A 71,335-nucleotide genomic window follows, 5' to 3' on the forward strand; every position below is an offset into this window, starting at 1 on the left:
GGATTAAAATCCAGGACAGCTGGGTTAACTGGTGTCTCTATTGTTTCCCAACACTCAGTGGAAGGGCTGGTTTTTCATAGGGAAGATGTGGGCCTGTGGGTGTGGGTGGGAGGAGGGTTGAGATGGAGGGTATCGAAGTCAGAGGGTCTCACCTGCAGGTTGCAGTGGGTAAGTGGGTAGATGCCACTCAGGCCAGGGATCCAAGCTACCTCTAGTTCCGTGGGCTGTCTGGAAACCACATGGAGATGGTGAGGCCTCTGGGGCAGCACTGTGGACAGATGATGGAAGGCTGATTCTTAGGGACCTCCCCGAAGCTCTCCACATTCCCTCCGCCTTCTCTGACTTCTAATCCAGCCGCCTTCCCCAGCCCACCGCTACCATCAAGATTCCTGAATCCTCTTGCTGGTACCTGTGATAGTGGCTGTGCGGGATGTGGTGACTCCCTTGGCGTTGTGGGCTTCACAGGAGAAAGAAGATGTCTTGTTCAGGCCTGGGGAAGAATATGAGAAAGCAATCTAGTGTCATATGAGGGAAGGGGAGACTCCCAGGCTATGAGGAGCCCCCACACCTTGCCTGACTTGGACAGGTCAGGCCAGCCCACCTCATATTTGCATGGAGTGGGTGTGTGGGGGCAAGAGAACAACACGTTAGGAACACAGACTCCATTCCCAGACACCAGTCCTGTGCCTCACTACATGAACACACATGGCCCACATAGGCTAACATAATTACATGCTGCCATATCCAGATAGTGGCCCACACGGTCACATACACACACAGAAACACACGTGCTTATGTACACAAACGCAGACACACACACGCTCAACTCACACAGACCCATGAAGTGTTCACATCTGCCTGGCCAGATGGTTTACACCTGTCATTCCAGATCATCAGCAAGCTGAGGCAGGAGGACCTCAAATTCAAGCCTGCCTGGAAGAGTGAGCACAAGACTCTGTTTCAAAATCAGACAGTAAAAAAAATAGATCAGAGGGTTGGGGATTTAGCTCAGTGGTAGAGCGCTTGCCTAGCAAGCACAAGGTCCTGGGTTCAGTCCTCAGCTCTGGAAAACAAAAACAAAAACAAAAACAAACAAACAAAAAAACCAGATCAGAAGGGGCTAAAGAGAGATGGCTCAGTGGTTAAGAGCACTTACTGCTCTTACAGGGGACCTGGGTTCAATTCCCAGCACCCGCATGGCAGCTCACAGCTGCCCATCATTCCCGATGCCCTCTCTGACCTCCACAGCATGCATGTGGTCCACACACACTCAGGCGCGCACACACACACACACATATAAAAGAAGTAAATACTGAAAAAAAGCAAAATTCTAGATGTAGCTCACTGGTACTTTCCTATAGTGCGAAGGCCCTGGGTTCAATCCCCGTTGCTTCAGATAATGGGGGCCAGGCCCTGGTACACACGTACCAACATATCAACACATACTCACACAGGCCTACACAGATTTATAAAGAGACACAAACAATGAACACACACTTAAAAACGGAAATGTCTGGTATGTACAAGTGTTTGTGCATTGATAAATTTGTCCCCTACACCTGCTATATTGGCTCCGTTTGCTACTGACACACCGGCCTTCTGGTCTCGGTGTCTCTCTCTCTCTCTCTCTCTCTCACTCACACACACACACACACACACACACACACACACACACACACACACAGGCAAGTCCTCTGCAAGAACAGCAGGTACTCTTATTGTCTAAACCAGCTCTCCAGACTGAATCTTTTGGATTAAGTCCGGGGCCTCACACATGCTAATCCAATGCTCTACAGGTGAGCCACACCCCATCTCTTCCCTGACAGATTTAGGCAGATACTCACTGTCCAGCTACAACCTCAGCCTTAGTTTTACTTTTTGGAAATAGGAGCTCACTGAGTGGGCCCAGACTGGCTTGAGGAGACCCTGGAACGCAGAAGGGCTTTGAACATGGAATCCTCCTTGCCTCAGCCTCTGGAGTAGCTGGGATTACAGGCAGGCAAAACCAAGCCTGATAGGCAAATGAACTCACACGTGTGCATCTGTCTGGGAGAGATTTGTGGGCCAAAGGCGTTTGTCTGAGTCTCTTGCTTCGTCTCTGTTTGTGTGTCCACCCCTTCTTTGTGTATACCTGTGTCACTACCGTGCACACACACAAAAGTACAACTACAAACATCCCAGACACCAGCGAGTAAACAAGCAGATATGCAATACCCGTTTATACAGGGTTCCCAATACACTCATGTGAGTGTGGCGGATGAGTGAAGGCCCTAGTATTATTGGGCCTCCAATTCTGAGCGTTGGTGGATGTGGATGTGCGTGCGTCCGCCCATCTGTTTCAGGGCTCGTCTAAGTCGGGGGACATAGCGTACTTGTGTGATTCTGGCATCTGCATTTGTGCGAGCGCGAAGTTCCCTCCACCTAGTGTTTTGGAGGGTGGCCTCGCTAGCCAGACACAAAGTTTCCTTTTCTCAGACTGCAGAGGGAGTGGAACCGGGGAAAATCCGTCTCGAAGACCGGAAGGAGGTGGGCAGGGAAGCGCCCTAAGCCGCGGCTCCCCGGGCGGGCTGCGGTTCCCGCCAAGGTCAGGTGCCGGGCGCCGCAGCCCCCGCGGCCGAAAAGATATGCGTGGCCCAGGGAGGGCGACTGGAGGGGGCGAGCGCTGGGTCCGTCCAGCCACCTGGCACGTGGAGGCCACTACACGGGAGTTGGCGCCCCAGGGCAGTCGGAGCAGCCCCGGGGCAAGGGAGGGGGGCGTTGGTGATGGAGCTCGGTTCTGCTCCAACCGCAGCATTCCTGCCCCCGCCTGAGTCACGGGGCGCCCCCCCCACCTTCCACTTCCGGCCTGTCTGGGGGTGCACAGCGTGGGATTCCCCATTCTCAAGTCCGGGAGGCTGCATCTCAAATAAGGACTCTAGGATGAACCAAGGGATCTGGGGACCCCCCCTCTTCTCCTGGATTCCACTGCTCCACAAGAGCCAGTGGACTCCAGATGTGTTTTCCAGATGTACTGCCCCGCCCCCACCCTATCCGCCCACCCCCACCCTTGGCTTTTCTAAGGGAATGAGAGATGGAGAGAGAAGAGGACACGCCCTGACTCAGATAGAGAGGGACAGAGAGGCATACACACTCACAAACTGACAAAATTCCTTCACAAAGCACCCTCCCCTCCCCCGACAGTGAATCACTCTTAAATACACAGGGTCCGTTATTAGCACAAATATAAACACAGAAAAGCAGCACCAGCTAAGCTATACACTGTTCACAGGGCGGATGCTGGCCCAAACACAGTGACAGAAATGCCCTGGGACTTACTGGTAAACACATGGGGGCTGACAATGAGGCATAGCCTCCCACCCCTACCCTACACACATGAGCCAGTGTGGAGAGGAACACACAAACACACAACACACAACACAAAGTCCAACCTGCACACATCCACTGTAAACGCCCGGCCAAACAGTATACACAAACAAACCTCTGCAGACGTAGGCATTGAACCCCAAACAACACATGTCAGCACTGACAAGGACAGACAAACAGAAACAAACCAGGAAGCAATAAAAGTTAATGTGGACTTCCCGCACCACCTCACCATACCCCCACCACCTCACCATACCCCCAAGAGATGGGGTGGAGAGTGCGGAGCCTTAATCTGTGCCAAAACACAGACACGGATGAGAAAACAGTTATTGCGCAGCCACAGTGGCCCTCTGTACAGAGACTGCAAGAAGGGGACATTGCCACATATGCATGGTTGGCACAGACACATGAGTAGTAACAGGTGAGTTCCTGGGGTTTGGGCACTAAGAATCAGGGGGAGTCAGTAACAGAGAGACCCCAGAGAGAGTAGAAGTGTGTTGATACTCTGCTACCAATCTCAGCCTGTCTTTTTGTCTCTTCTTTGGTACATACTAAAACATGCTAGCAGTCATACTTTTCCTTCCTTCAACAGTCAGTGAGAAGCACATCAACTTAGTCATACAATCCATCTTCCCTCTCCCTTTGGAGACAAGGTCTTGTGTAGCTCCGGCTGGCTTGAAATTTGTAACCCTCCTTGAGTGCTGGGGTTACAGGCACAAACTGCCATGCCCCGTGTGACTTGTTGATTCTGCAAGGGAACAGGACACCATGACATACATCCGCAGTGCACTGCTGTGAGCCAATGTTGTCACCTTAATAGACAGAAGTGTTCAAGCTAGCCTCATAGTGTCAACAGCTCTGGTCTCACACAATGTCAACAGCCATGAACACAAGACACAGAGGGAAAACAGATAAACGTCAACGTCGACATTTAGTGACACCTACAGAAACACACTCCGAATTGAAACACACAGAAACTGGCCCCCACTAAGGCACACTCCCCTACAAAGCAGTCAATACTGATGGATATGCTGATTCAGGAGGACAACGTTACAGGTATAGACGCTCCCCTTCCCAACCAGACACCTTCAGAGTTCCTCATCTCTTTGCGGGTGCTGCCGTTCCGGTCATAACACACTTACAGACACATGAGACCCTCTCACAGTTGTGTGCCCCATTTCTCCCCTCCCCCCTTGTCCAGCCAGGCTGACTCAGGCCCTATTCCTACCAGGCCTGACTCACCCCTCTGGGGGCCAGCATGCTCATCACACTTCCTTGCACACTCAGGGCTCCCAGAATGCTGAGAATGTGAGCCCTTCCCTCCACATTGAAGGACCCCTCCTCACCTCCCCCAAAAGGCAGCAGGTGGGGTTTAGGAAACTGTTACTCTTAGGTTTGGCTTCCTCCCCTGATGAGTTATCTCCATGTTTGTGTCTCCATCTCTTTTTCCTTAGTAAGGGACACTCTATGTGCAAGGTCCCCCAGCTATGTCTCTGACAACCATGTGACCCTAAGCAAAATGCCGCCTTTGTATAGCACAGAAAGGGAGGGGCACTCTGAAATAGGGGTCCCATCATTCAGACCACATTATCATGCGTCTCTCCATGCTGGATCACTTCAGTGGCTGTTCACTTTAGTTTTCCTTCCTCCCTGCCCCTGATTTTTTTTTTTCCTTTTCTTGAGACAAAGTCTTCTATAGCCCAAGCTAGCCTCGAACTCAGTATGTAGCCAGGGCTGGCTTTGAACTCAATATACAGTTGAGGATGGTCTGGAACTTCTGGTACTACTGCCTCCACCACCCAAGTGATTACAGGCATATACCACCAAGTATGGGATGCTTTGAATGGATGCAGGGCTTTGTGTGTGCTAGGCAAGCATTCCACCAAATGAGCAACATCTCCTGCCCTTTGTTTTTCTTTATTGTCAGGGTCTCACACTGTAACCCAGGCTGGCCTAGAACTCACTATGTCATCTAGACAGACCTCAAACTGGTAACAATGCTTTTGCCTCAACTTCTCAAATTCTGGGATGACAGGTATGAACCTCCATGTTTTCTTCTCAACTATCTTTCTCTGTTGCTCACTTTCTCTCCCTCATTCTACCCTGGGTTCTGTTTTCCCAGGAACCCTCGCTGAGCAGAGACCCCCTCCCCTTGGTTGAGGCCCAGGGGACCCTTCCAGGCACCAGGTGGGCAGGTCGAAGGAGGAGGTGGATGGAGGAGGGGTTTGGTTAGTTCTGATGCCCTGCTTGGGTCAAGGGCTAACAAAGGAGCAGCAGGCCTACACACTTGGACCACTGAACAGCTTAGAGGAAATTTGGGACAAAGAATGCTATTCAGAGAGAGGCTGGGGTGAACAGAAACACACACAGAGACGCAGTGAGCAAGGGATGGAGAAACAGAGGGATGAAGAACAGGCAGACAGAAATAAGGCAGAGCAAGGACAGGCTGACAGCCACGTGAATGAAGGGCACTCCCCTGCCTCGGTCCACACTCAGACTCACCTGGAGCTTGCAGACTGGTTTGGGAGCTGTGGCCTATGATGGGGACCAGGGGAACAGCATCTTGAAGCCAGAGTAGGTTCACGGGTTCAGGGGGTCCCTGGGCCTGGCAGCTGAGGTTGAAGGGGGTATTGGCCGGCACAGCTTTGTCCTCAGGTTCCTCCAGGAAGTATGGGAGACCTGGAAAGTTGGTGGTGGAAGTTGAGTTCCCTCTGAAGCTCTCAGGGCCCAGATTATCATTGGGCTATCGGAGGTGCTAAACACTGATCCGCCCTGCAGGGTTGTTGGCTTGTCCCTTCTGTCTGGTTCCTAAGGACACCTGAGTCACCTTCAGATGTCTGATCCTTTATGCTTCTATGCCCAGGACCATGCTTCCAACATCTGGTCAGTCTATGCCTGACCACCTTGGACAATCTGCAGAGCATGTGCGAACATTACTCCTCTCTTGCTTTCTCTTCCTCCTCCTCCCCTTCTTTCTGCGCCCTTTCCCTCTTCCTGTTTTTCGTTTTGTTTTTGTTGTTGTTTGTTTTTCTGAGACAGGGTCTCTCTGCATAGCTCTGGCTGTCTTGGAACTCACTCTGTAGACCAGGCTGGCCTCGAACTCACAGAGATCCTCCTGCCTCGGCCTCCTGAATGTGGTGACTTATGTGTATATCACCATGCCTGGCTTGCCTTGTATCATTTTACTAATGAAGAAATGATGTGCTTGAAGTGATGTGTCTCCAAACCCAGGCATATCCTACTCCAAGTATATTTGATCCTCTAGGACATCCAAAATACCCACAAATGTCCTCCCCTCTGGGACATAGAATTTCCCTTCGACCAACATAATGGATGGCCTCCCAAGCCTCCTCAACCCCCAAGATTCCCTGCGTCTCTATCTAGGCTTTATGTCCTGATGGAAAGACTCTTGAGTTCTATCCCATCAGCAGCTCTGACTTCAGGACTCACCTTCCAGCCCTACATAGCCAGGCTGAGACAGGAAGGTCCGTCCTTCCAGGTACACCATACACTGGTACTCTCCTGTATCTGCAAGTTGCAGGGAAGAGATTCTGGAAGAGAAGAGGAGGGACAGACAGGCTTGGGATTAGGACTCAACACTAGCAGGGTCAGCAGAACTGAAAGAGGGGGTCTGAACAGGAAACTCATAGAAGGCTGAAATAGGTACTATTTTTAACTCATTTTTACAGAAGAGGAAAATGAAACCCAGAGGTCATATCGCAAGCTCAGAGCCACATGTAAGTGGTCAAGTGGAGATTCCCAACCCGGTGGAGTGGCTGGCTGCCCAGTGGCTTTGTGTGGAAGGTCCGTGTGGTGGAGATCAGTGGCCAGGCACAGGTGCCACACCTGAGCTGACTGACGACTTTCCATTCATCTCCCCAGTCTTCGCCCAGAGGCACCTGGGTCTGGGTGTTATCAGCCAGTTCTAAGATCTGTCCATCTCGAAGCCACAACACCTCAGGAGGTTCTCCCTGAACCTGGAGCTCACACCGAAGGGTTCCTGTGAGTCCTCTGGCACCAGTGATATTCCCTGGGTTCCCCACAAACGGGCTGTCAGCCTGTGTGTCTGTCAGGAGATGGAGAGGAGTGTGTTTAGGAACCCCGCAGTTCACTGCTTCTCTCTTCTACCTTTTCCGTCTGCCCACCGCTGCCAGGACCCTACATAGTTGTAGAATGATCTCAGAGCGGGGTGGGGGTTAGAGGCATGGGGGAGGATGGGAGTCTTCTCAGGGGACAGAGGTCGGTTTCCATCCCATGTCCAGTCTGTTAGGAGGAAGGCCTGGGATCTGGCAGCCTCCCACGCCCTGGACTGCCTGGCAAGGCCGGTCCCTGCCATTCCGGTCTCCAGGGACTTCACAGTCCGGGCTGGGAGATAGAGGAAAGTAAACGGAGCAGGGAAGGGAAGGGAAGGGGAGGGGAGGGGAGGCAAGGGAAAGGAAGGGAAGGAGAGGCAAGGGAAGGGAAGGGAAGGAGGGAGGGAGGGAGAGAGAGAGAACTCCAGCAGGGTGAGAACAAGTGGTGGAGGGGGCAGCAGTGACAAAGGGGGCCCGGGACTCCCAAGCCCTCCTCCTTCAGTCTGCCTCTGTACTTGTTGGGGGAAGATCCCTTCCTGTCATCTAGCCCACCCCGAGTTCTGTCCCTCTCCTCAGGACCCAGATCCATCAGCCCCCAGCCCTCCCTGCCTCAGCTTCTTCCTTCTGTCTTTCCTCCCGGTCCATCTTCTGTCCCCGGCCCTCCCAGCTTCTGTTTCCTGCATTTCTGGTCCCCTCTCAGTGGGACCCGAACACCCCCCTACCCCCACCCCTGTCTGTGTCTTTCCGTCTCCTCCTTCTCAAGTCAGCTCTCCGTCGTCCTGAGGAAACTCCCTAAACTAGCCCAGCACCCCCAACACCTGCTAGCCAGCCCCCACCCCCTTGCTCCCCTGCCCTGTGTCCCTTCGGCGGGGTGTCTGCCTCAGTGAGTCCCCGTCACTCACCCTGACGAGCCGCACACCCCCAGCACCATAGCGCCAAGCACCAGGCCAGCGGGACCCTGCCCATCCTCAGGACACCACTACTGCAATCGATGCCAAACTTTCTTCCGAAGTTGATGGGCACCGCTCTCGGGAAGGGGGCAGGGCCGGGTTGTCCCCGGCCCTCCCCCCAGCTCTGGGCTCCTGGGATTTGGCACTGCCCGCCTGGCACAGCGGGAGCCCCTCGGCTGGCTCAACTCCTCCGCAGGCCGTTAGCTGTCTTCCCGGCTACCCTGCCTCATTCTCTCCCTCCCAGACTTCTTTCCCCGCCCCTGGCTCCCCCTCTGCCTCCGCCCACTAGGGCCCCAGCCCAGGGGCCACTGGGACTCGGAGGGGTTAACTAAAAGAGAAGAGTACTGGATCGGCCTCGTCTTAAAGGGGCTTTGGAGCCTTGGAGAGAGGCTGGGAGGTGGAAGACCTTTGTAAGATCTCTGTGGCTGATGGTGGCTGAGGGCCGATCCTGGGCTGGGAGTTAGGAGAACGGGCGCTGTCCCCCTGGACTCTCTCAGGGTCTGGTAAACATTCCTGCAGAGTTTCCACTCCCCTCAGTCCAAGACGCTCCCCTTTTGGGCCTCCACCCTCAGCCCAGCCTCCCAGGCCTCCCTTCACTCCCCTCACACTCATGGCAGCTTGAACAAGGACATGCACAATCTCTCTCTCTCTCTCTCTCTCTCTCTCTCTCTCTCTCTCTCTCTCTCTCTTCTCTCTCTCTCTCTCTCTCTCTCTCTCTCTCTCTCTCTTTCCTCCCTTCCTTCCTCCCTCCGATGGCATCGACACAGAAGCTGGGACAGGTGGAGACACGCAGTGGCATGCTGCCTGCCCACATATACCCTCAGATGAGCTGGGTCAGGCGTTTGCACGCTAGAGAAGTCTTACAAATGGAAGGTCACTGCGGGAAGGGCGTACCCAGGGTTGGGGCACTCATCTAAGGGGACTTCGATGCTCACATCCACAAAAGCCCACTTGAACACGGAAACAGGAATCCAGAGGTGGCTGCAGACTGGAGTGGGGATTCCAGCTCTGTCCCAACCGGGCGACTACAGGCAGTGGACAGTCGCCTGTCTGCCTGTGTCTCAGTGTGTCTAGCTGTAAGATGGGAATGAGGACAGCTAATGTAGCAGGCTAGTAGGATGATCTAGGTCAAAGTGCAGTGCAGTTCCTTGCACGTGGGTAGCCCAGCTGACAAGGTGCCCAGGATTTTTGGCATCCCATTGTCTCTTTCTGCACTTGCGCTGTTTGCTCCTCTGGAAACCTTGTATCCGGCCCTTGCAGATATGGGGCCAGTACTCTGGCTCTGATGCATGTCTCCTGTGCCTTTTGTTTGCCATAGAGGATGTGTTCAGAAGGCCTCTAGCACCTAACTCTCTTCTCCATTCACCCGGGCACTGCTTTATTCGAACTGTTTTTATATATTTGTATACACTTTATTTATTCTTGTTTTATATACATTGGTGTTTTGACTGTGTGTATATCGTTGTAAGGGTGTCAGATTTTGGAGTTACAGGCAGTCCCCTGGAAGAGCAGTCAGTGCTCTTAACCTCTGAGCCATCTCTCCAGCCCCATAATTGATTTTGATGGCCTCAGAATTCTGTTGCCTCCTGATGTCTCTCCTTTTCCCTTCTCCACATCCACTATTCTCTTCTACTTCCTCTCTCCCTCCCTCCAATCTATCTCTTGCTTAGGATCTAGGAGGATGTTTCTGAGCCAGGCCCCCCTTGAACCATGTTTAACCCTGTCTGCTCCCTAGCCATGACTCTCCACTGCCCTGAGGATGAACTCCAAGCTCCCCAGCTGCTCACTCAGGGTCCTAACTCTAACCATCATCCTATTTGTGACTCCCTCTAGTGACTGCCCCAGCATCGCATCGGATTCACCCACCGGTATGGGCCGTGGGGTCCCCCTGAACACTCAGCATGGGTTATATGGAGTTGGCATGACAAAGTTCTGTGGAGAGCTCTCTCTTACTCAGCTCCCTCTCCACCACCTCACCCTGGTCTAATCTTGTCCTCTGCCACCTGGATCCCAGCTGCGGTTTCCTCCTGGGGTGGCCTGAGTCTATGGGTTCTTCTGACACGTTTCCCACTTAGCAGTCACAACATCTAATCCGTTCCTTCTCCCATCCCCATCCCCTCTCCCCCTACCACCTAGCTGTAGCCTTTAAGATTAAAGCCGTGGGCCTGGAGAGATGGCTCAGCCAGTTAAGAGCACTGGCTGTTCTTCCAGAGGTCCTGAGTTCAATTCCCAGCAACCACATGGTGGCTCACAACCCTCTGTAATGAGATCTGGCGCCCTCTTCTGGCCTGCAGGCAGAACACTGTATACATAATAAATAAACCTTTTTTTAAAAAAAAAAAGAAGATAAAGCCACAAGTTTGTTGCAGGTACTCCTCATATCCACTCAGTCCTGGCCTCACCTCCCTGAGCAACTTTCCTTTTCTCACCCAAAGAACCTCCCTTCACAGGCCTTGGAGCATTCGGTCCCAAGCTCCTACACATCCCTCAACCCGCCTGTTTTCTCCCCTCTCTACTGCACCATTTCCAGCCCCTTCCAGTCTCACCTAGCTCCACTCCCACAGTATGCTGCTCACTCTCAACACCTTTCTGTTCCCTTTTTTGAGATGGTCTCAACCTCCCAATCCCCCTCGCTTCAGCCTCGGGAGTGCTGGGTTGACAGGCCTGTGCGCCGCCGCGCCCAGCTTGCCCTGTGCTTTTCCTTTGGCAGCATTTCCTGTGGGTTGTCACTATGGGTTTATTGCAGGATTCTCCGTTTCCTCTCTTCTCTCTGACCTGTGGGCTCTGGGAGGACAGACTGGGGCTGTCTCAGATGCTGCTGTAACCCATGGAAAAGGCCTGCCACACTGTGGACTGCTAATAAAGATGGCATCTCTAGGGTACAGAAGCCCATCCTGGGGCTGGGGAGCTGACTCAGCGTGGCTAGTGCTTTCACCCAAGTACAAGCCAGGGGTGGGCTTGAGCACCTATAACCCTAGAGGGGATGGATATGGATGGATCCCTGGGCCTTGCTGGCTAGCCATTCCAGTGGAAACTGAACCACAGGTTTAGTGAGAGACCCTGCCTCAAAGAATAAGATAGAGGGGCTGAGGAGGTGGCTCAGCAGCTGAGACGTGTGGGTTCAGTTCCCAGCACACACATGGCACATTGCTGCCACCTGTTGCAGAGGAATCTGACGCCCCCTACTGGTCTCTTCAGGTACCAGTCATGCACATGGTGTGCAGACATACAAGCAAACAAAACACTTGCACACATTTAAAAACATTTAAAAAACAACAACCCTTAGCAATAAACAAACAAACAAATAAATAAAAATAAGGTAGAGAAAGAGGAAGACATTTGATCTCTACCTCTGGTCTCCTCACACACATGCCTGCACATTCATCTGTATATGTGAAGGCAGGCACACATACACATATATGCATACATATCACACCCACACACCATGATTAAAAAAAAAAAAAAAAAAAGGAGATGACACCCTTGTATAGATTCATTCACATCAGTGGGAATTCCTGTCAAATTTAAACCTGTGAAGCCATTTGCTCAAGAACCTGAGAGGCTGTGGCAGGAAAAGAAGCCAGAAAATTCAAGGCCAGCCTTTGCTCTGTAGTGAGACGATCTCACAAAGGCAAACAAAACCAAAACTATTAGCCAGGTGTGGTAATATACACCTATAATCCCAACACCTGTAGGTCATCCTCAGCTACATCGAAAGTTTGAGGCTAGCCTGGGCTATGTGAGACCCTGTTTCAACAACAAACAACAAAGCACTGGCACCTAATATGTGTTTTTAATTTACCTTGAATTACCTTGAATGGCATTTTAGAAAATGAAGACGCTGCTGGAGAGTTGGCCCAGCAGTTAAGAGCACTTGCTGCTGGCTCACAACTGTCTGTAACCCCAATCCCAGGGGATCTGATACTTTCTTTCTTTCTTTTTTTTTTTTCTCTGTAGCTTTGGAACCTGTCCTGGACTAGCTCTGTAGCCCAGGCTGGCCTCAAACTCACAGAGATCCGCCTGCCTCTGCCTCCCAAGTGCTGGGATTACAGACGTGTGCCACCACTGCCCAGCTGATACTTTCTTTTGACCTCCAAAGGCACCAGGCATGTACTTACATACATGCAAGCAAAACATATGAAATAAAATAAATTTATTTTTAAAACTTGGAAACAGATGGACAGAAATGCCCTTCACTCTAGGAATTGAGAGCATGACATGTTGGTTTTTGCAAGAAGCACCTGTTCTTGCTTTTATTACAAATATGTATTCATTTATTTTTATGTGTGGTACGTGTGTGTGTGTGTGTGTGTGTGTGTGTGTGTGTGTGTGCACGCCTGACTTCAGTATCTTTATGTACTATGTGGGTGCAGGAACCTGCAGAGATCAGAAGGGGGCATTGGAATCCCTGGAACTGGAGTCACAGATGGTTGTGAGCCCCTATGTGGGTGCTGAGAATGGAACCCAGGTCCTCTGCAAGTGCTCTTAACTGCTGAGCCACCTCTCCAGCCCCAAATCTCCAGTTCTTAAAAGACAGAAAAACAATTATAAAAATACTTATGATGAGGAAGTAGTTTGGACCTTGAGGAAACAGCATAGGGGAGGGAACAGCAAGGCATGGTTGTGTTACATTTAGGGCCTGTGGCTAAGGAAGGCATCTCTGAGGTTAACCTGGAGAGCTAAGGAACTCTGCAGTAAGCCACATGGCAAGAGCATTCCAGGAAGGGCAAACAGCCATTGAAAGACTGAGGCAGGCATGAGCAACTTCAGGGAGACACATTTGTGACTAGAGTGAATGCAGACTGGGGCAGGCCCAGGTAGGGTCAGGAAGAGTCTCAGCCCAGAGAAGACCTTGCTTGTTCTTCCGAAGGCCAGAGTGGGTTTTGGGCAGGAAAGATAGGATTTGATCTGGTTTTGTTTATTGATTACTATTTCTTAGGTGCTGGGAACTGAACCTGGAGCCTTAATGCAATCACCCTAATAAGTCCATATTAGGCAAGAATTGAGTGACTGAGCTACATCCCTAGCCCCTTACTGGGGATTCTAGGCAGGTGCTCTAGCACGGAGCCACATCCCAAGCCCTGGGTTTTTTGAGACAGTATTTCACTTTATTGCTCAGATTGGCCTTAAACTATTATTATTGATCTTCCTGTTGAGTCTCCTGTGTTTTGGGATTACAAAGGGTGGGGCACCGTGTCTAGCTGATAAATTTAATCAATCAATCAATAAATGAATGGCCTCACACGTTCCACACAAGTGCTCTATGACTGACCTACACTCACAGACCTCCATTGGGTTTTGGTTTGATTGTTTTTATTTTATTGGTATTTTATTTATTTATTTATTTATTTGTTTGTTTGTTTCTTTGTTTCTTTGTTTATTTTGTGTGTATGGGGCATGTCACTTTGTGGAAGTCAGAGGATAGTTTGCAGGAGCCACTGTCTCCTTCCACCATGTGGATCCCTAGGATTGACCATTTCAGGTTGTTAGGTTTGGTGGCAGACCCTTTCCCCCCCCATGACCTGTCTCCCTGATCCTCTGTTGGTTTCTAAAGGATCTACCTGCTAAAGCCATTAAGTAAAAGTTGATGTCCTGACAGACACCAGGACGCACAGACACCAGTCTTAACTATTATGACACATGGGATGTGTTTTTGTGATATGCTGCAATGAGGAATGGTATGTTGTAGGGTATCCACCAAAGAATACTACTTGAATATGGGCTTAAGTCAATAGAAAGTCTTTATTTGCTGCCTGGCTACTACACTGGGTGTTCAGGATCCCATTGTACCACTGAGCCTTTCTCAGGGTGAACTTTTAAGCACAAAAACATATCCTGGGTTGACACACTTCAGTTAACTAAAACAGTTAGCAAGAAGCAGAACTACTAGACTTTGGACTTTGATGGATTAGGTCTTTGTTTTCATTTTGGCAGGTGGTATTGTCTATGTGCTGAGTTTTGTGGCCTGAATGGGATTTCCATCATGGAGTCAGTTGTGCTAAGGCCTAGTAGCCTGTCACAGGTGTTGTACCTCCAACAAGGAATTCTTTGCTAAAATGAGCCTGCATCTGGTCCAGGTTCCAGCTGATGGGAGATTCTTGGAAGAGAAGAACATTGAATGACAGCACAAAGATGCCATTAGCCAGAACTAGAATATCAGCAATTGCACAGGGCAAATGACCCAGCTTGGCACATGCCTAGAATACCAACACTCAGAAGATGGAGGCGGGAAGATGTTGAGTCTGCTGAGGCCATCTTGGGCTTCATAGCAAGGCTGTCTGACATAAAATGAAACAAAATGGGGTCATTGAGATGGTTCACTGTGCAAAGGCAACTTCTCCAGGTCTGATGGCTTCAGTTCAATCTCTGGGACTCACATGGTGGAAGGAGACAAGCAACACATACAAAAATAAATAAATGTAATAATGATAAAATAAGAATAAATTTGGGCTGGAGAGATGGCTCAGAGGTTAAGAGCACCGATTACTTTTCCAGAGGTCCTGAGTTCAATTCCCAGCAACCACATGGTGGCTCACAACCATCTATAATGAGATCTGGTGCCCTCTTCTGTATGCATAATAAATAAATAAATCTTTAAAAAAATAAGAACAAATTTAGGAGAGAGATGACTCAGAGGTTAAGAGTATTGGCTGCTCTTCCAGATGGACCTGGGTTCAATTCCAAGCACCCACATGACTGCTCACAATCATTTGTAACTCCAATTCCAGGGGATCGGACACCTTCACACAGACACACATGCAGACAAGACACAAACACACATAAAATTTTAAGAAATTAATAATTTGGTTGGGAATTTATCTCAGTGGTAGAGCGCTTGCCTAGCAAGTGCAAGGCCCTGAGTTCAATCCTCAGCTCAAAAAAAAATTTAATAATTTGGGGTCGAAGAGATGGCTCAGTGGTTAAGAGCACGGGCTGCTCTTCCAGAGGACCCAGGTTCAATTCCCAGCAACCACATGACAGCTCACATCTGTCTGTAACTCCAGTTCCAGGGGATCTGACACCCTCACACCAATGCACATAAAATAAAATTAAATAAATTGTTTAAAAAAGAATAAATTTAATAAGCAAAAGGGCGGGGAGTGGCTGCAGATTTCAAAAAACTTAAGAAACATATCAAATGAAATTGGGATTCTATTTTTTGAAAAATTTACTTCTGTTGCCAGGTGTGGTGGCCCAAGCACTCAGGAGGCAGGGGCAGGCGGATTTCTCTGAGTTCCAGGCCAGCCTGGTCTACAGAGTGAGTTCCAGGACAGCCAGGACTGTTACAAAGAGAAACCCCTGTCTTGGAAAACCAATCAAAAACAAATCAAACAAATTTGCTTCTATTTTTGTGCGTATGTCTGTGCACCGTGTGTGCAGTGCCACAGACACCAGAGAGGGTGTCTAGAATTATAGGTGGTTGTGAGCTGAGTTCTGGGAATTGAACCTGGGTCTTTTGGAAGAACAGTTAGTGCACTTACCTGCTGAGCTGTTTCTCCAGCCCTTGAGTTTTAATTTCAGCAAGTCTAAGTGAGGCGTGGTGACCCACAGTCTCAGCACTTGGAATGTGGAAGCAGGAAGATCAAGAATTCAAGGCCAGCCCCAGTTACATGGTAGGTTTGAGACTGGCCAGCCTGAGCTACATGAGGCTTTGTCTCAAAACAGAGTGGGGCTAGATCAATGGTTCTCAACCTTCCTAATGCTGCAACTCTTTAATATAGTTCCTTATGCTGTGGTGACCACCAACCATAAAATTATTTTCATTGCTGTTTCATAGCTGTAGTTTTGCTACTGTGGTGAATGGTAATGTCAGTATCTGATATGTGACCCACAGGTTGAGAACCTCCGGGCTAGTGCAACCTCTTCCTTCATGGTTAAGAACACCCACTGCACTTAACAGAGGTTTGGAGTTGAGTTCCCAGTCTTACTGTCTCGTTCCAGGGGATCCAACACCCTCTTTTGGACTCCAAAAGCACCAGGCACTCATATGGCATACATACATACATACGCATAGGTAAACACATACACACAATTCACAATTTTTTTTTCCAGACAAGGTTTCTCTGTGTAGTTTTTGGTGCCTTTCCTGGATCTCGCTCTGTAGACCAAGCTGGCCTTGAACTCACAGAGATTTGCCTGGCTCTACCTTCTGAGTGCTGGGATTAAAGGTGTGTGCCGTCACTGCCCAGCCACACAAAAATTTTAAATCTGCACCCCCACACAGGGACACCAAGTAAACAAATATGAAAATAAATGTATAAAATGCACTTATGTTGGGGAGTATTATTTTGTCTTTTTTTTTCCCCCAGAGCTGAGGACCGAACCCAGGGCCTTGCTTCCACTGAGCTAAATCCCCAACCCCGGGGAGTATTATTTTAAAGTGTGTTACTTTTGTTTATGTTGCATTTGCTTAATTCTGTGAAGCTGTGTTACTATGCCTGTTTAAAACACCTGATGGCCTAATACAGCTCTGAACAGCCAATAGCAAGGCAGGAGAAAGGACAGGTGGGACGGCAGAGAGAATTTATAGAAAGAGAAATCTGGGAGGGAAGAAGAAGTAGCCAGAGAAGGAGGAGGACTCCAAGGGGCAGCCACCCAGCTCCACAGCCAGACACGGAGGAAGAAACAAAGAAAGGAATATGGGAATAGAGAAGGAAAAGCCCAGAGGCAAAAGGTAGTCAGGATAATATAAGTTAAGGAAAGCTGTCAAGAAACAAGTCAAACTAATACCAGGAATTCATAATTAAGAATGAGCCTCTGTGTGTGATTTTTTTGGGGAGTTGGGTGACGGGCCCCCCCAAAAGAGTAATAAAACAACTAATAACACACTTATAAAGCCAGTGAAATGGGTAATTGGGTCACTGGTGAAGATGCTTGCCTATAAGCCTGGCAGCTTGATTCTGATACATGAAATCTACACAATGAAAGGAGAGAACTGACTTCTGCAAGTTGTCCCCTGGCCTCCACTTTTGTGCCATGGCATGCATATGCCTACACTTCCTTCCAACACAAAATAAATAATAGTAAAAAAGTGAAAACAAAATTCATTTATGAGGCCACCAGGGAAATGTAAACACTGATCTGTTTGTCACATGAGTGTCAAAGTGAGTCATATAGTTTTGATTTTTCAAAGTAAACTTTAGCTGGGTGTGGTGGCTCATGCTTGCAATTCCAACATTCAGGAGGTTGAGGTAGGACAGTCACTGTAGTCAAAGGCAGCCTGGACTACACAGTGAGTTCTGGGTTAGCCTGGGCTGTAGAGTGAGACCCTGCCTCAGTACAAACAAAATTAGGGGCCAAAGAGATGGCTCTGTGGTTGAGCACTTGCTACTCTTGCAGAGGGTCAGAGTTCAATTCCAAGCATCCAAGTTGGGGCATTCACAAAACCCCAGTAGTTTCAGCTTCAAGGGATCTGATGCCCTCTTCTGGCCTCTTCAGGTACTGCACATACATGAACACACACACACACACACACACACACACACACACGCACACGCACACGCACACGCACGCACGTACGCACGCATGCACACAACAATAAACATCAATCTATTTAATGTCATTAAATTATATACTTTTGGCTAAAAGTGTTGATGGGTTTTGAGCCATGGAGCTCACAGTTAGTGAAAAGAGAGAAATGTGTAGTGTGTGTGTGTGTGTGTGTGTGTGTGTGTGTGTGTGTGTGTGTGTGTGTTGCTGGGTTTTGACCTCAGGAACTCATGTTTGCAAAGCAAGCACTCTACCAGTTAAGCTGCATTGGTGTTTTTATGATGCTTACTAGGCAAACATTGTATCAACTATGTATGAACTATGTCTCCAACTCCATGCTCAAAGACCACATTGACTAATCCAGTAGGCTTTGCCTTGGTGTCCAGTAATTCTTTTTTTTTTTTTTTGTGGTGGTGGCACATGCTTTTATTTATTTATTTTATTTTTCTGTCATCAGCTTGATACAGTACAAATTCTTATCCTAATGGTGAAATGTTTCATATTGAGGCTTGGCTAGTGACTGATTAAACCCAAAACTTATTATAAGCCACAGTCATCAGACCCCTCCTATGTAGTGTCCCTGGTTCTGTGGGATGCAGTCTGATTGTTCTTTGCTTGTGAGTGAGTACATATCATGTTTGTCATTCGGTGTCCAGTAATTCCTGTCTGTGGATAAAGCCATGGATGAGTTTGTCTTTTTTTTTTTTTCCTACTGGAATCATCATAATGTCAACCTTTATGTTAATATAGTACAAGGTCCAGGGTTATTTACCTACTTAAGTTTGAGACAGTTTTGAGATTTAGCTGAGGCTATCTCAGACTCACATGCTGGCCTCAAATTCTTGGTGATACCCCTGCCTGAACCTCTTGGGTGCTGGTATTAGAGATATGCACCACCATATTTAGCTCCACAACTCTTTAAATACATTACTTCGAGGATTCCAGAGTTCCTTGAATGTAAATTTTGAATGCAAAGCAAAGATAAGTCTTTTTTTTTTTTTGAGACAGGGTTTCTCTGTGTAGCCCTGGGTGTCTTGGAACGCACTCTGTAGCCCAGGCTGGCCTCAAGCTCACAGAGATCCGCCTGCCTCTGCCTCCCGGGTGCTGGGATTAAAGGCGTGCGCCACCACTGCAAGGCCTTTTGGTTGTTGTTTTTAATTTCTTTGTTGACTCTTGGGAATTTCACATCATGCACCCCAATTCTGCTCACCTTTCAGTCTCTTCATACCCTCCCTTCCCCCCTGCACCATCCCCCATGAAAATTTAAAAAATTCAAACCAAACTAAACAAACAAAAACAAAAAGAACAACATCAAAAAAGACAGACAGACAGAAAGGAAAAGAAAAGAAACCTCTTGCTCCTTCACTTTAACGCCTCCTCATTCATCCTGATGGCATTGGGAGCTGCAGTGGGTCACATAGTACACCTTTCTGTCCAATCAGCTTTACTTGCAAGTGTTCGTTGTAATGGGTCACTGGTCTGGTTCAGGGCCTCTGGTTTCTGGCACACCATCAACACTGGCTCCTCACCAAAACCCCTCTGGGATATCCCCTGGCTGGCCGGAGTCATGGAGATCTTGTGGTATCATTCCACAGGACTGGTCCCTTCAGGAACTCTAGCAGGTCCTAGATAGGGTGGATGTTAGGGTAGGCCAACCCTAGGCCCGGGTGTGGGCCTGAGTGGTAGTTGAGCTGGTCAGATCAGGCCACCATACGCCCCCATGAGGCAAGGGGCAGATCCAATTCCCCTATGCCCATGCCATCAGGGTCAGCTCTCCCCACCCTCAGTGGGATGTGGAGCCATCTCTGTGGAGGGGTAGGGGAGCTCTCTTGCTACAGCATCTAGCAAGGGGCGGGACCAGCATTCCCAGAGCCAGTGAAGGGCAGGGCTGGCTCAGCATGGACCTCTGATTCTATCACACATGGTTCCCATGGCCTCCTGAGGCAACACGGGCCACAGACATCAACACAGACCATAGTTGTAGCAGGAACATGAACTCAAACATGGCCCAGATGACAACCTGACTCTGGGCAGAAGCACAGGCAACTTAGATCAGGATGGCTCTGGTGGTGGCATGGCCTTGGACACTAAAGAGGCCACAAATTGTGGCCCTGACCCTGGGCTTCCTTGTAATATTTTGGTAGCAACATAGACCTGATCTGTGGTGGGACTACAGACCCAGACATGGTCCTTAGCAACAGCTGCATCTGGATGTCATCACTGCCCCAGGTGACAGTACAGGCTACTCAAATTGACCCTAGTGGCAACATAACCTTTGGACACTAACATGGCCCTAGATTTTGGGCATTCACGTGACCTTCCATAACAGAAGCCTCAGACATCAATACAGACCCTGGCTGCTGTAGGGTCACAGACCTAGCCATGGCCCTCAGCTGCAGCTCTGGCCAGACACCATGGGGTCAGGTAGCAGCATAGGCTACACAGATATTCACGGCCCCAGCTGCAGCAGGTCCCTCGGCCACCAACATGGACTCTGGTAGCTGACTTGTCCCAGGGCATCCACATGGTCCTCAGCGGCAGCATGGGCCATGGACTTCAACACAGAGCTCGGCTACAGTAGGACCAGGAACCCAAACAAGGTCCTTGGTAGCAGCCTGGGTCCATTGTTTTTGTTTTTTAAGGACCATAAAGATGGCCCAAAGCATAAAGGCATTGGTGCCAACCCTGATGGCCTGAGATGACCCCTGAGACCCACATGTTGGAAGGAGAGAAATGGCTTCTTCAAGTTTTTCTCTGCCTTCCACAGGGGAGCTGTGTGTGTCCATTGAAATGTATCCAGAATAAACAACAACAACAACAACAACAACAAAAACCAACTGTAATTAAAAGAGAAAAGCCTTAAACCTTATCCCTTTTCAAATCACTTGAAGTGCAATAACAATATGAAACCCAGACCAGGCATGGTAATGCACACCTTTATAATGGATTTTTTTTTTTAGATTTACTTATTTATTATGTATACAGAAGAGGGCACCAGATCTCATTACAGTTGGTTGTGAGCCACCATGTGGGTGCTGGGAATTGAACTCAGGACCTCTGGAAGAGCAGCCGGTGCTCTTAACCTCTGAGCCATCTCTCCAGCCCTAATGCATACCTTTAATCCCAGCACTCAGGAGGCAGAGGCAGGCAGATCTCTGAATTCAAGGCCAGCCTGGTCTATAAAGTGAGTTCTGGGACAACAGAGAACTTGTCTCAAAGGACAAAACAAAACAAAAACCAGGTATGATGGAGTACATCTGTGATCCTAGCACTTGAGAGGTGGAGGAAGGGGAAAATCCAGGGTCAGTCTGGGACACCTAAGAGTCCAGTTCCCCAAATGGAGTCTTCTTTTTTTTCCCCGAGACAAGGTTTCTCTGCGTAGCCCTGGCTGTCCTGGAATTCGCTCTGTAGACCAGGTTGGCCTTGAACTCACAGAGATCCACCTGCCTCTGCCTCCTGAGTGCTGGGATTAAAGGTGTGAGCCACCACCGCCTGCATAGACCCTCTCTTAAAAAAAAAAAAAGAAAGAAAGAAAGAAAGAAATTAAAAGACAGGCATGTGGTTGGTGAGGTTGGGGATTTAGCTCAGTGCTAGAGCACTTGCCTAGCAAGCACAAGGCCCTGGGTTCGATCCTCAGCTTAAAAAAACAAACAAACAAAAGAAAAAAAAACCAAAAACAAAAACCAAAAAACCCCCCACAAAGACAGGCACGTTCAATTCTTTCCTAATGTTTGCCTTAACATAACCCTAAGAAAGGGTGGTAAGTGGAATAGACGCAGCAGACAGTTAGTGGTTATTGTATTTTCAATTCTGTCAGTGACGAGGATGGGACTCTGGGTTCTATACATGTCAAGCAGGTGTCTACCAGCAAGCTACACTTCCAGGCAGAGTTGATGGTTATTTAAAAAAAAAAACAAAATGGAGTAATGGGGAAAACAGGAGAGAAGAAGGGCTGGAGAGGCAAGAGGCAAGGCAATGGGCCTTAGAGCCTGTGTGTCTGCATCTGCTTTCAGATTTGGAGAACTTCCAGAGGCTAGATCTGCCATTGGCTGAAGACTTTCCAGCGATCCCCGAAGCAGGACAGCAGACAGCCTCAGCCGGGTCCCTCCCTCCCCCACAGCTTCACATCTGGTACTGATGTCAACAGCGAGGTGGGCGGTGACCCATGTTTTTCAGCTTCCTCCCAGCCTCAGGGGAGGGGCGGACTCCCCCAACCCCACCCCTTACTCACTGGGACTCAGTCACACAAGCAGAGGGGGTCCAGTCCGTGGCCAGAAACAAACTTTTATTGCAAAATGGGGACTTTCAAATCACAAAGAGGTCAGGTATGGCCCTTGTCCTCTTATGGAGGGGTAGAACCTGGTTCCTCTTGGTCAACTAGTCCTTCCAGGGAATGGCTCTTTGGAGATTTAAAATTTTTGTTTTTTGAGCAGTTCTGGGGATTGAACCCTAGGCTTCACAAATGCTAGGCGAGTACTCTACTTCTGAGCTACATTTCCAGCACCCTGACGGGGACTTGTGCCAAGTGAAGTCAGGATGTGTTTGAGAGCAGAGCCCTGATTAAACATGAGCACATAAACATGATTGGGGAAGTTTCTCCTTTGGGTTGCTGGCCCTCATTTGTACAAGGTCTGTCTATGTGCACAACTACAAACGGGGAAACATTTAGACTCGGGAAAATCGGTTGGAAGGAGTATGATTGACGAACAAGGGTGTGGAGGTGGCTGGGACAGTTTTGTCGTCACGCTGTGTGTCTCAGTAGGAAGAAATTCGGAAGAGCCAAGACACTGTCACATCTGGTCTGGCTGTGTGGATGTCTGGATGGCGGCCATAGATGGAGGTACTCATGTGCCTGGATGGTGGTGAGGTCATCCATGGGAGTAGACAGGGACATGGTTCGGGCTGTGATGTGACCCCAGCTGGGGTATGCTGTTTTCCATGGCGGGGACCCAGCAGCAGTAGTGACAGACATGGAACACGGTTGGGCTGTTTGTGTGGCTGTGTGGGTGGTAGCTGGATTGGGATTGTGAGGACAAGGAGAGGTTTGGCTGGCTTGGTGGGGGAATCTGGTTATATGCTTGTGAGTTCAGATGGTGTATACTACATTTAAGTAGTCTGAAAGCCTGTGCAGCCCCTTGGTGGTGCACACTTCTAATTCCAGCACTCAGGAACCTGAGGCAGGAGGATCACAAGTTTGAGACCTGCCTGTGCTATATAGCCAGACCCTGATTCAGAGAGCCCTCTTTAAAAAAAAAAAAACAAAAAACAAAAGCATACACATCAGTTGCCTTGTAGTTGTGTAGGGGAGTGCGGTCCTGGGTCACAGTAGCTGCCTGGATACATGATGTGTGGTATGGTGTAGCTTCTGCGACACCTGGTTCACACACCCCCTTGAGGCTGTCCACCCCAGGGGGCTCCCACCCTTCCTTCATCTGGACTGGTCGCCAGTGGGCCAGACCTGTAGCTGGAAGTCTGGAGGGATGTTGAAAAGTCCACTGACGGCTGGCTGCAGGCTCAAGTCATCTGGTGGGCATGGCGTATCCAGGGAGAAGGCTTGCAGGATTGCAGTGAAGAAAAGCCATAGCTCTGCCCTAGCCAGGCCTTCTCCCAGGCAGACCCGCTTACCTGGCAGGGGTGGGGGAGGCTGAGTCAGCTGTGCTCACATCTGGGCCCATGGAGGAGGCGGAGCCAACAGAGACCTTGGGTGCAGGGAAGTGCCTCCCCAACCGGCCCTGACACCCACTGACTATATCCAGTCAGCACCCTCAGGTTATCCCTAGCCCTAGTAGATACCTAAGGAGAAGGGCAGGAAGGCTTCATGTTTCCTCAACTGGCCATCAGTGTCCAGGAAGCGGTCTGGGTGGAACTCTTCAGGGTTCTGGAAAACCTCAGGGTCATGCAGTACAGAGCCGAGCAGGGGGAAGACCTCAGTGCCCTGAGGGGAAAAGATGAAAGCTCACATACACAGGTTTCCTATTGATAATTTTAAATCAAATAAAAAAGATGTATTAGTATATATCTATATCTATCTATCTCTATCTCTATATTGTATATATATATATATATTTTGAGACAGGGTTTCTCTGTTTAACAGCACTGGCTGTCCTGAAACTTGCTCTGTAGACCAAAGTGTCCTGGAACTCGCAGAGATCTGCCCGCCTCTGCCTCCCAAGTGCTGGGATTAAAGGCGTGGGCTACCACAACAGGCTATATTTTATTTTTGTTTCATGTGTATGAGTATTTGCTTGAATGTACAGCTGTGTCCGAAATGAGTGCAGTGCTCAGGGAGGCCAGAAGAGGGCATCAGCTCTCCTGGAACTGGAGTTAGAGTTGTGAATCACCATGTGGGTGCAGGGAACTGAACCCACTGAACTCTTTAACTGCTGGGCCATCTTTCCAGCCCAGCCATTTTTATTTGTTTGTTTGTTTCTGTGTGTGTGTGTGTGTGTGTGTGTGTGTGTGTGCGTGTGCGTGTGTTGAGCCACTCAACATGGTGCTGGAGACTAAAAATGGGTCCTCTGGAAGAGCAGTAAGCGCTCTTAACAGCTGACATTTTTTATTTTTATTTATTTTTTTTTGGTTTTTCGAGACAGGGTTTCTCTGTAGGTTTAGAGCCTGTCCTGGACTAGCTCTGTAGCCCAGCCTCGAACTCACAGAGATCCACCTGCCTCTGCCTCCCAAATGTTGGGATTACAGGCATGTGCCGCCGCCATCGCCATCACCACCACCCGGCCCGACATTTTTATTACTGTGTAATATAAATAGCAAAACCACAAAACATTTTTTAAAACATTTCTAGTGATTTGTTAATTTCTTATTTTATCATTAACTGTTTTTGCTTTTGTCTAATATTGACTGTCAACTTGAAATTCAAGCAAGTTAAGGTTTGGTAAATACTGCCTCCTGAGTGCTGGGATTAAAGGCATGTGTCACCACTGCTGGGTCATAGTTTTTAGAAATTAAAAAAAAATTATAAAATAAAAAATGCAAATAAATATATACTTAGGGCCAGGTGTGGTGGTGTACACCTTTAATCCTGGTACTCAGGAGGCAGAGCCAGGTGAACCTCTGAGTTCAAGGCCAGCTTGCTCTACATAGTGAGACCCTATTTCAAACAACAAAAAATTCCACAAACAACCAAACCAAAAAAGTTAGCATTAAGTAAATGCATCTGCATCTCTCATTCTCCTTTCTCCCATTTGCCCCTACTTTCCTTCAAGACAGGGTCTCACTATGTAGCCCAGGCTAGCCTTCAACTTGCAGGATTTACAAGCATCTGCCATCGCATTGGGATAAGCAAATGCTTTCTCTAGGTACACACACACACACACACACACACACACACACACGGCCTCACATGTAACAGTTGTACACGGTATCCTACTTCCTTACCACTTTCCTTGAATCTCTGGAATAAGCCCAGGAAGGAGATAATAATATGCCCAATTTAAAGACAAGAGAATCTGGATGTGGCGGCACACTCAACACTCGGGAGGCTGAGACAGGAAGATGGCAAGATTGCAAGTTCAAGGCCAGCCTGGCCTACTTCACAAGCTCTTGTTTCAAAAGAGAAGAAAACAGGACGTGTGTCTAGGGATGTCAGTCAGTCAGACTGTACACAGCTGTACAGTCAAGCTGAATGTGTGAGAGGTGCTGGGTTCAACCCCTACTACCCTATGGGGGATGGGAAGGGAGGTAAAAAAGATGAGGAAGCTAAGGCCTGGAGAGCTTAAACCATGGTCAAAGGAAACCCCGGGGCAGCCTGGCAGAGTGTGTTATTTTTACACTGTTTTGAAATTCTGGGAGTATGTTGTGATACCGAGATTAAGCTGTGGCTGTCCGAAGTCACCTCTCTGGGGAATGCCTCCAAAGGCAAAGGCAAGGATGTGTGTGTGTGGAGGGGGGGGGGGGGCTGTCCTTGAAGGCCACAGCCAGGCAGGGCTGCAGCCTCTCAGGCCAGACCAGAGCTTGTGTATCTTTGGGGCTGTTATGTTAGAGCATGGGTTCTCAACCTTCCTAATGCTGGGACTCTTTAATACAGTTTCTTGTGTTGTGGTGACCCACCCCCCCCAACCATAGAATTATTTTGTTGCTACTTCATAACTGTCATTTGGCTACTGTTATGAATCATAATGTAAATATCTGATATGTGGCCCCTGTAAAAGGATCATCGTTCCATTCCCAGGTTGAGAACTACTGTGTTAGAGGGTGAAGGCAGGCGGGGGAGCTGGAGGAGAGAGAGGCAAGATGTTCTTTGCTAAGCAGTCTGGCCCGTGGGTTGTGAGCTGGGACGGTGAAGGAGCTTCACCAAAGGTGCCACAGGACTGTTGTTAAATAACAGAAAGGCAGGTAGAAGTGGTTAAAGTTTAGGTTCTGGGTTCAAATCCTGCTTCCTACTTGAGGGCTGGGTGAATTCCTACAGATTTTAGTTTTTCCATCTCTAAAGTGATTGTTTCGGAGATGAAAGAAAATAGTACTAAATGAAAGCATTCGGAACAACAGCTGGCACAATGTAAAGGATATGTTAGATTCATGTTATTGTGACAGTGTGGTTGTCCTTTGTATGCACACAGGGCACCCACCCACCACTAAGAGCTGGGTAGGTGTTTTATAAGCATTATCTTTCAAGTCCAAATTGGATATTATTATTATTCTCCTCAATTTATAAGAGAGGTATATTGAAACTCAGTGGATGAAACAATTTGTTCAAGTTCTAGCTAAGAAAACAGCAGGGCTAAAAACATAAGGCTGCCAATCTTCTCTCAGGATTGAGGCTATATCGCCACCTGGTGGTTGTATCCTGAAGTGTTTTTCAGTTGAGGCCAAAGAGAAAGGGGTGGTGGTTGTGGGGAGGATCCAGACAGACACAGAAATCAAAACTCGAGTCCCCAGGGCAGAGAGATAACTGCTGTGGCCATGCCACACACCCACCTGGGGCAGAGTGTATCCTCGGAAGCAGGTGGTCCTTGTGAGGGTGTGGGGCATTCCCATGGGCACCAGGGCCAGCAGCCTCTGTGCCTCATGTAGAACTGCATCCGTGTACGGAAGGCGTACACGATCGCTCAGACTCGGAGCCCTGCCGGGACCCAGCTCCTGGAGCAACTCCTCCCGAACTCGCTCTGCATGCAAGAGGAGGGTTGCAGGTCAGGGGTGGGGTGGACCCTGGGGTCCTCCTTCTGGGAGCCTCATCTTCTGGTGCAGCAGTGGTTTGGGGGTGTGGCTGGCAGCAGGCGAAGAGCAACTGGGCTTGGTTGGGGTCTCGCTCATCCCGTTTGCCGGGTATGTATCTAATCTGTCTTAACTCCGTAGAGTAACAAAAAATGGAGGACACGGTTTTTTTTTTTTTGTTTTGTTTTGTGACAGGGTCTCACACTATAGTCTAGGCTAGAGTGTAATTCAGTGTGTAACCAAGGCTGAGACTCAGTCAGCATGCTCTCGTCTCATAGCTTACTAAGTGCTGGGATAACAGCTGTCTGTGCACTGTCTCATCTGGATGATGGGTGTGCACACAAGTGTGCGTGGGTGGAGGCCTAAGGAGGGTGTCAGGGGCCTGTCTGCTCTACCACTCTCCACCTCGATCCCCCGAGACAGGGTCTCTCACTGAACCTGGAGCTCGGCTGGCAGCCAGCAAGTCCCGGAGATTCTCCTATCTCGGGCCCTCACCCCTTTTCATCCCTTAGTCCTGGAGTTACAGGTAAGTGCAGACATGCCATGCTTTTTACGGAGTGGTGGAGGTTTGAACTCAGGTCCTATGCTGTGCAGCAAGCGCTCTTACCCTCTGAGCCATCTCCCCAGCCCTGATTATAATTTTTAATCTCCAGTCCTGACCCAGTGTCTTGTGGAGTTTGGATTCATCTCTTTTGTAGGCTTAGGCCCTTCCGAGGTGACTTTAATATCCCTCCCCCCTCATACACCCCCTCCCCCTTTTTCCTTTCTCTTGAGACAGGGCCTTGCTACATAGCCAAGGCTGGCATTAACTATGTAGAAAAGGCTAGCCTTGAATTTACGGCATCATCCTGCTTCAGGCCTTCTGAGTGCTGGGATTACAGGCATGAGCCACCGTCCCTGCTCAGCATCCCCTTTGAAACCAACTCCATCTTCATCCTTTCTGTACCTAGCTCAGATTGAGTCTTCCCAGGTAGAAACTCAAGCCTGCCCCTGGATAGGTCCTTCCTTCCTCATTCTCCATGACCTGCCTGTTCTGCCCTCCACAACCTGGCCTACCCCCAGCTTCTTATTTATTCAGGTTTTTGTCCACTTTCCTAGGTGCTTGGCATCCTCTCATATGTATAACCCACTGCATGCGTGTGTGTGTGTGTGTGTGTGTGTGTGTGTGTGTGTGTGTGTGTGCGCGCACCTGAGTTTGTGCATGCGTTTGTGTGTGTGTGTGTGTGTGTGTGTGTGTGTGTGTGTGTGTGTGTGTTGTGGGGCGTAGCTGGGAATGATACCCAGAGCTTCATGGATGCTAGGTAATCACTCTACTGTTGAGCACGCCCCCACCTCACCAGTGGATTCTAATCAAGGGCTCCTGATCCTCCCTCTCCACCCTCCCCTTAAGTTCTAGGCAAGAGCTCTGCCTCTGAGCTACAGTATCCTACAGTTTATCCTGTCATGGCAGCTGGATGATTTTCTAAAATGCAGATATCAGCTGAGTGCTAATTCACACCTATAAACTCAGTTGAGCCAGGACATTGAGTTAGAGGCCAGCCTAGGCTATACAGTGAGTAGCAGGCCAGCCTGGGCTACAGAGTAAGACCCTATCTCAAATAAAAGTAAGTAAATAAATAAATGTAAATTTAATTATGTCTTCCCTGCTCAAGGTCCTTCCATGGCTCCCTGTGACTGGGGACAAGGCACATGATAAAGGTCACAAGGTGCCATAGACAGGTCATGTCTTGCCTTTCACTGTTCCTTGGACTATGATCGGAAGCTCCCTCACCACTTGGGAAACCCTAAACTCCATGCTCAGTTTCATCTCCCTGCATGTCCTTTCTGTCCTCTGGAACATCCCTTGGGTTCCTGGGGCCTGGCTGGTGGGGACAGTTTCTTACGTTGCACTTGAGGATATCTCATCAAGAGCAGGAGAGCATAGCCGACTGTGGCCCCGATGGTCATCGTCCCAGCGAACAGCAGATAGGTGACTGTCATCAGCAAGTTCTTCTCAGTGAACTCTGTGCCTGGGTCTTGTTTCTCCTGAACATGAAGAGAAATGTTTGGGACAAGTTGAGGAATGAGAGGCTGTGATTTGAGTGGGGTAAAGATTAAAAAAACAACAAAAAACAAAGTTTTAAATTTCATTTCTGGGCTTGTGTATGCCATGGCATGCACATGGACAACTTGTAAGAGCTGATTCTGCCTTCCACTGTGTGGGTCCCGGGGCTCAAACACAGGTAGTCAGACTTGGTGTCAAACACTTTTACCCACTGAGACATGCCATTGTCCATTCCCCTCTGTTTTGAAACAGGGTCACATGTAGCCTAGGCTAGCCTTACATTTGCTATATAGTGGGTTGGGGATTTAGCTCAGTGTTACAGTGCTTGCCTAGCAAGCGCAAGGCCCTGGGTTCGGTCCTCAGCTTAAAAAAAATAAATTGCTATATAGCTGAAGATGAACTTCTCTCTCTGCCTCCCAGGTGTTGGGATGACAGGTGTGAGTTCAGTCCCAGGTCATGTGGTACTAGGGGCGGAACCCAGAACTTCCTGTATGGTAGGCTGAACGGTCGGCCGAATTACATCTTCCACCAAGAGACATATTGGTAGAGAAAGAGACCTGAAGCCAAGCCTGGTGGTTTAGCCCTTGGGAAGCAGAAGCAGCGTGTGTGTGTGTGTGTGTGTGTGTGTGTGTGTGTGTGTGTGTGTGTCCCCTCTGCAAGTTCCAGCCCAGCCTGGGCTACAGAGTGAGTTTTGGGTCAGCCTGTGATACAGAGTAAAACCATATCTCACCAAGAATAGAAAGGGAAGAGACCAATGGAAATCCTCAGGATTTCTTCTGTAAAGTAGGTTAAGACTCAAGAAGGGATGGTCTCTTCTCCCAGCAAAGCAAACCATTCCCAGTCCCACCCAGAGTTCAGCCCAGGGACGAGGACTCAGCAGATGCTAAGGAAATGGACTATCAGTCAGGCCAGTAGGCCATATACCAGAGGGACCCTTTCCTTTCCTGAGTTGCCACACCTGTGCCATCTTCAGCAGGAAAGCATCGACGACGTCTCGTGCAGGGCCTGAAGTGTGGACGCTTTCCTGGTGTCGCTGTACCTGCTGGACAACGAAGGCAGCCAGGATACCCAAGTGGCGCTGGAGCTGCGTGTGTGGGCCTGGCAAGGGTTGAAGCAGCCAGGAGAACATCTCATAGGCCTGTGGGTGCAGGAAGACACTTGTTCTCAGTGAGCTCACTCGGAAGCTCTGAGGCTGGGGAAGGTTCCCACCATTTACCTGGCCCCACGGGGAGCTGATCCCCAACAAGGTACCACTTGCTGCCTGAATCACAGCCTGGAACTCTTTCATCTTCGTAGGGCAAACGGATGCCAAAGAGGAGGGAACAGACGACATTAGAGGTGGCCTGGGCCAGCAGCATGGAAGGGTTGAATGGACGTCCTGGAGGCATGGACAGCAGCGGGAGAGAGAGAGGGGGAGAAGGCTGGATTAGATGAGGAGACAGGACAGAAAGAGAGTCGGAGCTGGGTGTGGTGGCTCACACCTGTAATCCCAGCCCTGAAAAGTCGAGGATAGACAGCTGGGAGTTCCAGGACAGCCAGCCAGGGCTACAGAGAATGAGTCCCTGTCTCAAAAACAAAAACAATGAAAGTCGAGAGAACAGGATGTCCATCTCTGGGTCGTAGCATGTGCGGTGTTGACCAGCCGGGAACAAATGAAGAATGGGTGATGTGGAGAAAGACAAGGAGATTTTTGTTCAGAAGTGTGCCTGGTGCCACACTCTGGAAAAGGGAGGCAAGCATAAGACTGGACTGAAGCTCCGTGTTCTGTTTGGGTGAAAGACAGGTCAGGTCGCTGGATTCTCTTACACAGATGCCAACAAGATCAAAGGCATCACCTGGGAAGGGGATACCTGAGGGAGCATTTGGAGAATCCCCAAAAATACATCCCTGGAACAAAAACAGTCCTTGCTGGAATTAAGAAGGGAGAAAAAGGGAGAAAGGGCAGACCTAATAGTTTATCTTAAAAAGGTCTCTAAGAGTTACACCATGTTACATAACAAATGTCTCATGGCTTTTTGTTTTGTTTTGTTTTGTTTGAGACAGGGTCCCTCTGTGTAGCTTTGGAGCCTGTCCTGGAACTCACTTTGTAGACCAGGCTAGCCTCGAACTCACAGAGATCCACCTGCCTCTGCCTCCTGAGTGCTGGGATTAAAGGCGTGCGCCACCGCCGCCCAGCTGTCTCATGGCTTTTAATATGTGTCGTGATTTAACTCATACACCAACATTCATATCATGAATGGCTAACTGTTTTTGTTGGGCAGTCCTGATTTAAGTAAAACTGACTTGTATGTAGTAAAGTGTAGATCCTTCTTAAAACAACAATTCCAGTTGATAAATACTTTTTCTCCCTTTCTCAAGATGAGATTGGACTTAATCAGTAATGTTCTACTCTCCAGAGATGGGGGTGTTACTGAGAACCTACCAAATGGTTTTGTATTTTGATTTATATAACTGGGCATACGAATATGTTTAAACACCAGGAGAATTCTATCACTGTCTCAGAAGTGAGAAGACTCACCTGTGTTTCAGTTTGTGTTCACTGGCCTGTGACAGGCAATGGCTGCATGTCAGGAAGTAACTGTCTGTTCTTGACAATGCCGATTTCATTAGAATGCCCTATGTCGAGGGTGCTGCCTTCACCACTGAAAGGCACTTACTGTGGCTTATGTATGTTATCAAATAAAAAGTATTTCACACACACACACACACGCACACGCACACGCACACACACACACACACACACACACACACCTCAAACCCCCAAAACAAAACAACAAAAGGAGTCAGACACGGTAGCTCACACCTGTAATCCCAGCACTTGGAGACTGAGGTAGAAGGATTAGTCCCCAGTTCCAGGCTAGTGAAATTCCGTCTTAAACAAAACAAGACAAAGTAGGCACCGGGTAAAGATGGAAGAAGGAAGTGAAGAGGAGACAGCTCAAGGGTGCCAATGTCCCAGGGTCAGAGAGAGCTGTGGTGACACCCCCAGGTAAGGAAGAACTCAGTCAGTGTGGAGGTGAGCAAAGTGCGCTTCCCAACCCCCCACCCTGCCCCCAGCAGATTCATCACCACCCGGGGAACAATGGAGATGATGGTTCCTCTTCCTTTTGGCCGGAAGCATTTGTCGGCCCCTCCCTGCTGACCTTCTGTCTTCTGGAATGCCTCCACCAGATTCTGCACCTCTGCTTGGATCAGCTCCTCGCCTTCTCGCTTGCCCATGCCCAGGTCCCGTAGAGCGAGCAGGGTGAATTTCCTCAGCTGTTTCCACCGCTCCCCATTGGCAAAGAAAACCCCTGCATAGAAAGCTAGATTCAAGAAGGGACTGGTTCCATCCCCCCAGGGAGATGCCCCTAGGGCCCTGGTCCTGAATCTGTACCAGTCTGGCACGCATGTGTGCCTGTGTGTGTGTGTATGTGTGTGTGTGTGTGTGTGTGTGACGAGGTCCTCCATAAGTGCATAACTGAATTAGCATTTTATCCTTTGAGCTTAAGCCAGAGGAGATTGTCTCCTGAAAGTGTGACTAATCCTCCTCCCCATCACCTTTTTATCTCTTTGTCCCATCTGCGCATCCCAGCATGCATGGCCAGATGAGGCCATGGCAGGACTATGAACAGAAAGCAAGAGGTTGGAATTCCATCTTCTCCTGTACCCCGTGCCTGCTCTGCACAGACCTCCCCTTCAGAGCTCAGTGCTTGTCGGAGGCGGCTGCCTTGTAGTGGCAGCTGGAAGCTGCCGTCGGCCCTCTCACGTCTGACACACTAGCTTGGAGACCTTTCTTCTCCCCACCATAGCCCCACCATCCATCCTCTGGCTGTTGTACAGAGTGTAGACCTCTCATGCTCTTTTCTCTCCCAATGCCTTCTCTCCCCACCCTTAGCCCTGCTCTAGCTCGTCTCTTCCCTGGGCTTCCATCCTTCAGTTCTACTCACTTTGCCTGTTGAAAAGGTACAGATTTCAGAAAACCAGAAGCCCAGCTGCTCTGGTGTGACTCATAGGACTGCAAGGTGACCAGAGTCACGATGACTTTTAGCTTTATTAATCATCTATTACAGCTTCTCTCATTTCCTCAAAGGCATCATGACTCCCCACCCTGAACTGGGTCTTTGCTGTTTCCTCTGTCTGTAACAAGTTCCTGACCCTCCATCATATTAGGGGTTGCTGGCCATGAACCTAGGGCATTCATCGTACATGTTAAGCTCTCGACCACTGAGCTCACTGGGGGATTCTAGGCAGGGGCTCTACCACTGAGCCACACCCCAGCCCCTCACTGGGGGATTCTAGACAAGCATTCTCCACTGAACAAGACCTTCAATCATCACTTGTGGGTCTGTGCATGTCCTACCACTGAACTATATGTCCTTAGTGAAAAGTTTTTGCATCCCAATAAGCCTCTCTACCAACACAGCAATCCAAATCAGACCAAATCAGACTGAATGACAAAAAGTCCTGTTTTAATGGGTAAAGTGTTCCTGGGTGATTCTCTGCACCCCACCCCCCACCCCCAGGAGACAGGGATGAGAGACTGAAAAATCACATGTCTGTTTTCTGGGGTGCAGTTTAAATACCCTGTGGGAGTGGTCTTGAGCATCTCTGGGGGTGGGACTGTGTTTGGTAGGGCTTTCTGAGGGACAGGGTCTGGGCAGAGAGTGGGGCTTCCACCAGAACATTCCAGACTCTTCGGGTATATGAATGCCAAGGTGCCATATACCCAGAGTCTGGAATGTTCTGGTGGAAGCTCCACCTCAGTCCCTGTGGTGTCTTTTACAAAATCTATTTAAATTGGGACTATCTGATACATTTTGTCCTGAATGCTTGATTTCTCTGGGCACTAAGGTCTGGCCACAGTACCCTCTTGATAACCACCAGTCAAGGTGGCCTCCGGAGGGAACCTTAGAATTTTCTGTCCTCTGTGATCTTGAAAATTTTTGTTGGCGTGGAGATAAGTAGACAGAACTGCCCTAGGTCCAAGGTGTTTGGGTTCTGTGTCCCACCCTCCCTACAGCAGCCAGTGCCCCACAGCAATGGCCTTGTTGGGTAGGGTCATGGTGCCTCCAAATCCTGCCTATCTGGAAACTGGGAACCTGAAAATTCTGCCCTGACCATGCTGCTGGGGACACTGACCCCTCCCCCACCTCCCCAAACTTTACCTACCCACCTCCCTCCTATGGGGGGCCACACATTCTTCAGTGGACAACATTCCTCACATTTCCCCCCACCAATGGTCTAAGACCAAATTCCTCCTCCTTACCCACCTTCCTGTCCTCTCCTCTCCCTATCCCCCAACGACTCAACCTACCTCCTGGCCCCCTTTATATACTGGCCTGATGCCCTGAATTTCCCCCTGTTTCTTCTCATACTTGATCTCACCAGACTTCTGCCATACTCTGCCCTCTCCAAGAGGTAGAGATGATGGAATTGTTTGGGTCGGCGTGCCCTTCTCTCTTCAGGACCTCTCACAAATAGAAAAGCGATTGGGTTCCTTCTCTACTAATCCTTCTGTTTATATCAAGTAGTTCCATTATCTGTCTCAGGCCTGCGATCCCCCCTGACATGACCTTTATGTGACCCAGGCCTCCACCCTCACTCCCCAGGAGTGAACTCAAGTTCAGGTAGCAGCTAGGCAGTATGCAGACCAAACCCACCTAGTGGACAGTATGGTCCCTGTGGGTGATATGGTGGTGCCAGCTACATAGCCCTACTGGAATTACCAACCAGAGAAGAGACTTTATGATTCATTGCCTTCTCCAAGTTGCCCAGGAGGCCATGTCCTGTCTGCCGACAGTCTGGACACTGGGGATCTGAATGCCCTGATGCGGGCTTGTCCTCTATGCCATGCCATGGAGGTCCAGCCTCACTAACACCAGCAACTGAGACTCTTCTGGTCTTTGAACTCGGAAGCCTGGCGGAAGACTAATGTGTCCTAGACCTGCTGACTCCCATTGCCTTCTTGGAGCCTAGGGTGATGCTACCAGTGTTGGGTAAGTCCATTGACTTTCTCTTGGGCATGGGAGCTACCTATTCTGTTTTGACATCTCACTTGGGTCCTATAGTTCCTTCACCAATCTCTGTCAAAGGGGTGGACGGGATCCCTTCCTTCCCACTTAAGACCCTGACACTTGCCTGCATTCTTACAGGGCGATTCTTCTCACACTCTTTTTCTAGTCAGACCTGCTTGCACCTCTGCTTGGTTGTGATATTCTCAGCTGCTTTGGGGCCACACTCACCTTGGCTACCACACTCTCCCCTGAGTATTTCACAGGTCCATTCCTCCTGCCAGACATGTGCCAAGGTCAATCTACAGGGGGCCCTCCTCAGCCTCTGCTCCAGCTCCGAGGACACCAACTGGGTGAGGATTGGCAGGGAACCAGCAGATGTGGTAACCCAAGTACTCCTGGAACATGTCATCCTTAGATTTGGCCTGCCACAGACCATACAAATAGACGACAGGCCAGGCTTCGCTTCCAGAGTCATGGAGCTTGTGTTAGATGCACTCAAAATTTCCTGGAAGCTCCACATTGCCCACAATCTTCGGGAAAGGTTGAGAAGGCCAGTGGACTCATCAAACAACAGCTCACCAGGCTCTCCATTGAACTCAGATTATCTTGGCTCTCCCTTCCCCCCATTGCCCTCTCCTGCCAGGACACTCCACGCTCTCCTACAGGCCTGAGCCCTTTTGAACTCCTTTAGGGAAGGCCCTTCCTCCTCAATCATCACCTCCCTGCCCCAATTCCCCCACTGTCCGGGTACCTCCCCTGCGTGTCCTTTCTGAGGTTTCTTCTCTGTTCACAAGCTGACAGCCATCTCCCTGCCCCCACACCAATGGATGCAAATGCCCCTGAGCCTGGCCCACTCTCCCCAGGGGACAGAGTATTCCTCAAACAGCTAGCTCCTAAGTCTCTTGAGCCCCGATGGACAGGACCTTATACTGTGATCCTCACCATCTCTTCGGCTGCCAAGCTCCTGGGACATCCATGCTGGTACCATCTCTCCAGGCTCAAGTGGGCACTTGTTCAGGATACGTGGTATGTCCAGCAGCTGGGACCCTCTACCCTAGTTTTCCAAGATGTCCCAAAGAAGGGCCCATCTGCTCTTCTGCCCTGTGCATCCATCTTTGCAGTACAGCTAGGGCAGATGTTAATAATCTGTTTTTTTCCTAGCAACTTGCCTTCTCTGCTTCATCAAGAAACAGATGCCTGCCAGGTGATGGTGGCTTATGTCTTTAATCCCAGCACTCGGGAGGCAGAGGCAGGTGGACTCTGTGATTTCGAGTCCAGCTTGATCTACAGAGCAAGATCCAGGACAGGCACCAAAACAACACAGAGGGACCCTGTCTCGAAACAAAACAAAACAACTGCACTCCAGAAAACAGACATGTGGTTTTTTGGTCTCTCATCCCTGTCTCCTCTCTGGGGGTGCCAGAGAATCACCCGGGAATGCTTTACCCATTAAACCTGGACTACTTCTCCTTCTTCTTCTTCTTCTTCTTCTTCTTCTTCTTCTTCTTCTTCTTCTTCTTCTTCTTCTTCTTCTTCCTCCTCCTCCTCCTCCTCCTCCTCCTCCTCCTCCTCCTCCTTCTTCTTCTTTTTGGGTTTTTTTGAGACAGGGTTTCTCTGTTCTGGAACTCACTCTGTAGCCCAGGCTGGCCTCGAACTCACAGAGATCTACCTGCCTCTGCCTCCCGAGTGCTGGGATTACAGGCATGCGCCACCACCGCCTGGCTTAAACCCGGACTTTTTCTAATTTGGTCTGATTTGGTCTGGTTTGGATTGCTGTGTTGGTGAAGAGGCTCATTGGGGTGCAAAACCTTTTCACTTAGTCCTGTTTTTTTCAGGACAGGTTCACACTGTCTTGTGCTATGTAGCCCAAGATGGCCTTGAAACTCACTATGTAGCCCAGGTTGGCCTGAAACTTGAGTGCCTATAGTCTCAGGCTATAAATGCTGGGGTTGCAGACGTGGATCACCACACCTGGTCAAGCTCCTGTACGGTGAGGGCTTGTCTATCAATTCACAGACCCTTGAGTAGTAATTATTGTCACTGTAGGTTGGCCATTAGTAAGTAAACACTCTCTTGGCACAGCCCGGTTCCACTTGGTCCTTAGTACAACACTAAGTGACAGTCACCATTTGTCCTCCCATTTCAAAGAGGAGGAGACCACTAAGTCACCTGCAAAAATAACCTCCATACCTGTAAGTAGGGGCAGGACCCAGCAGCCTCCATTTGCCCTCATGACTCACCATGACCACCAAAAGTCTTGTCCAGCGTTGCCAACGTTCCCCGACCGCTGAATTCCTCAGCCTGACCTCCCAAGGCCTCTCGTACAGCATCATGCCCAACCAGGACCACCACACGGCGCCAGGGGCCCAAGGTGTATGGTAAACACAGGCCCATACTTCTTACTTAGCTGGGGGCAGAAAGGGAGAAGAGGGTGATAACTGGTCCCAGGAACTGCCTCCAACAGCCAGGCTGTATTAGTACCTTGGATAAGTCATGTGGTCTGGCTTTTGCCCCTATACCAGGAACTGGTCCCCTCCCCACCCCAAGCAAAAATACCCGTTTGGGAGGTTGTTCTCTTTTTGCATGGGGGTGTAGAGTGGGTGCTTCTTAAACACATCCTTGTGCCTTCTTTCTTGCTTCCAGGCTCTAACCTCTGATCTTGGGACCATCCACAACCAGTTTTGGTTTCCCATAATCTCCCTTTCCCCAATATCCAGCTACCCATTTCAACCTCTGCTAAACCCTTAAATCCCACGGCAGTTTCAGTGGAACATGTCCCATCTCTCTCCCTTAGACGCCCACCCCCTTTTTCTGTCCTTAAAAGTCCCTCAGAATATTTTTGAATGGAATGCTTCACCCCCCACTACCCCAGGCAGGTTGGGACTGCCTCCCCATCCTCCCACCCGGTGGCAGGAATTCCTAGCTCCCCCTAGCTGAGCTACACCCATCCTCCCACTCTGGGAGTCTCTGAGGCAGATTCAGTTAGCCCAGGATGCTCTCTGCTCAACCCCTCCAGCTTCCACAAGCTTCCAGATGCTTCCCTCCCAACACGGGTACTGGGGACAAGTTTGCCCACTACCATTCTCACCTTAGAGAGTGCCTGCTTTGCAGTTTTGGTCCCAGCTCACTACCTTCCGGGCATTCTGTGGGTCCTTGCGACCTGGGACCCCTGCCTCTCTGGGTCCTGCTCTCATTTCTTTCTAAATCTCCGTGAGCTGTGTCCCTCACAGCTCTAGCCCCTTTCTTAGCCCGGGACTACCTGCCCCTCCTGGGTCCCGCTTCCAGGACTAAGGGCACCCTCCCTTGCTCAGCGCAGGTCAGCACGTTCTCACCCTCAGCTCAAGGCATCCTTAGTCCCTTTGCCCTGAGGACCCTTGCCTCTGCCTTCTTCCTAAAACAGCCTAAGACTCTTGCAGAGTCCAGGCACTCAGGAGATTCCTCCCCCACACCCCCCACACCCCTGGTTAGGATGTCCTTGCGTCCCCTCACCCGCAAGAACCCGGAGTACAGCGCCCCGGGACGCAGCTGCAGGAGGTTTCCCAGCAGCGGCAGCGGGGTGGGCCCCGGGGGCAGGTGGCCTCGAGCCGGGGTCCTGGGCAGTCCCAGCGCCAGCAGCAACAGCAGCAGCAGAGCTAGCAGCAGTGCCCAGGTGCTGGCTGCCTCCATCTCTGTAGGTCGGCTCCGATCTCCACCTCCGAGAAGCTCCGGGCCGCCCGGCCAGTTAGGGGCGGGAACGGGGCGGCTCCCTCTTCAACGAAATCAGGCGGAGGGGGGCGGGGCAGCCTCCTGCAAGTCGTCGCTCCCCGCATCCGAATTTCTCCGCCTCCGGCCCGGAGACGCAAGAAGTCCCACACTAATGCACAAATGGATCTCCCAGGTGATCTAGGTTTTTCTGGGGTTCAGAGGGCGGAGACAGTGACTTGGGCCCCAGGTAGGGTGTAGTAAGCAAACGAGAGGAACCTGGGAGCAGGAGACTTTGGCTAGCTACAGCGGCCACACCTCGCAGGGCGGTGACCCTGGGTGGCTCTGCCCGGCTCCCTCTCCCTCTGCTTATCTTGGTGTGCGTGCTTGCGTGCATATGTCACCATGTCTTGGAGGCAGTTTCCTCCCGCATCCTACCTTCACCAACTAGGAGGGACTTGACATTCTGTTGTCCCTAGATTAAAAGGCTCCGTGACATAGCTATCCGACCTAGGTCAGTCTGGATTGTTGGAATCATTTTATTTTGAAACAGGGTCGCAGGTAGCCCGGGCTACCCTGGAACTCAGGGTGTAACTAAGGATGACCTTGAACTTCTTAATCCTCCTGCCTCCACTGCTCACTGGTGGGATTAAAGGCTTGCTACATCAAGCCTGGTTGGTTGACTCATTCGTGTGTGTGTGTGTGTGTGTGTGTGTGTGTGTGTGTGTGTGTGTGTGTTTAATTAGTTTTTTGAGTGTGTATCTGTGTGTTCGTGTTTCTCTGTGTATGTGTTAACATGTGTATGGGGGTGCTCCTACATGGGCATTGGCGGGTAGGTGGAGTTGACATCCCACAATTCCTCTCCACTGTACTTCTTTAGGCAGGTTTTCTCTGGAATTCCTCCTCTAGCTGACCAGTTTGCCCCGGGGGTCACCTGTCTTCCTTACAAGTGTTCTGGACCTATAAACTCCAGTCCTCAGGTGGAAGTGCTTATCCACTCTGCCATCTTCCAGCCCTACTTTATTTTTTATTAGCACATGTTAATGATAAATATACTAATGAGTTTCATTCTGGCATTTTCAAGCACATACAACGTCTTTTTACCCTATTTAACCTGTTACCTGATGAGTTTTATTAGGGTTGCTTACAGGGTCTTAGGTGAGAGATTGTTTACAATCTTATTCTGAGGCCACGCCACTGAAAAGAATCTCTCCCTCTTCCGGGGACTATCACTGCTTCAGAGTGGCTTGGGGCCCCAGGAGCCCCTCTCCCCTAGCTCCATTCTTTCACTGATTCACTGAGAGCAGTGGTTCTTGTTCTGGTGGACGCTCTGCCTCAGCCCCTGGCACCCTGGCACCCTGGCACCCTGGCATTCTATCCCCAGAGTCTGGAATGTTCTGGTGGAAGCCCCACTTGAACGCCCCTCCTCTATCTCTCTCTCCGAACCTGCCCCCGTAAATCAGCAGCCCCTCCTCTGGAGCTGCCCTCCCATTCCAGACCTCCACCCCCTGGGGCTGCTCAAGACCATGTCTACAGGTTGCTTAAGGCCTGGTAGCCATATTTGCCATGTGACTCTTCCCCAGCCTTCCCAAGGGTTACCCAGGATTGCTTTGCTCTGTTCATTAAACCTGGACTTAGTAATTCCGCTTGATTGGTTTATTACATCAGTGGCAGCAGATACCATACCCAGCAACCGGGATTCAAAACTTATCAGTTCTTAACCTTCCTAATACAGTTCCTTCAATATTCCTTTAATACAGTTCCTCATATTGTGGTGACCCCCCCCGAATTATTTCATTGCTACTTCATAACTCTAAGTTTGCTACTGTTATGAATCGTAATGTAAATATCTGACATGTGACCCAGAGGGGGTCTCAACTCACAGGTTGAGAACCACTGAATTAGAGCCATCTTGAGAATGGGGTTGTAAGCAACCTAGAGGAGGGTTGGGCTGTTCATCTCCACATGCAAATGAGGATGAGATCAGATAATCGGGAAGTGCAAAGGCCTGAGAGGGTTAAGGCAGTATCTGAGATAGACAGCTGCTGGTTTGGTTGGCTACAGTATCCCTAGCATTCGGCACAGACAGCCACTCCGTAAATATTTGCTGTACCAAAAATTGAGTAGGAGATAGGACCTGTGAGGACTCTAGAGACGTGGGGGTGCCTCTTGCAGGGCGAGACTTTACATTTTAGGAAAAAGATGTTGTGTTTTATTTTTGTGCTAGGGAAGCAGTATGAACGGATGTTCCCCCAAGAAGCCATATCTGGGTTGAAGATCCTGCATGTGGAGGGCTTAACTACAACTTCAGATTGCAAAGAAGAGACCCAGTGTTGCTTGCTCATTGTGAGTCAGAAGGACAGTGGGCTATCTTTAGTTCCCTTTAACAGAGATTTACTAACTCTGTATCTGAGTTCATATCATCGTGCCTATTAGGTGCAACTTTTGGAATGCATTGTTAAACTTAGCAGACCTCAGGCTCCCACCAACCCCAAGGCTCAGACTATTAGAAGATACCACCTGAGACTTATAAAGTCCCGCCCTCCTCAGTCCCCACTGATGTATTTGCTAAATACAGTGATTTATGACTTTCTTTTGTTTTGTGACTGTAAAAAGTTCATATCACCTCCTCCACAGTAGAACATGCCACGAGGGACAGTCTGAATCCCTGTTTCCAGACATGGGTACTCATAGTTGGCTCTGAAGAAATCTCTCTTACTCCCTTTGGACCAAGAACTGTGATGTGGGACCTCAGAGATAAATCATTTTCACCCGAGGAGTCATCTGGATTGGCACCAGGTCCCAGCACGGGGCTGTCACCATCCACGCTGCCTCTCTGAGTGGATAATGGCAAATTGTCAGGGAACCTGCATCCTCCACTGTGGGCCTTTTTTTTTTTTTTTGTTGATGGCCTGTTGGTTTATACTAAGCTGGTTGTTATGTTGGACATCCTATTACTGTTTCAAAACATTCTCTCAGGACGCTTGTGGCTAGCATTGGGCCTTCTGCTGCTACCCCTCCAACATCTACCATTGTTTTCCCATCGCCTGCTCATCTTCTTTGCAGCCTCACCCCATTTAGTTTAGAAATTCTGATGGCTGGTTGTAAAGATGCTGATGATAAGAAGCCCTGAGTTCCTTCTAGCCCAGCAGGTGGTGGTGTCTGGAGAAACTAACTCCCTGAGACATATGGTGGCCTCCTTCTGAGACTCCCCCAAAACATGCCTTCGGTCTGGTAAAGTGGCTCAGCCGGTAAAGGTGCTTGCTACAGAGTCTGATGACCTGGGTTCAATCCTGGGGATGCACAAGGTGGAAGAGAGAACTGATGCCTCCAAATTGTCCTCTGACCTCCACACATATAGTGTGACATGGGTATGCTCCATCCCCAAATATAAATAAACATAAAGGGAAAAAAATAAACTAAACAAAATACCTTGTTCCTGGGCCAAAAGTTCCTTTCTTGGCTCACCTGGAAAGGCACACATAAGGGGTGACCACCCAGTGCCTGGAGTCCCCTCACATTTCCATAAATACACAGCGTGAACATTAGACCTTGTGGGAGGAACTGACCCTGCTGGGGTGCAACCTTAATCACCTACTCTCATGAGGTGATTAAGTCAGTCTGAAGCATAAGCCTCCAGCTAGCACAGAAGGTTGTCAGTTTCAGGAGAAAAGGCCATGAAGGGACACAGAAATACAAGGACAACATGCCTACCAGCAATACAGCACTTGGGAGGCAAGAAGACCAGAGTTCTAGGAGATTCTTGAACAGTGCATGCAGGGCCAGTCTGGGGGCTACGTGAGACCCTGTCTTAAAAGCCAAAATGGAACAAAACAAGAAATGTAAAGAAGGAGGAATGCATTCAGGAAAAACTGTCATCTGGTATACCAGATGGTTTTGTTCTGATAGTTAGGATAACTTGCAAATATTTGGGAAAATGTGGAGACTAAACTAAAGATAACCAGGCTGTATGTTTTCCTCTATGGGGAAGTTTGACATCCCTGTGGCTAAGTCAGAGTCTGGTAGTAAAAGGAAAGATGGTGAGTTGGGGGCCCTACTTTGGTTGGAATTCAGAGGTTTTTTTGTTTTGTTTTATTTATTTTGTTTGTTTGTTTGTATGAGACAGTGTTGCTCTGTGTAGTTTTGGTGCCTGTCCTGGATCTTGCTCTGTAGACCAGGCTGGCCTGAAACTCACAGAGATCTGCCTGGCTCTGCCTCCCAAGTGCTGGGATCAAAGACATGCACCAATACCGCCCAGCTTGGTTAGAATTCGGAAACAGCTAAGAAAAGAAATGATAACATTGTCAATGTGCAAGAAATTGATGAAGGAGTTTAGGAGAAGCTGGTTACACAGGGCAGGGGTCCCCTCCACTGATGTCCTCATCCATAAGCCAAAATTGTCCTTGGTCCTGTCCTGGCTAGAGGCTGGAAGTGTTTGGTGCTCTGCTTCCTGGTCTGGTTCCTAAATATTTTAGAGTTACTTCTTCAGAAGGGGAAAATGATGGGACTAAGTGGCAGAAAGGTGCCAGGTAGGGCTGGGACCCCAAGGTAGCCATTTCTCCTTGCTGGATGTCAGGAATGCCAACTCATACCCTCCCCATACCACATCCCTGTTTCTGGCATAAGTACTTTATTGTATTTATTTATTTACTTTGAGACAGACTCTATGTAGCCCTAGCTGTCTTAGAACTCACTAGATAGACCAGGCTAGCCTCCAACTCTGAGATCCTCCTGCCTCTGCTGCATGAATACTAGAATTAAATGTCTGGTGTGCATGTGTCCTTTCAAAAAGCCCCAGAGAAGCAACTAGATGATACTTTACTTCCTGGGACCTTTCCTGCTCTACAGGAGCTCTGTTCTAGCTCTGTGTTTACTCCCTTCCTCTCTCCTCCCTTTTAATTCTCTCTAAAACGCACTCTCTTTGGTCCATGAATATCATTCTCTGAATTTGAGAGATGAGAACCCCAAAACCATTGGCTCAGGGCAGCCTTGGTGGCTGTTGAGTTTCCCAGATCCTAGCTCCCCAAGAAGAGAAAGGCTCCATCATTCTTAGACACCTCAATATTCCAGTATCATGAGACTCGAAAGATGTTGAAGGACAGGAAATTGATAAGAAAAAGATTGGTTCAGTGGTTTAGCACACTTGTGGCTCTGCCAGAGGACCTGGGTTCAATTCCCAGCACCCACATCAGGTGGCTCACACCATTTATAATTCTGGCTCCCAGAGATTTGACACCTCTATACTCCAAGGGCACCTGCCCTCACATGCACATATCCATACACACACACACACACACACACACACACACCTACACATAAAAATAATAAAAATCTTTTAAAAGGAGAAATTTTCAGAGCTTATATCAGAACTAAAGATGAACTCTGAGGAAGCTAACCCCCACTCTCCCACTTCATCCATGTTTCCCTGTTAGGCTTCTCCTCCATCATGCTCTGTCGCCTCTTCCTCCTTCTCCCTCTTCCTCTTCTTCTTCTCCTTATCTTCTTCCTCCTTTTCCTTCTCCTCCTTCTTCTTGTTTTGTTTGTTTGTGTAGGGTCTCTCTATGTAGTCCTGTCTGTCCTGGTGCTCAATATGTAGACCAGGCCAGCCTCAAACTCAGGAGAGATCTTGTCTCCATCTCTCAAGTGCTGGGATTAAAAGTGCATACCACCCTGCTCAGGAACAATATTCTCTATCAAAAGAAGACATTGTTGTGGCCTCTCTGGGCCAAAGATTGAGTTAGTGACTGGCAGGATGATTCAGCAGGTGAAAGCCCTTGACACACAAGCCTGGGCACTTGGGTTTGATGCCTGCAATTCAAGGTGAATGTAGATAACCTGCTCCCAAAGGCACACCCTCTTCTCTCATGCTTGCCCGCGTGCGCGCGCGCACACACACACACACACACACACACACACACACGAACACACAAAATATATTTTAAAAATTGAGGTGGAAACTTTGGTTGTGGGATTTCCTGATCAAAGCAAGGGCCCTTTGGGATTTGCTAAAGAATTTCAGGTCACAGCTGGGCTGTGGTGGCGCATGCCTTTAATCCCAGCACTCGAAAGGCAGAGCCAGGCGGATCTCTGTGAGTTTGAGGCCAGCCTGGTCTACAGAGGGAGAGCCAGTACAGGCACCTACACAGAGAAACCCTGTCTTGAGAAAAACAAAAACAGCCGGGGGGTGGTGGCACACGCCTGTAATCCCAGCACTCGGGAGGCAGAGCCGGGCGGATCTCTGTGAGTTCGAGGCCAGCCTGGTCTCCAAAGCGAGATCCAGGAAAGGTGCAAAGCTACACAGAGAAACCCTGTCTCAAGAAACCAAAAACCAAAACCAAAACCAAAACAAAACAAAAAACCAAACTAACTAACCAAACAAACAAATAAAAAAGAATTTCAGATCACATATTGACCTATGAACCAGGATTTTCTGATATATCAAATTATTTAATTATTGGCTTCAGGAAGTGAGGCAGTGGGGTGGTTTTGTTTGCTAGATAGAAAAAGCACCTTGAGGACTTCATAGATGTGCTGGGCTTGATAGTACACATCTGTAATCCTAGCACTTGGGAAGCAGAGGCTGGGAGCATCAGGAGTTCAGAGTCACAGTCACAGCTATATGATGGATCACATGAAACCCTGTCTCAAAGAACCAAGTAATTACTTTTTTATTGCTATGATAAAATACCAAGACCAAGGTAACTTAGAGGAGGGAGGGTCTATTTTGGGCTTAGGTTCCAGAAGGATAAGCGTCCCTTACCATCATGATGAGGCAGAGCGACAGCAAGCAAGCAGACATGGAGGCTGGAGCAGCAGCTGAGAGCTCACATCCAAAATGGAAAACAGGAGCAGAGAGAACAAAGTGGAAACATGCATGGCTTTTGACGCCTCGAGGACCATCCCAGTGGCACACTTTCTCCAGTAAGGCCACACTCCCTGAGCCTGCCCGAACAGTGCTGCCGTGAGGACCAAGAATTCAAACACCAGAGACTTGTGGGGTGGGGTGGGGTGGACATCTCATTTGAGCCACTACAGAGAGTAAAGGCACTTGCTGCCAAGCCTGAGGGCTTCAGGTTGCACCCTGACGTGCACACGGTGGACGGAGAGAACTGACTCCTACAGACTGTCCTTGGACCTCCACGTGGATGCCACAGCTTGTGCCCCCCAAGGCAGATTATAAAATTAAAATTTAAAAATGAGACAGAGTTGTGGGGGAGCAACACACTGAGGATTGTGGGGTTCAAGGCCAGCCTGAGTTACACAGAATGTTCAAGACCAGTTTGAGCTATGTAGTGTTTCAAAAAAAGAAAGAAAAAGAAAAAAATAAAAGAATAATTCAAAAGCAAGATAAATCTATTCTTATCATATACACGTGCATTTGAGTCACACAAAATGAAAGTCCCTAAGAGGGGCCAGATGGGGCTGGAGAGACGGCCCAGTGTTTAAGAACATGCCCTTCCAGAGGCCCTAAGTTCAATACCCAGTACCTGCACGGAGACTCACAACGGTCTATAATCATAGTCTTAAGGATCTAGTACCCTCTTCTGCTGTGCACACAGGCAGACAGAGCCCCACATGCATGAAGTAAAGATGGGCCAGGCGAGCTTTTTGTATTGTTGTGAAGCAAAGACAGAAGCAGGTGTCTGGGCTCTTTGAAGGCGGGGTAGCATGGGGAGCTAAAACACAGGTTAAGAGAGAGTGAGGGGAGGAAAGGAATGCTGAGCAAAGGTTGCAGGGTAAGAAGAGTAGTGGGTAGATGGGAACAAGGTCCAAGTTCCGGGTCAAGTCTAATCCAGAGCCATTATTTTTTTCTCCCTTCCTTCCCTCTCTCACTTCCTCTGTTCCTCCTCGCCTGTCTTCCTCTCCCCCTCTCCAAAACTTCTGTTCTTCTGTGACCCCCTGGATGGTCAAATAACTTCATCCAGCCTTTCTTGGGTGGTCTCTTGCTTTTGTGTGTCTTCCACACACATACATGTAGTCAAAAGGGGTTTCTCCTGTTGTTTGTCTCTGTATGTGTGGCTGTCATAGGGATTGAACCTAAGGCTTTGCACATACTAGGCAAGTAGACCTCCACGGACTGTATCTGTACCCTCTTTTTACTTTGAGACAGAGACTCACTGAATTGGTTAAACTGGTCTCGAGCTCTATAGCCCAGGCTGTGATCCTCCTGCCTCAGCTTCCAGAGTAGCTTGAATTCTGGGCCTGTTCCAACAAATCTGGCTGGCCCTCCCTCCCTCCCTCCCTCCCTCTCCCTCCCTCCTCCCTCTCTTCCTCCCTTCCTCTCCCTCTCTCTCCCCTCCCTCCCTCCTTCCCTCCCTCCTTCCCTCCCTCCTACCCTCCCTTCACCTCCCTCCCTCCTTCCCTCTTCCTCTCTCTCCCCTCCCTCCTTCCCTCCCTCCTTTCCTCCCTTCACCTCCCTCCCTCCTTCCCTCTCCCTCTCTCTCCCCTCCCTCCTTCCTTCCCTCCTTTCCTCCCTTCACCTCCCTCCCTCCCTCTCCCTCTCCCTCTCTCTCCCCTCCCTCCCTCCCTCCCTCCTTCCCTCCCTTCACCTCCCTCCCTCCCTCCCTTCCTTGCTTCTAGAGAAAGGGTCTCCTTATGTAGACCAGGCTACCTTGGAACTTACAGTGACCCACACTGACAATGAACTCTTCTGCCTTGGCCTCTGAAATGCTCAGATTATAGGTGTAGGCAACCAAGCTGTGCTAAAGCTAGATCCATCTCTAGAAAGATAAGTGGGCCTTAGGGAAAACCTCTCTTTGCACCTGATAGTCGCTGACAGTCCCGTCAGGACACCAGAACCTCAGGCTGTAGGGTGTGGTGCTCAGGGTCCAACACACACCATTATTTTTAACTAATTTTCTGTGCTGGGTCCTCGTGGACCAGACTAAAAATCAAAACGGAGTCACTTCACTCTTGCTAAGTTCCATGTTGCCCTACTGAATCTTATGCTGTCATGTGACCTTCCAGGAAATAGGGAGCGATGAGCAGATAAGCAAGTGTCTGTCGCTACAGTTACATTTTTCCCTGTCCCCCCCCCTTTTTTTTACTGCCCCAAATGCCCATCAGAGAGACACAGGCAGACAATGGAGTATCATTTGGCTCTTTGTTTGTTTTTAATGATTTTCATTTTCATTTATTTTATGTGTTTGGGTGTTTTGTTTGCATGTGTATCTGTGTATCATGTGCATGCCTGGTGCCCGAGGAGCCAAGTAGAGGATGTCGGATCCTCTGGGACTGTATTAACAGAGAGTTGTGAGTCTCTGCATGGGGAACTGAAGCCCAGGTCCTCTGGAAGACCAGTCAAGGCTCCTAACCTCTGAGCTGCCTCTCCAGCCCCTTTGCCTCAATTCTCACACAGATACGGAATTCTGTTGTTAACAAGTTACTTTCCTATGGTACCTCTTTGTTTCCATCTTACAAAGGAAGGGGTTTTGAGCAGGACTTGGTGCTGCAAGCTACTTGTGGGGTGAGTTTGAGGTGGGAAGATCTCATGTTAAGACTTGCCTGGGTTACACAGTGAGTTCAAGGTCAGGCTGAGTAAGTTATGAGGATCTGTCTCAGTGTAAAAAGGAAAAGGAAGGCTGGGGATGTAGCTCTGCAGTATCTCTGCTTGTTTATCGTGTGCAAAAAACCTGGGCTCAATACAAAGCACAGTAGAGACTCATAATTGGCTCACTTAAACTGTTTGGTTGAATGAAATGTTGCATGGTTTTAGAATTACCTATAAAAATAATTAATTAAAAAATTTTTTTTTGACTGGGTCTCCCTGTAGAGCCCTGGCTGGCCTCGGATTCGCTTTGTAGACCAGGCTGACCTCAAACTCACAGAGATCCTCCTGCTTCTGTCTCCCAAGTGCTGAGATGAAAGGTGTGCTACTATGTCTGACTTTTAATTAAGATCTTTATAAGTGAGGCAGGGAGTGTAGGTCAGTGATAGAGTGCTTGCCTAGCAAACAAAATCCTTATAAATACTGCAATGGGAAGAGGAGAAGAAAGGCAGGGGGGCTGGAGAGGTGGCTCAGTGGTTAGGCACACTTGCTACTCTTGCAGAAGAACTATGTTCAATTCTCAGGAGCTACACGGCTGCTCACAATGGCCTTTAATTCCAACTCCAGGGGAGTCAATGTACTTTTCTAGCCTCCACATGTGCCTCCATAAGCACATGGTGCACACAAACTCACACAGGCAAACACACACACATTAAAAAAAAAAGTTGTTAAAAAAAGAAAAGAAGCTGGGGTGATGTACAGGTACTTGGGAAGCTGGCCAAGGAGGACAGCCTGGGCTGCAGAAATCTTCCTTTGCAGGCACAGCAGCTTGGCACACAATTGGCACGTGTGTGTGTGTGTGTGTGTGTGTGTGTGTGTGTGTGTGTGTGTGTGATGTGTGCCATTGTGAATGTGTGGAGGTCAAAGGACAACCTTAGGTACTGGTCCTTGCCTTCCACAGTGTTTGAGATTGACTCTCTGTTGCTCTTGCCTTGTACACTTTGAGATATCCTTCTGACTCCTCCTTCTGTCTTGCCATAGTGTGGGGATTACAGATGTACTTACACAGCTCTATGTGGGTTCTGGGGATTTGAACTCTGACCTTACACTTGCAAGACAAGGGCTTTACCCAGTGAGGCATCTCCCCACCTCCCACGCCTAATTCTTTTGCAATTGGAGGCTCACTTTGGTTTTCACAGTCGTCTTTATCCAGGCCTGTGGCTCTGTTTCATTTGTTTTTACCTCCAATACGGCTCCATCTGCTGCCCCCAGGGACGCAGCTGATCTCTGATTGTTTCCAGGCCTTTCCTTTTAAAATCAGTTCCGCATCTTTTTCTGGGTTGAGAATCAAATTTCAGAAGCCAGAGTCAGAGGAAGTCTGTTTCCTTCTGCATCTCCCTCTCTTTGACCTGCCCTCTACGCCATTCTCCACCGGTTTAGTTCCCTCCAGAGCTGGCTTTAAGGTCTCCCCTGCAAGCTCCTCTACTCCCACCTGCATGCAGGGTGTCCAGCTCTGATTTCTCCACCTAGACTGGAGAAGAAAGACAGCTACCATCTGTCTCACCGCTAGGTACCCTACAATTCTCAGCAACTGGATTCCGAGGCTTGGGGGCTCACATCTGTAATCCTTGGGAGGCTGGCAAAGGAGAATCGCACGTTCCAGGCCAGTGTGGGCTACATAGTGAGACCCTGTCTCAAAACCACAAAATAACAACAACAAATGCTGAACCACAAAAACACAAACAACTGTTGCAGGGATTCTCAGAGCTATCTTGGTGGTCAGGGGTCTGGATGGGGTAGTGGGAGGAGCCAAGAGGAGAAAGAGTTTTCTTGGGAAAAGATCAGACAATGTTTGGAGGTTGGAGGGGTGTAGATTTAGTCTTTTTTTTTTCTTTTTTTCTTTTTTTTTTTTTTTTTGTGACATTTTAGGCAAGGGAGGGGAGTTATCTGCATTGTTAACCCTGCCACAGCCATTGCCTTTTGTGTGGCTTCGGCAAACTCTTTCAGCTCCAAGTTTTCCTTCTCTCAACAAATGCCACTCATATCTATCTGCATCTGTTCCCTGTTACTTCTTCTTCTTCTTTTTTTTTTTTGGAGTTGAGGATCGAACCCAGGGCCTTGCACTTGCGAGGCAAGCGCTCTACCACTGAGCTAAATCCCCAACCCCTCCTTTTTTTTTTTTTAAGATTAATTTTTGTTATGTGTATAAGTCTTTTGCCTGCATGTATGTCTGTGCACCACATGTGAAATACACACAGAGGACAGAACAGGGTGTTGGGTCCTCTGGAACTGGAGTTACAGATGGTGTGAGTCACCACGTGGGTGCTGGGAATTGAACCTGGATCCTCTGGAAGAGCAACTAGTGCTCTTAACCTCTGAGCCATCTCTCCAGCCCATCCCATTCCTTCTTTAAATTAGGTACTGTTCTACCATTTCTATCTTGTATTGAGGAACTTGGGTCTGAAGGACAATAGGCTGTTTTCCCAGCATCTGGTTCTCCAGGATACCCCTCCTGCCATGCCCCTTCTTTTCTCTGCTTCACCTTGTCCAGTACAGAATGGTCAGAAAGGTCCCCCTGGGCAGTGATGAAGAAATGGGTGACTGGGTTCCCATCGTTTTGTATCCTCTGGGACCCTCTGCCCAGCTGTACTGTACCCTCTTGTGAGCTGATTGGCTGCCTGCTAGCTCACTCTATTGCACGCACACAGTGTCCACCAGAGCGTGCTCCAGGCCTGGAGCCGCTACTTTAAAAGGGAATTGGGGTTGGAGGGCTAGAAGGGACCAGGAGGAAGATGGTCCCTATAGGGACTGAAGTACTCTGGAATCAGAGAGGGGCACCATCACCCTTTCCTTTCCTCTCTTCTCATTTCCCTGCTGTGTCCAAACCCTGTGCTGGCCTTGTGTGTGTGGCCCTGGGCAGGAGCCCTTCCCCAGTGATCTCACCCAGCAGGTCCAGGCAATGCATGAATCCCTCGTCCAGAGGATCATGGGAATCCTAGGATTAATGTCTGTATCACATGTTGGCAAATGTGTCAGTCACTCAATGTGTGGCAACTAAAGTTGTGGGTGTTTGTTTTGTGCCCGGGGTGGACCCAAGTCTTACAACCACCCAAGAGTGGACATCATCATTTTCTCCAGTATAACTTCTCACAGAAAGCCAGTTCCTCCAATTGTAGTAACTTGGAAAACAGGTTTGTTACAAATTTCAAAAGACTGCAGGAAAAGAATTTCTTTTCTCTGTACACTCCCTCCCAGGCTACTGGCTATCTCAGCCACACCCCATTTTTAATCCAGGCAACTCTTGCAGTTACTAATGTTTAACTTTCTTTGCCTGAACCAGCCTGGGCTCGCCTGTTTTGCCCTTCCAGAAGGAAAAAACCCACCTTCACAGAGTAGGGAGAAGGTTAGAGGCTCCTGAGCATTCCTTTCTAGGAGTCATGGTCCCCCTGACATACCCACATCTCAGAAGAAAAAGTAAATCCCATATTTAAAAAAAAAATGTCAACGTGCCCTGGCTTCTAGAATCAGGAGTGCCTGGAGAAGACGGTGCAAAAGGTGCTTCCAGCCTTCCCTGGTATCAAAGGACCAAAGAACTCCCACCTCAGTCTTGGGAATCAGCTCCGTGTCCAAGCCACACTCTGGGGATCTTGGGGACTTGGAAACTCATGGATCTCACAGTCCAGCAGAGGCCAGGGTGACAGGTCAGTCTACAGTCTCTCTCGGTACCCAGCTTGAAGTCTACCAAAGAAAGAAACTTGGAGTTTTTTGATCTCTGCATCCTGTGAGAGTTTGTATAATGATTCCATTATATTTCTCCCTTAGAGAAACATTAGGGAGGGCATTTAGTAATTACAGACTTCAGTTTTGTGTGTGTGTGTGTGTGTGTGTGTGTGTGTGTGTGTGTGTGTGAGAGAGAGAGAGAGAGAGAGAGAGAGAGAGAGAGAGAGAGAGAGAGAGAGAGAGAGAGAGAGAGAGAGAATGTGCAGGCAGGTAGGTGCAATATAGAAGCCAGAGGACAAATTTTATGTGTTGTTCCTCAGTTGATATCCACTTAAAAACATATATGTATATGTATACACACACATATATCCATATATCCATATCCACACACACATATGAAAAGTATATATTATAGTTTTAGACACAGTCTCTCACTGGCCCAGAGCTCATCAATGAAATTATGCTGTCTGGCTAGTGAGCCCCAGAGATCCCTGGCTCCCTCTTCCTAGTACTCTCTCTCATTTTGATACAGTATCATGTAGCCCAGATTGGTTTCAAACTCACACGGTAACTGAGGGAGACCTTGAACTTCTGAATCTCTTGCCTCCCTGTCCTGAGTGCTGGAGTTACAGGCATGAGGCCCTGTACCCACTGTTTAGTGCTGTGAGTTGAACCCTGCTAGGCAAGCAGCCTACCAACGGAGCTACATCACCATCCCTTCAGTTAAAATTTAAAACAGTGATTTACTTTTTAATTTAATTTAATTTTTATTTCATGTGCATTGGTGTTTTGCCTGCATGTATGTCTGTGTGAGGTGGTAAGATTTTGGAGTTACAGACAGTTGGGAGCTGCCATGTGGTGCTGGGAATTGAACCCAGAGCAGCCAGTGCTCTCAACCACTGACCCATCTCTCTAGCCCAATACTTATTTATTTCATGTGTATGAGTGTTTTACTTGCCTGTATGTCTGTGGACCACATGTGTGCCTGGTACCTTCCAAAATCAGAAGAGGTCCTTAGATCCCCTGGAACGGTAGTTGTGAATGGCTGTGAGTCACCTTGGGGATGCTAGGAATCAAACGCTGGTCCTTTTCAAGAATAAGTGCCCTTAACCAGCGAGCCATCTCTCCAGCTCCTAAATTTAAAAAAAAAAAAATAATTTATTTCACTAATTTTTGATTATATGTTTGTGTGCATCTGCATGTGGGTATGCACACATGACTGTAGGTGCCCAAGGAGGCCAAAGCCATTGAATCCCCTGGTGCTGGAGTTTCAGCAGCTGTGAGCCACCAGACTTGGTGCTGGAAATTTAACTTGGGTCCTGTGGGAGAGCAGTATGTTCTCTTAACCATGGAGCTGTCTCTCTAGCCCCAGATTTTAATAATTGTCATCCCTGGGGCTCGTTGGTTAAGAGCACTTATTCTTTTTAGAGGAGCTGAGTTTAGTTCTCATACCCATGCTGGGTGGCTCACAACCACCTGGAACTCCAGTTCCAGGGAATCTCATGTCCTCTTCTGATCTTGGAGGACACCAGCACACACGGTGCACATAAACTCATGTAAGCACACATATAAACACACAAACTAAAAACCAAAACTTCAAAAATTTCATCTCTTTACTTTTGCTGCTGCAAGTATGGAGAAATGGCATTTATATAACTTAATAGGAATCCAAGGTGTATTAATACGGTAATATCTCCTCTCATATTTTGGGGGGGGTGTTTTTGAGATAAGGAAAGTCTCTTTGTGTAGCTCAGGCTTGCTTTGAACCAGCTATGTCCCATAAACAATACCCCCTCCAAAAATTGTTTTATGTATTTATTTCTAGGCAAGGTCTTACTATACAGCTCTGGCTAGCCTGGAACTTGCTATGTTAGACCAGGCTGGCCTCAAATTCACAGAGACCTGCTTGCCTCTACCTTCCTCTACTGGTTAAAGGCTTGCAATTAAAAACCATTTCTCTCTGTGTGTTTGTTTGTTTGTTTTTTCGAGACAGGGTTTCTCTCTGTAGCTTTGGAGGCTGTCCTGGAACTCGCTTTGTAGACCAGGCTGGCCTCGAACTCACAGAGATCCACCTGCCTCTGCCTCCCGAGTGCTGGGATTACAGGCGTGTGCCACCACTGCCTGGCGTGTTTTTTTTTTTTTTTTTTTTTTTTTTTTTTTTTTTTAACTAAAATACAAAGACTTTCAAGAAAATCATGTGAGACACAGGAAAACTCAAAATGTTTTTCCTGTCTTGTTAATTAACTAGTTAATTATTTTTGAGATAAGGACTCATCCAGCTGCTTATCTTGTGTTCTTTTTCAAAAAGTTACATTTTTATGTACTGGGTGAGTGAGAGTGTATACTGGTCAGAGGGCAACTTTCAAGATCCAGCTCTTTTATACCACCGTGTGGGGTCCAGAGCATTGAACTTAGGTTGTCATGCTTGGCAGCAAGTGCCTTTCCTGGCTGAGCCATCTTGTGGGCCCCTCTATTTTATGTTATCACAAGGCCTGTCTGAGGATTGTTTTCTCCACACTCCCAGGAATTCTGCAGCAGGCAGCAGCTTGGTACCCTCCAATTCCCTGAAATTCCAACATCTGCTTGGAGACAGTACCAAATCCCACAAGTTGAGACTCTCTCCTGAAAGGCTTCCCCCCACCCAGCTGCAAAGCCTCTGATTGTCTGTCTGCTCTGTGCTTCTGAGCTATTGGCTAAGAGTAGGGTTCTCATGACTCCCCACCCCCACCCAGGGTGCAATTAATTTGCCAGAGCAGAACTCAGGGAAACAGTATTTATGTTTCCTGTTTATTAAAAAGGACAGATGAAAGAGATGGGGTCGTGTGGGAGGAGGGGCTCTTTGCTCCCAACCTTAGTGTCCCAAGTGCTGGGAACACACAGTCATGGCCAATCATGTCTTAGCAGATGTGGTAGCACATATTCAGTTATCTGAAAGTTCTTCAACCTCATTCTTTTGTTTTCTTTTTCCTTTTTCTGGAAATAAATTATGTAGCTAGCAGGCTGGCCCGGAAACCACCGCACAGCCAAGTATAATCTGATCCTCCTGCCTTCAGCTCCTGAGTGCTGGGATCACAGGCATGTGCCATGTTTAGGTTATGTGGCTGCTGAGGATGGATGGAGGTAGGATCTTGTTTGTGCTAGGCAAGCCCTCTACCAACAGAACTGCACCCTCAACCCTTGTCTTTTTTCATTTTGATGGAGCCTTGTTTATTTAAGTCTGCTTGAATGGGTCATAATGATGAACTTGACCTTCAACCTCTCTTTCCAAACTCTTGGCCAGGGAATTAATTAGCTGTAAGCCTCAACCTTCTAACCCTCCCTTGGTCTTGGCAGTGGCCAACCCTCATCTCAAAACTACCTAGGGGGATCAGCCACCAGCCATCAGTTTAGTACACCGAAGATACTGGCCATTTCAGAAACTCCATTATTTATTTTGTGTACTCATGTATGGGCGTGTGTGAAGGCCACAGGACAACATGTGGGTCCTAGGGATCAAACTAAGGTTGTTAGGTTTCACAATAAGCACTTTGACCCTTGAGCCATCTTTCTGGCCCAGCTATGTGCACTATTAATATTCTAACCATTTCTTTATTTGTTATATGTCAGTGTGAATTGAGGATAGCAGGGAGGTAATACTGATTTTACATTCTTTTTGTGGTACTAGGGGATTGAACTCAAGGTCTCATACATGTTGGGCTAGGATTCTACCACTGTGATGTATCCCAAGCTATTTTTTTTTTTTCTTTCAAAAAGTAAATCACGAAAACATGCTGGTATAGCTCAATGGTCGAATGAAACACTTTTAGCATTTTCAGAGTCCTGGAGTTAATCAGAAACACACACACACACACACACACACACACACACACACACACACACCCCTGCAGCTAATGAGCAAACCATTCTCACTTAGTTATTTTCAGAGAATTCTCAGTTTATGTTGCTGTATATTATTACTGTTATTATTATTATTATTATTATTATTATGATGATGATGAAGGAGATATAGCTATTTAGCTCGGTTCTGAACATGTGGTCCCCTGCCTCGGCCTCCTGAATAGCTGGGAATATAAGCGTGCACCAGAACACCTCACCTGGGACTGTCTATTTAAAAATGAGGATCTGGGTGCTCATTCCTTCTTGGTGGTTCCCGCATCTGTCTGTCCCAGGAAAATCTTCACAGATCTCTGGTAAATGTATGCCAGGCTAATGTCTAGTCATGACCTTGAAAGGTCATGGTGTCTGCTTTTCACTCTCTGCTCTGTTATGGCCTATAATAATCCATTTACATCTTCATAGTAGTTGCCGCACATCCTCGTGTGTATGTGTAGGTCTGTGTCCTATGGGATGTTTAATTCTAGGGTGCACTGCCAGCACAGACCTACTTAACCTAACCATTGCAATCCAACAGCGATGGCTTGTGTCACCAGGAACCGTGCTGAGCACATGAGGAGCATTGCCTTATTTAATTCCCATTTTACAGTCGAGGAAATGGGGGCTTGGAAGCCTCTCCCCAAGGCTTTCCAATGAGTAACTCTCAAGCAAGGGCTTGAATTCAGGTCCATTTGAATACAAACACATGCCACATTGCCTAGAGACTGTATAGACTCTCAGAACTGCAGAAGTGGTTTTATTTTATTTTGAGGATTTCTCTGTGTTGCCCTGGCTGTCCGGAAACTCACTCTGTAGACCAAGCTGATTGAACTCACAGAGATCCACCAGCCTCTGCCTCCCGAGTGCTGGGATTAAAGGCGTGTGCCACCACGGCCCAGCAAAACTGCAGAATCTTGATAATCCAGAGACTCTTCCCATCCACTGCTCATGTTTTTGCACAGACTCATGCTTGGCCAGAGTTAGGAAGTGACTTGTCCAAGATCATCTACTTCAGTTGTAATGGTGTAAAATGTCCAGGAGAAGTGGGAATTGTAGGTGAGAACTCTGATGCTCAGGAGTTGGGCACAAGTTCATTTGAAGTTAGTAAAAACCCAGGAAAAGAAGCTGACTTTCCGAGCTCCCCCACTGCTCCCTTTCTTCCCCTTTCTTTGGCTTCACATATGCTTGACAAAGCTCTCTACCGCTGAGCTCTAGTCCCAGCCTTCTTTGTATGTGTGGGTGGATGGGTGCACACATACCATTATTGCATGTGTTTAACTCAGGAGGCTACCTGGGGATTGGGTGTGTGTGTGTCAGCCCTATCCCTACACCAAGTGAGTTCTGGAGATCTAACTCTGGTCATCATGCTTAGCATCAATCACCTTTACTTGCTGAACCCTCTTTTGGGTCTTATGTTCTCATCTTGAGGGAGCACCCCACTAAATTACCCAGGGTGGCCTTGAACTCATAGCCTACGCTGGCCATGAACTTTATCTCTTCCAATCTCAGCCTCCCAGGTGACTGGGATGACAGTCATGCTCCACCCTCACCTGCCACGCTGAAGATTTTTCTAGAAGACAGATGAGATTACCTCGGGGTAACCCAAACTAGGTGCCCTGACAACCTGGATTTTCTGTCATGGCTTTATTGAGCCAGGCTGGGAAATCTCACGACACTGGTAGATAATCCAAGAAAGAAAAAAAAAAAAATCAGCATTCTGGCCAGGTGTGGTGGCTCTGGTTTGTAATCCCAGGAATTGGGCAGCTGAAGCTAGACATAATGAATTGGAGGCAAGCATGGGCTAGAAAGCCAGATCTTGTCTCAGAACAAACAAGGGTGGTGGTGGTGGGGAGCAAACTTGTGGTCAGAGTACAACTTGCAGGAATGGTCAACTTTCCATCCACAAGAATCCTGGGGATCGAACCCAGCTCATCAGGCTTGGTAGCAGGCACCCTTACCTGCTCCTTTGTCTCGACAGCCCCATCCTAACGCTTGACCTTCCTGGACCCTGAATCCAGCCACAGAAGACACAGGGCAAGTTCATGCAGAGACCAAGGGGAAGATAATGTGTGTTGGGATGAGAAGGCTGGGAGTTTCAGCTGAAGGGACTCCCCAAATCTTTGTCACCAGAAAAAAAAAAAAAAGCACCAAAGGAGTAAAGACGTGAGGAGGAGGACATTCAGGCCTTGGGCCTTGTAGGGAAATGGGTCCTTTGGGTTTGACATGCCCATCATTATTTGAGGGGCAGATTGATGGAGACCTCATGTCCATAACCCAGGCAAGAACATAAAGGAAACAATACCATACTATTGGGTTAACGACTACAGCAGGAGATAATGAATACTGAGGCACTTCCTCCTGGCGACAGAGGCATGCTTACTATGAACTGCCCTTCCCAAGAGAAGTGAAGTTGTTAGCACCATTCCTTGCTGACTTCTCACCACCTCTCCCTTGCTCATTGCACCTACCCAGAAAGTCAGAGCCAGGTCCTAGCCATTGAGTCACAGAGGCAGAAGGATTTCTGTTTTGAGGGGCTAGGATTGCATGTGGTCCAGCAGGCCTCGAATCTGCTCTATAGTTGAGGATTGCCTTGAACTTCTGATCCTCTTACCTCCACTACCTGAGTGCTGTGGTTAATAGACATGCCCCGCCATGCTTGGTTTTTGCAGTGCTGGGGACAGATCCAGGGCTTTGTGCATGGTAGCCAGGACTCTACCAGCTAGGCTACAAAAACGGCTTAGTTCCTGTCAACTGGACACAAACTAGAGTCACTTGGGAAGAGCGAACCTCAATTGAGAAAATGCCTCCCCCCCAGCATCAGATTGACCTGTAGGTGGGGGTAGGTGGTCCTGGGTTGTAGAAGAGAGCCAGATGAGCTAGCCATGGAAGGCAAGCCAGTAAGCAGCATTCTGTTATGCCCAGATTGTGTGGGGACCCCCCCAAAGACCACCATGGAGACCAAATCCCATATGTAAAAGCAAAGAGCCTTTATTTCAAGCTTGGTCTGTCTGTTCGACACAGTGGTGAGAGCAGAGAGCCCTGATTCCAGGCAGGGTAGGGTTTTTATCATATCAGAGGTTGGAGTGAGGGGGCTTTCTAGGGTTCAGGACCTTGATTGGCTGGCATTTGTCTAGGGGGTATCTTGGTAAATAGGGGAAATAGGTCTGTGCTAGGCTCAGGGACATCTGATGATCTTATCTAATCTTAACAGTTGGAATGTTTGGGATGTGGGATGTCAGGTATTTCTCCTTAGATTCAGGCCCCCCTGGGTGGGGCCGGTTTATGGCTTTTCCTGGATCCAGGTGTTGCCTTCCAGTAAGCCTGTCCCAGAAGTTTTGTCTGGGCCTCTAAGCCTGTCATGGCAGTAGTTAAGCTGTTTTGGGCCCCCCACCACATTCCTCTATGGTTTCCGCTTCAGTTCCTGGGTTGAGTTCCTGCCCTGACTTCCTTTGATAATAGACTGTAACCTGTAAGCCACATAAGCCCTTTTCTCCCCCAACTTGGTTGCGTTAGTGTTTCATTACAGCAACATAAGGCAAACTGGGATTCTGAGGATTTTGGCCTTGAAACCAACCTGGGTTATATGCCAAGATCCCGTCTCAAACAAAAAACAAAACAACAGCAAACAAAGAGTGGACAGTTGTCTCAGTGAGGGCTTCTATTGCCATGAAGAGGCACCACGACCACTGCAACTGTTGTAAAGGAAAACATTTAATTGGGGCTGGCTTACAGTTTTAGAGGTTTAGTCCATTATCATCATGTGGAAAGTATGCCGGCATCCAGGCAGACATAGTGCTGAAGAAGGAGCTGAGAGTTTTACATCCGGGTCAACGGGCAGCAGGAAGAGGGACATTGGGGTCTGGCTCGAGCATTTGAAATCCCAAAGCCTATCCACAGTGACACATTTTTTTTTTTCTTTTTCTTTTTGTTTTGTTTTGTTTTTTGTTGTTTTTTCAAGACAGGGTTTCTCTGTGTAGCTTTGCGCCCTTCTTGGAACTCGCTTTGTAGACCAGGTTGGCCTCGAACTCACAGAGATCCGCCTGGCTCTGCCTCCTGAATGCTGGGATTAAAGGCATGTGCCACCACCGCCTGGCCTGTGTATTTTCTTTTCTTTTTTTTCTTTTCTTTCTTTCTTTCTTTCTTTTTAAGGAGCTGAGGATCGAACACAGGGCCTTGCGCTTGCTAGATAAATCCCCACCCCACCCCCTCACCCCCGAATTTGTTTTCTGTGGCCAAGCTTGGAGGCATAAGTGGCCAAGCTTGGAGGCATATGCCGACAAGTTTGTTTTCTTGTGGCTCTGGAGGTTAGGATGATCTGAATCACAGAAGCCTGCATAGGCTGGTTCCTCCCGGAGGCTCCATGAGCAGGTCTGCTTCTTGCCTCCCTCTGCAGACATCTGGAGGATGCTGATTTCCTGCTGTTAGCTCTTGGATATAATCACATTAATTTTTGGTTTCTGCCTGTCTCGTATTAGAACCTTGTGATCACATTTGGCAATCAGAAAAAGGTCTAGAACCATGTTTCTCAACCTGTGGGTCATGACTCCCTTGGGGATGTTGAAGGACCCTTTCACAGGGGTCGGTTAAGATCATCAGAAAACACTGATATTTCACATTACAATTCATAACTGTAGCAAAACTACAGTGATGAAGCAGCAACAAAAATAATTTTAGGGTTGGTAGTCACCACAGCATGAGGAACTAATAAAGGGTCGCAGCATTAGGAAGGTTGAGAGGAAAGGGTCCCAGCATTAGGAAGGTTGAGAGGCACTGGTGTAGGTGAACCTCCCCATCTCAAGATGACTGATATATATAATCACCTCTACAAAGATGCCTTTGCCATGCCCCAGAGTCCAGCCAGATTCCAGACCACAGGGAGTGAGGTTCTTCAGGCCTAAGACAGTTAATCTTACCAACTTCACTGAACTTCAAATCCCCCAGGAGACAAAGCCCTACTTGTACGTGAAGGCATTTCCAGAGAGGCTCACCTGAGGTGGGAGGGACTGTACCCTGAACTGCGAGCCAGAAGCCTTTCTTTCCTTAAATTGTTTTTGCTGGCCGCTTTTGTCCCAGAGATGAGAGAGGTAAAGGATTCAGGGGCTAAATTTACAACCTGACTTAGCAGGACCGAGGAGGTAGAGCTTCTTAGTCTCCCACAGAATTCCTCCAGAAACCAAATCCTGGCAAGCCTGGGGGAGAATCCTTCAGTGCTCACTCTCTACCCCTCCCTACAGGTCCTGAGTTTGGTTTATCTCGGTTTCTAACTAAATCAATATTGAATGTTTACATTACTATATTTATTTAAATGAGTCCTCACCCAGGCCATGAAGTGACCTGTGATACATTTTTTCCAAAGCATATTTTTCTTTAAGTTAATACTGCCGTGGTTTTAATTTTTTTTTTTTTAGATTTTGAAGCACTTGTTAACATTTCATTCCTAGATTCTGACAGCTGTAAAACCCTGTGACCAAGCCTATCAATGACACTTCAAAGAACTCCATGAGTCCTTTTTATTAGATGTTAAAGGAGTCCACTCTTTTTTTCTTTTCTTTTCGTTTTGAGATAGGGGTCTCACTATGTTGTTCTGGCTGTCCTGGATCTATTTAAACCACGATGACTTCTAACTCACAGAGACCCACCTGCATCTGCCTCCTGAGTGCTAGGGTTAAAGGCGAGTGTCACCATTTTAAACTGGGGATGACCTTTAACTCTTGTTCCTCCAACCTCCACCTCCTATGTCCTGGCATAGCCTGTGCCAGTGGGGAGACCTGTACTGGTTAGTTTTTTAAAATTATTTATTTTTGTTTTACATGCATTGATGTTTTGCCTGCATGTATGTGTGAGGATTCTGGATCCCCTGGAACTTGAGTTACAGACAGTTATGAGCTGCCATGTGGGTGCTGGGAATTGAACCAGGGTCTTCTGAAAGAGCAGTCAGTGCTCTTAACCAATAAGCCATCTCTCCAGCCCCCATACTGGTTAACTTTTATCAGCTTGACACAAACTAGAGATATTTGGGAAGAGGGAACCTTAACTAGCTTGTGGACAAGTCTGTGGGGGCATTTTCTTGATTAATGTTGACCTGGGAGGGACCAGCCCACTGTGAATGTGGCCACCCCTGGACAAGCATATTTTTCTTTAAGTTAATACTGCTGTGGTTTTAATTTTTTTAACTTTTGAAGCACTTGTTAATATTTCATTCCTAGATTCTGACAGCTTAGAAGCATTGGGAAGCAGGCCAGTAAGCAGTGTTCCAGGGTTCTGCTTCTGTATCCGCCTCTGTTGTGCCTGTGTCCAAAGACGCCTGAGCAAGACCACCACCGAGCCGAAATCCAATGTGGGCACACAGGGATTTATTGATAAAAAGCAAGCCCAGCTTACACAGGGACACTTTGCTCAGCCTGGAAGGAGGGGACTGGACCTGCCTGTACTGAATCTACCAGGTTTAAATGAATCCCCAGGGGTGTCTTGGCCCTGGAGGAGATGGGAATGGAGGGGAGGGGCTGGGGGGAAGGTGGGGGTGGGGGCAGGAGTGGGGAGGACATGGGAACCCATGGCTGATGTGTAAAATTAAAACACAAATATAATAATAATAAAAAAAAACAAGCCCAGGCCTGGTCCAACACAGTGGGTGGAGGAGGACAGCCCTGAGCTCTCAGGGTGAGGTTTTTTTTTTTTTTTTTTTTTTTTTTTTTTCTGTTGTTGTTTTTTATTTTTTGTTTTTTGAGACAGAGTTTCTCTGTATAGCTTTGCGCCTTTCCTGGATCTTGCTCTGTTAGACCAGGCTGGCCTTGAACTCACAGACATCTGCCTGCCTCTGCCTCCCGAGTGCTGGGATTAAAGGCCTGAGCCACCATGGCCTGGCTGGGGTGAGGGGTTTTTAAAGGGGAAAACCACAAGCAGGTATCATATGATTGGGTGAGGGTATGTAACCTTTGAATTTTACTGGTTGGGGGTTACAGTTATCATTTTGGGGGCAGGCCTGGACAAGTCCCAAGCTTTGTCCTCGAGCTGCCATAGAGGCTGGCTGGCCTCCCATGTTCACATTGACCCATGTACGTAGCTCTAAGTTGGTGAGGGGTCCCAGACAGTAAACAATTGGCTGAGCCTTGAGCGGTCAGATTACATGCAGAAAGGGAGCTACTACAAGGACTATGTCTTTTGTTCATGGCCCTCCCAGAAACTGCTTGCTCAAGTCTCAGGAAGCTGAAATTGAGGCCTGATCTCTGAGAGAAGACTGAGCAACCTGTTATGGCATCTGCTTGGTCCTTTTACTTCCAGGTTCCTGTCTTGAGTTCCTGCTCTGCTTCCCTCAGTGATGGACTGTAAAGTGTAAGCTGAAATAAACCCTTTCCTTCCATGTTGCTTTTGGTTATGATGTTTAACACAGTAACAGAAACCTAGCCAGGGCAGGGCATAAAATACTATTTTGAAGATTCATAAAAGAAGACAAGGCTGATGGCAGAGTCCTGTAATCCTAGCTACTTGAGAGGCTGAGGCAGGAGCATCTTAAAATAAAAGTAAAAGGCTGGGGCTAGCACTCACTGTTAGGGTTTGTGGCTAGCAAGTTCGAGGCCCTGTGTTTATCACTACCAGAAACAAATACAAGTTAAATTACATTTACTATGTATGCACACATTTATGTGTGTGAATGTGTACCACACACACATGAAAGTCAGAGGACAACTTGAGAAAATTGTTTCTCTTCCTCTACCATGTGGGCCCAGGGATCTAGTCAGGGTTGGCGTTAAGTGACTTTACTCTCTGTGCCATCTCTGCCAGCCCTCTTTAGCTTTTTCTATATAAACTGTACACCAGGATTCCCTTTCTCCTAAGCTGAAGGTTTAGTCTTTTTTTTTTTTTTTTTTCTGCTGTTGTACTATGTGGTCCTGGAACTCACCATCCTACTGCTTTAGACCCCCAAGCACTGGTGTAAGGAACCACCATACCCAGGAAGATTTTGATTCTCAAAGGTAGTAACATAATATTTAGTGATATTTGTCTTCTCTATGTGATCTGTATCCCTCCCTCTTTTCCTCCCTTCTTCCTTCCTTCCTCCCCCACTCTTCCAAAATCTCCTTGTGTATCCTGGCTGGCTTTTAACTTACTTTGTGGATCAGACTGGTCTCCAACTTGTGGCAATCCTCCTGTCTCTGCTTACTGAGTGCTGAGATTAAAAGCTGTGTGGTAACATGCTTGGCCTAAATTTTTTTTTTCTTGAGAGGAAATCTTGCCTATAGCTCCTCTTGAAACTACAAAAAATCACAATGTTGAGATTGTATGCATGCCTCACCATGCCAATCTATATCTATGTAATATCCATATCACATGCCTGCATTGCATGTGTGCGCGCGCACACACAAACAACCCCCCCCCCCCCCCAGTATGATCTTGAACTCCTGGTTCTCTTGCTTCTACTTCCCAAGTGCTGGGATTACAGGTGTGTGTCTGTGCTAGGATCTGAACCCAATCAGTGCATGCTATGTGAGCACTTGACCCCCTCTACCCGCCTGCTATCTGAGTACCTGAATGATCTATATGCCATCTCTTACTATCTCTCATATAGACCTAGACCATTCTTACACTACATACATTGTCTGTATCATTTGCTTATATCTGTAACTATCTGTCTATGCTAATACATGCTCATCTTGTATTTATGTATAATATTCAGAATGACATTAATATTATTACTATATATTACTGAAAGACTTTTTTTTAAAAAATCTAGATTCATTTTGGCTCTTGACTATAAAGCAGTTAAGGTCTAATATTTTCACCCACTCACATTCATGGACATCATCCCAACTACACAGGTACCCAAATAGTGTCCAGACCAATTCTTGATACTGCTAGGGGAGACACGCGCTCACTTAAGTCTTTCTGACTTCAGGCTAGAGCCCAGTAACTCCAGACTTTCCCCGGGGCTTTGCCTGCAGTGGTCCACAGATATATCCGAGCTTTGAGAGATCCAGACCCCGCCAGGCTCAGACAGAACGGACAAGTCACATTTTTTCCTAGCTATGACAGCCACAGACAAGACAAAATTCCTCAGCTCTCCTCCAGGGATAATGGCTCTACAATCCTTCTCTGTCCAGCTCCTCTCCTCTAGTCCACCATCCAGTTTTGTGTTTTCCCGCCAAAGATGAGACCCTCCATACCACCAGGTGGCGCTGTTAGTACGCAAATCACTGGGAGAGACTAAACAACAGTTCAGTGGGAGGGAGATTACGGAAAGAGAGAAGGATAGGGCTCTTCCAGTTCCCAAAAATGCGGAGAAGGGGTTGGGGAGATGGCCCTGGGGTGAAGAATGTGTACTGCTTTTGCAGAAGATTGAGTTTGCTTCCAAGCACGCACACCAGGAGACTCACAAGCGTCCGTAACTGCTCCCACCCCCCACTTCCACAGGGGATCTTCAGCCTTCTTGGCTCCGTGGGCACCTATACTCCCTTGCACAGTCCCCCACACATATAAATAGTTAAAAATAAAACGGATCTTAAAAAAAAAGTTCTGAGGAGAGTGCGCTTAAGATTTTTCCCTTCCAGATAAACTGAGGGTCAGGAAGAAGATGCAGCCGCTTATGTTCCCAAAGCGAATGCAGAGGAATTGGCAGATTGATGGAAAGAATTAACTCTCAACGTTAGAGTAGGAAAGGCCACTTACCAAGGACACTACAAGGACAGGACACTCACGGAGTAACAGAATTGCCTGTTATTTCATTTTAAATGCAGGGGGAAAGCCTATCATGAGGGGGGAAAAGACAGCTGTTTATCAAACAGCTGTAACAGGGTGAAGTTACCATCATCAAACAGACAGCCGAGGTCCGTTTGTTCTACAAGTGTAAATCATGGACGTGAGGACCCAGTGCTGACCCAGGGCCCAGTTGTAGCCCTCTTGGATAGACAGCAGCAAGAAGCAGCAGGTGGTGCCCTCTAGTACTAGGCTCTCACTTGGGCGCAGGAAGAGGAGCCTAGGGTGCCTGAGATCCTTGGTCCTTAGGTCTCTGGAAGTCTGCAAGCAGGACCTTCAGTTTCTCTTGTCTACTTCTTTACAGTATTCTATCCTTTAGCCTCGGCTCTATGTTCTTTCTCACTTTATTTAGTGCGTCTGTGTGTAGGGGCACAGGTTGGGGAGGTTGCATACACCACAAGCCACGACACGGAAGTGGGAAGGTGGGGGTCAGAGGACAGCTTAGAGTAATCAATCTCACTTCCTAACATGTGGGTTCCAGGGACAGACTTAGGTCAACAGGCTTGGTGGCAAGTGTCTTAAACCACTGAGCCACCTTCTCTTTCCATGCTTGTTCCTGCCCTGGTTCCTCTCCTCAGCTGCTGAGCTGCTGGGTTGAGCAACTGGGCCTTTACTGCTGTTTCTTCTGCCGCTGTATCTGCTGTTAGTATCAGGATCCCAGGATCCTAGGATCCTGGCTTCTGCTATTCTGCAGCTGTCAACGCTGCTGCTATCTGCTCTCTGGCTCTGCTGCTTCACCTCTCTGGCTCTGCTCCATCAGGCTGCTGACCTCTCACCTCTTATTTGTGGTACCAGCTAAGCCCCACTCCATTCATGATGTAAACCCAAAACTGGGCAAGAGGAGCTGGGAGATGCGGCTCAGTGGGTAGAGGGCTCGGTTGGCATGCCCAAAGCCCTGTGTTTGATCCCCAGCATCACATACAACGGTACATGTTGGCACTATCTATAATTCTTACACTTGGGAGGCTGGGGCAGGGTTTCAGTGAGTATGAGCCCAGCCTGGCCTACATTGCAAGATCTTGTCTAAAAGTCAAACCAGACCAATCTAGAAGAACAAAAACAAGAGTGAGGGGGACCAGAGGGAAGGGGAAGAGCCCATTGCAGCTTCCTAGTGTCAGGACAACTCAGAGCCCTTGATAGAGTCTGTTTGTGAAAAAGCCCTTTGTGAAAACCTGTTTCCAGGGGTAGATCTGGTCTGTGTTCACTGTCTTTCCCGTGGAGAGTCTTTCATCTTCTCAGATTGATAACTGGGTTTTTTGTTTGTTTGTTTCTGTTTTTTGTTTTTTGTTTTTCTTTTTTTTGGGACACGGTTTCTCTGTGTAGCTTTGTGCCTTTCCTGGAACTCACTTGGTAGCCCAGGCTGGCCTCGAATTCACGGAGATCTGCCTGCCTCTGCCTCCGGAGTGCTGGGATTACAGGTGTGCGCCACACTGCCCGGCGATAACTATTTATTTGTTTGTTTGTTTATTTATTTATTTGCACAGAAGAGGGTGCCAGATCTCATTACAGATGTTTGTGAGCCACCATATGGTTGCTGGGAATTGAACTCAGGACCTCTGGAAGAACAGTCAGTGCTCTTAACCGCTGAGCCATCTCTCCAGCCCCTATTTTTAAAATTTAACATAATGTCTTCATTGATTCTTTGGGAATTTCACATCATACACCCTAATTCTGTTCACCTCCCAGTATCCCCATACCCTTTCCTCACCCCTGCAGCATCCTCCCAAAAGAGAAAAAAAAAATCAAACCAAACCAAGCAAGCAAACAAAACAAAACAAACACTTTCTTTGTTCCTCCATCTTTCCCACCTCTCCAACACCTCTTCATTCTTCCTGGTGGCATTGGAAGTTGCAGTGTGTCACACACTATTCGTTTTCCAATCAGCTTTACTAGCAATGCGTCACTGGCCCCTGGACACCAACGAGGCCACTGATTTTGGCCTCAACCCTGGGCTTCTGTGTGATCTTTGGAGGCAACACTGGCCTCAGACTTCAATACAGACGCTGGCTTCAGTAGAACCAGGGACCCAGATATAGCCCTCAGCTGCAGTTCTTGTCCTGACATCACTATGGCATTGAGTAACAGTGTAGGCCACTCAGACCTATATGGGCCCAGCCACAGAGTGGCCCTTGGGCACCAATACGGACTCAGGTAGCTGACATGGCCTCAGGTATCCACATGGCCCTTGGTGGCAACAGGAGCCATGATCCCAGACATGGCCCTTGGCAGTAGCTCAGGTCCACGTTAACACCATAGACTTTGGTAGAAGCACAGGTCATTCAGATCTGTATGGCCCTGGCTGCAGCATGGCCCTGAGACTCCAACAAGGTCACAGGTTGTGTCTCAGACTTTGGGCCTCCATGTGGGCCCTGATGGCAACATGGGCCATGGACTTTAACGCAGACCCTGGCTGTGGTAGGACTTCGGACCCAGACATGGTTCTCAGCAGCAGCCCAGGTCTGGATGCCATCATGGGCCCAGGTGTCAGCCAAGTCTACTCAGATTGGCATATCCCCCAGTGGCATTGTGGCTCTCAGACACCAACATGGCCCCAGGTGGTGGCTCAGACCATTGGAATCCAAATGGCCTTCAATAGGAGCAATAGGAGCCATGGATGTAAACACACCCTGGCAGCAGCCTAGGCCCAGACATCACCATGGCCTCAGGTGGCAGGAAGGCCTCCCTCCTTAGTCTACTCCTCACTGCCTTCACTTCTATTCCACCTCTTTCCCCAGCACATGAACCATTCCACTTCCTTCTCTCCCATTTTCCCACCACATATTTGCTCATCATAATGGGACCCACAAACCTGACAGCAGTGTGTGTGTGTGTGTGTGTGTGTGTGTGTGTGTATGTCTTTCTTCCAGCCCAAGCCTTGAAGGCTCAGGCTGTGGTGCATTATATTTTAAACACCAATTTGTCGGGGTTGGGTCCTCAGCTCTGGCAAAAAACAACAACAAAAAACAACAACACCAATTTGTCTTTCTTTTGTGTATGAATGTTTTGGCTGCATGCAAGTCTGACCCCCTCGGAGGCCAGAAGAGGGCACTGGATCCCCTGGAACTGGAATTACAGACCATTGTGGATGGCCATGTGGGTGCTGGGAATCAAACTCTGGTCCTCTGGAAGAGCGGCCATTGAATCATTCCTCCAGGCTAATGTTTTGCATTGTTTACTATGGCACAGGGGGACTATTTTTCTTTCTTGCTTTGACTAAATATTTTCATTAGCATTTTGCAGTTAAGACACACTTGATGGTTTTATTGTGGGAGGGGTAAGGAAGAACTCCCCCCCCCCATTCTAAAGAACTGCCTGGGGTGGGGATGGAGGGTGTCGTATGGCGAGCTTTCTCTGGGTTTATTGGGTATATGGCAATTTCCTATGAATCGGACGGAACCAGATATTTTATGTGAGATCTGAGTTTTGGTGAAAGATACCCTGAAGTCCTGATGTAGTCTACCCCAGCTGCCTTTTAATAACTGGCTTGTTTGAGCAGCAGGGTGACTCATTTCTCAATAGAAACCAATGGACTTCTGGAAGGGGAGATACACATGGATGATCTGGCAACTTTACTGAAAGAAAAAAGGCAGGAAATGGCTCTTAGGAATGCCTTTATTTGCAAACTTACATTGATCCAAGTCAGAACTTAACACACTTAACATTTTCCTGTGGAAATAATCCTACTATCAAAATTGAACATTTTACTTTTCCCCTCACAAAACAAAGCTACCCAGAACCTAACTGGAAAACTTTAAAAAAGTCAACACAACTTCTACGATTCCTTTGGTAGAAGATATCTCCCATAACCATCTCTTCCCATATTGGGACTGCACTCATCCTCGTGGAAGGAAGAGCCCACCTACTGGTGGTGGCTCTTTTTTTTGCTGGAAATCACCCGTTTGCAAGAACTCATCTTAAAATTTTACAGAGGAGCCACGCGTGGGGGAAGCTTCCTGCTTCCTCCTTTTCTGCCTCTTCTTCCTTTTCCTCCTCTGCCAGGGCCGGTGCCTCTTGGAGGTGGTGGAGGTGGTTCAAGTCTACCAGTCCCCACCGGTGGTTTGGTGGGGAGCTCCACTCTGCAGGCTTTCCCGTCGGAAGGCTTTGCACTGGCGTCCTTCCTCCAAATCATCTGCCCGTATCTCATGCATAGGGCTTTAAAGGCTTTCGGTCTGAGTTCTGGACTGGGAGCGCCAAAGATGGTCGTTTCCGGTTTTGCTGCAGCCATTTCCTTCTGCCCAAACTAACCAGAGTGGGGAGGGGGTCTGGAAGGTCTCCTCGGCTTCGACGGGCCCTGGGACCGACGAAGGAGAAAAAGGCCGCTAGGACCAGTGCACAACCCACGCAGCGAAAGGAAGGCAGTGTTTGTTCGCCACTTACCTCGGCCGCTCCACACGCGGCGCTCTGAAGTCTGTCTGAAGTCTGTCCGTGAGGAGCCCACCTCAGAGAGCATCCATGTAACGCCGGCAGTGTGGGTCTAGCATCACTTCCGCTGCACATACAAGTACTTCCGGTGGCGATTGGAGGCGGCGGGGAGGCTCTACCTGGCCATGCCATTCCCCGAACAGCCACTAGAAGGCGCTGTCACCTCGGAAGTTGGGCGTCTACAACAAGCAGTTTGGAGATAGGCTTAAAGACTTGAGGTTGAGCCGGGTGGTGGTGGCGCACGCCTTTAATCCCAGCACTGGGGAGGCAGAGCCAGGCGGATCTCTGTGAGTTCACCTGTGCTGGCTAGTTTTATGTCAACTTGACATAAGCTAAAGTTATCTGAGAGAAGGGAGCCACAGTTGAAAAACTGCTTCCATGAGATCTGGATATTGGGCATTTTCTTAATTAGTGATAGATGGGGGTGGGGTGGGGAGGGCCTAGACCAATGTGGGTGGTGCCAACCCTGGGCTATAATCCGGGGTTTTATAAGAAAGCAGGCTGACATGCTTTGTTGACTCCCATGGGAGGCCTGCCCCTTTCTGAAAGGAGGAGGAGGAGGGGATGGAAGCGGGCAGATGGAAGGTGGGGGGAGCGAATGGGAAGATAGGAGGGAGGAGGGACTCTAGTTGGTACGTAAAATAAATGAAAAATTTTAATTAAAAAAAAGCAGGCTGAGCAAGAGAGAGGGAGCAAGCCAGTAAGCAGCGCCCCCCATGTCCTCTGCATCAGCTCCTGCCTCCAGGTTCCTGCCGTGTTTGAGTTCCTGTCCTGACCTCCTTGGATGAGGAACAGTGATACAGAAATGTAAGCAGAATAAACCTTTTCCTCTCCAAGTTGCTTCAGTCATGGTGTTTCATCATAGAAGTTGTAACTCTAAGACATCACTTTACCCTTGAGACCTGGTTATACGCTGAATATTTGTGTGAGTGTGTGTGTGTGTGTGTGTGTGTGTGTGTGTGTGTGTGTAACCCATGTACTTGCCCTTGCCAAGCAAATTCTTTACCACTGTGCTATACCCCAGTAACTGCTCTTCTGCCTTTTTTTTTTTTAAGTGTATATTCACGCATGGGGGCAATTCTTGCATGTGTTGCCCAAGCTGGCTTTGAACTTATCATTGCCTCGTCTTGTTCTCACATGTTGCTGGGAATACAGTCTCTTAGTACCACACTTGCCTGAGGATATTTCTGAATAACAAACAGTCATGAGGACTCAGGGCGATGTTTTGAGTAAAGCATTTAATACATGTGCATTTGTTCATTTTCTTCATTGTAAGAAAATATCTGAGAGCTGGGGAGAATTTGGGCAAGTGTGAGGAC

At 48.4% G+C, this 71,335-nt stretch overlaps 2 protein-coding genes and 1 pseudogene across 3 annotated transcripts in view; 1 reads left to right on the plus strand and 2 right to left on the minus strand.

Annotated features, from left to right (window-relative positions):
- Positions 1-8,635, minus strand: part of Axl (AXL receptor tyrosine kinase) — a 33,084-nt gene extending 24,449 nt beyond the window's left edge. For both annotated transcript variants that reach the window (XM_036195924.1, XM_036195915.1), the window contains exons 1-6: positions 8,339-8,635; positions 7,210-7,429; positions 6,814-6,914; positions 5,866-6,042; positions 410-490; positions 153-268 (exon numbers count right to left, since the gene is read on the minus strand). In XM_036195924.1, the coding sequence (XP_036051817.1) occupies positions 153-268; positions 410-490; positions 5,866-6,042; positions 6,814-6,914; positions 7,210-7,429; positions 8,339-8,402 (759 nt within the window). In that variant the 5' untranslated portion in view covers positions 8,403-8,635. The remainder of the gene's footprint in view (positions 1-152; positions 269-409; positions 491-5,865; positions 6,043-6,813; positions 6,915-7,209; positions 7,430-8,338) is intronic.
- A 13,504-nt stretch (positions 8,636-22,139) lies between these two features.
- On the minus strand, positions 22,140-39,110 carry LOC118577283 (cytochrome P450 2S1). The gene is given in 11 exon segments (XM_036177417.1): positions 22,140-23,500; positions 23,669-23,810; positions 26,807-26,994; positions 28,927-29,068; positions 30,046-30,225; positions 30,304-30,372; positions 30,374-30,465; positions 32,231-32,380; positions 37,324-37,453; positions 37,455-37,490; positions 38,573-39,110. Coding segments are annotated over 11 exon segments (1,503 nt in total). The 5' UTR covers positions 38,750-39,110; the 3' UTR covers positions 22,140-23,303.
- LOC118585783 lies at positions 30,747-31,468 on the plus strand (annotated as a pseudogene).
- Positions 39,111-71,335: the final 32,225 nt, after the last annotated feature.

The sequence above is a fragment of the Onychomys torridus genome, chromosome 1 (genome assembly GCF_903995425.1).
Source record: "Onychomys torridus chromosome 1, mOncTor1.1, whole genome shotgun sequence".
Taxonomy (NCBI): domain Eukaryota; kingdom Metazoa; phylum Chordata; class Mammalia; order Rodentia; family Cricetidae; genus Onychomys; species Onychomys torridus.